Genomic DNA, 72,089 nt, shown 5'->3' with positions numbered 1-72,089 from the left:
GAGATTCACCCTGTTCTTGCATCTATCAGTAGTTTGTTTCTTCTTTTGAGTATCATTCTATTGTACTGATGCAACAGTTTGTCAATTTACCAGTTGATGGACATAAGGAATACTTGTGGTTTCTGGTAATTATGAACACACCTTTAATGAAAGGTAATGAATGCACACATGCTTTTATTTCTTTCAGGTAAATACCAAGCAGTGGTATTGTTAGGATATGTAAATGTTGCTTAACTTTATAGGAACTTCAAAACTGTTTTCTAAACTAGCTGCTGTATTTTGCATTCCTTGTGACAACATGAGCGTTCTAGATGTTCATCTATACTTGGTATTGTCAGTGTTGATGATTTTAGCCATTTTAATATGTGTGCAGTGGTACTACATTATGATTTTAATTTACATTTCACCCATGACTAATGAGGGTTCCTCATTAGTGACTCAAGGTTAGTGAAAGAGATTTTCATCTTTCTTGTATTCATTATGGGCATGTTAGTTAGTGAAATGTCTGTTTAAATCTTTTGTCAATTTTATTATTGGGTTATTTGTTTTTTATGACTGAATTCTGATTAGCAGTCCTTTATCAGGAATGAAGCTTGCAAATGCAGTCTATGGCTTGTGTTTTTATTTTCTGAATGGAACATTTGAAAAGAAGAATTTTAAAAATTTTGATGAAGTTTAATTTATTAACTTACTCGTGGATGTTTTGGGCTTAATGTGTCCTATGAAATGAATCTATATTTAATTTTAAACTATATTGCTGTCTAGAGGTTTTATTATTTTTGGTCTTACTTTTAGGTCTATGATCTATCTCAAGTTTAGCTTTAGATAAGGTAAGGGTTGATGCACTTTCTGGCCTTTCATTCTCTTTTTCTCTATCTCCCTCTTTTACTATCTCTTTTCATAAGAATATCAAATTTTTCCAACTTTTTTCTGGAAAGACTATATCTACCATTGAACTACCTAAATAACTTTAACCAAAATCAAATTAACATGTACATGTGGATCTATTTTGGGACACTCTATTCTAATTAATATGTATTTCTTCTTATGCAATTATTCAAGTGTCTCGATTTACAGTAAGCATTGATATCAGAGAGGACAAGTCATATTACTTTATTCTTCTCTTTCAAAATTGTTTTGGCTATCTCATGAGCTCTGTGCTTCCAAATAATTTATTTAATTAAACTATCTCATTTTGAGATACTTGTAAATTTACATAAAGTTGTAAGAAATAACATAGATATATCCCATATACTCTTTTCCCAACCTCCACCAATGTTAACATCTTACATAATTCTAGTAAATCTCATAAATAACACATTGACATTGATGAAAATCACCAATCTTATGCTAATTTTTGACTTAGTTACGTGAACTGATACACGTTTTGGTGTGTGTGTGTGTGTGTGTGTGTGTGTGTGTGCAGGGTATGTTTGTATTTAGTGCTATGAGATTTTGTCACATACATAAATTGGTATAATCATTACTGCAGCAAGATACAGAAAAGTTTCATAACCCCAAGGATTTCCTGTGCTACTCCTTTAAGAAAATGTTATTATTTTACATCGATTTTATATGTAAAGGAAAGCTGTGAATATAGAAGAGATAATTTCTATATACTTCTCACTCAGTTTCCTCAATTATTAACATCTTACACCCGTATGGTATATTTTTTGCAGTTAATGAGCCATATTGATAAATTATTACTAACTAAAGCCGATACTTCACACACATTATCTTAGTTTTAATCTGTTCTTTTTTGTTCCAGGATCCTGTATAGGATAACACATTACATGTAGTTTTTATGTGGCATTCGTCTTCCCTTAGTTCTGGCAGTCTTTCAGACTTTCTTTGCTTTTGATGATCTTGACTGTTTTGAGGAATTCTGGTCAGGTGTTTTGTACTATACTTCCCAAATGGGGTTTGACTGATGTGTTTCCTCATAATTGAACTGAGTTTATGGATCTTTAGGAGAAAGACCACAAAGGTTAAATGTCATTGTCATCACAACGTATCAAGAGCAGAAACATGCAATCAACATGACTTGATGTTGATGTTGGTCTTGATCAAGTGACTGCTGAGGTAGTGTTTGTCAGGTCTCACTACTGTAAAGTTACCTTTCTCTCACTCCTCTTTTATATATATTGTATGCTTTGGAAGAAAATCACTATGAGCATCTCATAGTAGTGAGAGAGTGGAGAGTTATGCTCCACTTTCTTCAGGTCAGGGAATCTACGTATGAGTGTTTCTGATCCATTTGAGTCTAATATATGAATTATCATACCAAACTCATAGCTAAATATAATTCTCAATACCGATTATTATTCTTTCCTACTCCAATATCTCCCTCTCTCAGTTTAATGACATTGCTTTGGTAGAGAAGCTACAAGCTTAATTTCATCTCTGCCAGCAAAATGAGTCTTTGTTCTCAAAAGATTTTTAATTCTTTTTTTATTATTTGGAACTTAGAAGCATAAGTTTTTTTTTTTTCAAATCTCCAACTTTCTGTATTGATATACCTCTACTCTTTTCTTTCTGTTTACAAATGATATACTCCTTTCCTGAACTCATATTTTTTTCTGATACCTTATTAAATATAACCAGTAATGACCAAAGACACACTTCCATGATTTTCTTTTTGAATCTCTTCTTCTGGAGCCCAAGGGTCCATAAGGATGCTTTCTGCTTTTGAAGTTATTATAGGCAACCAATTAATTACTTCCTATGTTAGTTTTGCCAAACTACCACTTGCTCAGTAAGCCAATGTCATACAACTTAATTTTCTTTGTTATTGTAGAATCCTACTTCAAAGGACCTGTACCAGCATTCCCCATAGTATGCTAACTGCTGTAGAAACAGCCCCAGATTTCCATGCTTGACACATCAAAAGTTTATCTCTTGCTCACACACTAGCCCAGTATAAGAGTGCCAACACAGGACAGATGGGTTTAACATATATTGTTAGACATTAATGATTGAGATATGAAGCTTAGAGACTATGAGATTTCAGAATTGACTGCCAGATTTCTGGCTTACCACCTGGATTTCTAGCAATTCCCTTTACTAAGTGAGAAAGCGCAAGAGTTGGATCAGCTTTTAGAGGAGTGACCATGAATAAAGTGTATGCATATTGAATTTAAAGGGTCACTGACATGTTTAAGAATTGTATGAAAACGCAGTTGCATAAATGACGCAAAAGAGATGTCTGGGTTCAAGATGCCTAATATTATTTGGCCATGTACTTAACCTAGTCGTGTGCTTCTAGCTGAAGAAGGCAGATGTTTCAGTTTAGGTTTTTTTTTTTTTTTCTTTTTTTGCTAAGGAGGTGACATTGAAAGGATAGAGGGTCAACAAAATATATGGCATTTGTGTTGGGTAATATTCCAAGATGACCCCTAAGACTCCCACTGTTGATATATCTGTGATTAAGTTCCATTCTGTGACAACTTTTAAGGTGATGTTCAGTTGTGATTAAGTCTTTAATCAGTTCGACAGAGTTAACAGTAGATTAACCTGAATAAGTCTTGCCTACTCTGTTGGTCCCTATAAAAGGGCTTACACCTTTCCAGATTCAGGGATGCTTTCCTGTTCTTCTTGAAAAAGCACACTATTATGAGCTCCATAGGTACAAGGAGTGAATTCTGCTAGTAATAACATGAGCTTGGGAGAGGACCCTGAGCTTCAAATGAGATCAGAGAAGTGATGAATATTTCAACTGCCGCTTTGTGAGAGATAAGCAGAGAAGCTAGGTAAACTAGCCCTGGTTTCCTGACTTGTTAACATAAGGATTTAACAATTTCCTTTTCAGACCCATAAGTGTATGGTTGTTATATAGCCATAGAAATTAAAAGTAACATTTATAAGTGTTATTAAATGACTAAACTTGTAATTTTAGTGGAATAAAAAGAAAAATGAAAGCAAAATTGCTCACAATATTTAGTGAGAGGGATTGACATAGTTTTCATCAAAATAAAGTTGAAGAACAGATACTTGAATACACATAATGAGGACAATGTAGTCGAAATGGTGATATGTTAATGCAATAAATTTCTGCAGTCAACCTGACACCAGTAATTAGAAGAGATTGAAAGGGAAGTTCATTACGTATAAAGAACTGGAAAAAAAATGGCCTAGGTTATTGGATCAGCCATCCACATCTATGTCCAAAGGACCCAATAGTAACAAGGCATTATGGGAAGCAAGAAATGGAGCCTGGTGTTAAAACTCAACTACGCACAAGAGACTAGGAGGTAGATGAATAACAGTGATGACAATAAGGAAGATTGACATTAGGCTCAAAGGAGCAGCAGTTTTTCTGAGAATGTGATCAAGTACTTCTCTGGAAGATTTCTTGTAGAGAAAGAAACCCTGAGTTCCTCGGGAAGTGAGAAAATAATGAACGCTTATTTCATGGAGGTAGTTTTAGATTCTATGTCATCAAATCCAGCCAGATTTCTAAAAAAGCGAAATGACCAAAAGGTGGAGCATGCAGGGAATTTCTATATCATGAAACAAGAGTTTGATAAAACACCGTGACTGAGTTTAGAAGGGAAGGTAGAAGACAATAGGATGGTCCTTCCAGGACATGTAATAAAAGAATATTCATTTGGACACTAAAAAGAAGAAAGTAGGAATATGAGTCATGATGAATTTAAATCTGAAAATGTTGTGGTTGAAAAATATGCACTTCAGTTGTTCAGATTCAACTGAGTAATGTGACCTTCAATAATAAAATATCAGTGATCTACTAGCAAACCAATGCAAATATAGCTTCAAATTGAGAGGGCTTTCTAAGCATCAAAGCAAAAGAAAATAAATCAGAATGTGGAACTGTAAAGTTCAAAATAAAAACTTTATATAAAACTCTCCACAAACACATTTTTAAAAGGAAAATTTTTAAAAGGACTTGGGAAAAAGATTTACTATTTATATGAGAAGCATAAAGAGCATTTTAATATATTCCAAAAGAAAAAAATCACTGAATGGTAAAAGTAAGCTGAGAGTAGACTAAAAAAATGTCTAGGCCTGGCGTGGTGGCTCACGCCTGTAATCTCAGCACTTTGGGAGGCCGAGGCGGGAGGATCATTAGGTCAGGAGATCAAGACCATCCTGGCTAACACAGTGAAATCCCGTATCTACTAAAAATACAAAAAAAAAAAAAAATAGCCAGGCGTGGTGGTGGGCACCTGGAGTCCCAGCTACTGGGGAGGCTGACACAGGAGAATGGCGTGAACCCGGGAGGCAGAGCTTGCAGTGAGCAGAGATCGCGCCACTGCACTCCAGCCTGGGCGACAGAGGGAGACTCCGTCACAAAAAAAACTAAAAAAACAAAACCTTATTCCCCAAAATACGAAGTATTAAAGTCATAAGAATTCAAATAATTAAAATTTAAACTAAAATATTTTTTTATTTATTTGATAGTAATATTTAAATGACAATATATAACAATTATATTTGTTATCTATTGTTGCATAAAACATTGCCACAAACATAGCAGCATAAAACAACACAATTTATTATTTCAAAGTTTCTGTGAGTCAGGACTCACTGTGTTCTCTGCTTGGAGGTTTCTGCTTGCAGTCTCAAAAAAATGAACTGAAGGAGCTGGCTGGCCTGCCTGTATTCCTCATGCGATTTTTGTAAGAGTTTATTTTCTTGCAGCTGTAGGACTAAGGTTTCCGTGTTCAAGTTAGCTGTCCGTTGGGGACCACTTTCATCTCCCAGCGGCTGCCCTCAGTTCCTTGTCATGTGCCTCCTGTGGGCAGTTTACAACATGGCTATTTGCTTTTTTCCGTGCCATCAGGACCTCTTCCCTCTGATTTATTCTTTCCCTCCAGTCAGCTATAACAGAGACTTCTATAACATAATGCAATCACAGGACGGACTATTCCATCACCATTTGTCACATAGCATAACCTGATCAAGGGAGCCACTACCCCGTCGTATCCATAGGTTATATTGGTGCTAAGGTGCAGGGGCTATACAAGAGTTATACGCCAGGGGGCAGGATTACTCCGGTCACTCCAGAATTTGCCGACTACAATTACCAGGCAATAGAAAAACAGGAATATCCATTCATGTTTTCTGAGATTATAAATCGATATTTTAAAATGTTTCTGTAAATATATATAAATTATTAAATTTAAATATAATTTGATAAATTAATTTTATATTTTAAGACTTTGACTTTTTTCCGAAGAAATAATCTGCTAGGGGCTCAACAAAGTGCTTTGTGAAATGCTAAATAAGATTTTTTAAAAAGTGTTCAAGGATATGTGATTGATTATATAGATTTTTGATACAATACAGCAATTGAAATATTTTAAACACTTTAAGTATTGGATAATGTTAACTAAAAAAGAAAGCGTTTAAACAACGGGGCCATTAATTATGCAAAGGAAAATGTCAGTGAATGGATCCTCTATTTGGCTGTAATGATTATTTAAATCTTTTTGATTATTTCTAGACTTAAACATTTTTAATGTTATAACTGTTACTGATTTATGCTGTATTAATAAGATAGCTTAGCTGTAACTGCACAAAATAAAATTTATTTTTCCATTTCATATATGTATCCATGCACTCATTATATTTCTAAGCAATTGCAAAAAATATATAATTTATTAATACTTAGAAATTATTTTCATTGAAAAACACCAAGACATTGACCTTTCACATTTGTAACACTTCAGATATTCTATGATTACATAAATTGCCAAAAATATAAATTTTAAGTTTTGGGGTGAATTAAGGGCAAAATTCTTGGTAAAGCATTATTAATACCTCAGAAACAGAGAAAACTCTTAGTATTTCATCTGTTGTGAATTCCTTGATGTCCTCCATTATAAATATTTCTTATAGCAAATAGACTTGCATGATATAGATTTGTCATAATAATCATCTTAGTACATATTTGAGAAACACCCTATTGACTAGTACTCAAGTATAAAATTTTTTGAAATTTAAAAAATCATTTTGTTTTTCCATGAGAAATTAATTTACTCTAAATTGATGCTTCCATTTATAACATTTAGCTATAAAAAGCAGCAAATTTGTACCATTTTTGGCCTTGGTGGATTTCTAAAATACTACTAGTACAGAGTGGTATTAATGATAAAGACTTGAAATTTATTTTTAACTCTGGTTATTAGGTATATTTTGGGTTTGTGTTGACCAGATGGATTGTAATACTCATTAAACTGCTGAACAGAAAAAATGGGAATATGTCTTGATGATAATGTTTTGTATCACGCTTAACATCTGCATTTCTAATTTGTCTTAATTATGTACATACACAATTTGGTCAATGTTTTGCATTTCAAAAATCCTTTCTAATTTCAAATGTATCTGATAGTTCATAAGAGCAATTATGTATTTAAATGAGACAATCATTGTCTAACTGGCATATTTCAATTTCCACTGAGATGTGCCAATTAACTAGAATCCACTGTAGACCGTAATATCTCCAACAGAGGATTTATGGACTATCAGCTAAACACAGCAGTTTTGAAGCAGCATATCCTAAAGTTTGTTTCTGAAAATGGCTTTCACCAAGGGGATTTGTGCTGAAATGCATAAATTGCACTTAAACTAAAACATATATCATCATTCACTGTGCTTTGTTCACCTTTATACTCCATGTCCTTTTGTTTTCTTCGAGCAAATATAATGGAGTTAGGGTGTTGGAATAATGTTCAATCATCACATTTTAATTTAACATATTAGAACATTGTACTAACTTCTCAAGGTGCCTGAGAAGCAAAGCCAGATGTTGTCTTCACATTCTTAAAAATACCCAAACCAGTGGTGATTCTGCTTATCCATCTATCTATCCATCATCTGTCTATTTATCTACCCTATGTATAGCAGTTTATGATTAACTGTGACAACAATTTTTATGGGATATTAGAGCCATTGTATTTCAGATAAGATTGCCCAAGTTTTTTTTTAATCTTGAGTGCATTGAAATATTTATTTAAACCAGTACAAAATATCAAATTTACAAATTCATAAAGTAAAAAATATTACAAATGTAATGTAAAGGTAGACCATTATTAACTGATATGATTTGGCTTTGTCCTCACCCAAATCTCATCTTAAATTCCCATGTGTTATGGGAGGGACCCAGTGGGAGGTAATCCAATCATGGTGGTAGGTCTTTCCTGTGCTGTTCTCATGATAGTAAGTTTCAGGAGATCTGATGGTTTGAAAAATGGGAGTCTCCCTGCACAAGCTCTCTCTTTGCCTGCCACCATCCACATAAGATGTGAGTTTCTCTTCCTTGCCTTCCACCATGATTGTGAGGCCTCCCCAGCCACGTGGAACTGTGAGTCCAATTAAACCTCCTTCTTTTGTAAATTGCTCAGTCTCGGCTATGTAATTATCAGCAGTGTGAAAACAGACTAGTACACTAACTTATCACATGGCCCTAAGAATCATAATCTATATTTCATTGAAACAATCAATCGTGCTTGCTGTATAGATTCATAAGAGGCCTAATGTCAGTTTTTGCCATCATATTTTGGTACATCTTAGTCTCTGTCTTTCCCTCATAAATTTTACTTCTTTTTCTTCTTAGTATGAAACATTCCTATATTTTTGTCTTATTTTTATAAAGATAACATAGCAAAACATTTCTCATTTAAAATAGTTGCTTTAAAAATCTTTTTTAAAACTTGGTCAAAATTTAAATTAATATAAGCAAATTCTTTAATTGGGAGTATACCAATCTTTAATTTTATTGTCATTGCTTCTTTTTTTAATTTTTTACATAATGAAAACTTGCACTAAAAATATCATGTGAAATAGTGATTTATATAAAGAATGCTGTCATGTATAAAAACTGAATTCCAATTCGGAATTTTGTCTTTTTAACATTATATTTCATATTATACTAGCATGACTTTGATAAGTTTAGCCATTGCTCAATATAGCAATTTATGTTTAGCATTATGACCTTATTCCGAAGGATTATAACTGTTAGTGTTGATTTCTGAGTCTCACCTCAAGAATGTCTCATCTATACTCTTAAAGTAAATCCAGGGAGTTTGAATGTGAACATTTTAGTGTCACTGATCTAAGAATTATACTTTGAGAAACATTGAGCTATTTCTATGTAGGCACAAAAGAACCCTAAATCTCTAATCATCATTCACATATTTATGAACACAGAATGACATAAAATTAAATTAAGCATTCAATAAAAATGCATCATTTTCAGATGATCTTAATGTTCTTGAACTTCAGAATAAGAAAACACCAGTTGCCTTAAATATTTATCTCACCTGTACTTTTCACTCCAACCTCTCTGTTTGGACCCTCTCTCTGCTTATACGTAAGAAGCTACATAGCAAGATGTAACATCTTTCTAAGAACATTTCTAAATATAGGCCATGCTATTCGGAAAACTGTTAACACAAATAAACACAGAATGAGAAAATAACTAAGTAAACTACTACTCTAGAAGTCATACATTTAAAAGGTGACTACAAACAGCTTCTTTCACAATTAAGCTTAGAACTTTTGAAATACTAATACAAGTTTTGGTGAAAACTAAGCTTTGGATTTTAAGAGTGGACATGCTAACACTTTGCCCTGCTTTTCAAAACCTGAACTTACCTATGCAACTTGTTTTCAAATAAATTCTCTAAAACTTTTATTTTAATTGCATCAGTGTACTCTAAAATATTTCTGAACTTTTGGTTCTTTATATGCCTGGAATTTTACATTTAGTCTTTACAAGATAAATGTAAAGTCCTTGCTTAAATTCACCTTCTTTAGGGTATTTTGAGCTGATTTTTCCTCCCTATTTATGCTTTTTCAGGAAGCAAATCTCAGAGATATCTCAGTAGAGAGACATAATATATATGAGATATAATATAATATAGGCCTTTCTATATTATATAGTCTGAGAAGGTTTCCATTATTAACCAAAGATCAATGAGTCAAAAGGAGAACTTTATTTTGTAAAAGAAATCTGTATGTCTCTCTCTCTCCCTGTTTCTGTCCCTCTCCATATTCCTCTCCCTATCCCCTCCATATTCTCCTATTTCCCTCCATAAACCGCTTCCTATTCCTATCTCTATCCCATCTGTGTGTATTAGACCAGAAATTAAGAAACTTGAATTTTCATACCAGTTTGACAACCTTCTGGAATCCCATACCTTGTTTATCCTCGCTCCTCTATTAGCTCCTCACAGCTGAGTAAATTTAATGCATTCAACCAAGAGAGTATGTTCCTTTTCTTTTTTCTGGCACATTGGTGGCTAAGGCTGTCTTAACATTCTCCAATGTTCTTTCCTATTAAAAATGAATTATTATTTACCTTAAACCAGTGCTTTTCTAATGTCTAAGATTATCCACTTGCAAATATGTTTAATGCATATGCATGCACAAGGATATTCAATTCAATTTGCCCTTAATTAGATAATTATAGTTTTCTTCTTCTTCTTTTTTTTTCTTTTTTGGGACAGAGTCTTGCTCTGTTGTCCAGGCTAGAGTGCAGTAGCATGATCTCTGCTCACGACGACCTCCACCTCCCGGGTTCAAGCGATTCTCCCACCTCAGCCTCCCAAATAGCTGGGACTACAGGAGCATGCCACCATGCTTGGCTAATTTTTGTATTTTTAGGAAAGAAAGGGTTTCACTATGTGAGCCAGGCTGCTCTTGAACTCCTGACCTCATGATCCACCCACCTCGGCCTCCCAAAGTTTTATTGTTTTATGAAAGTCAGTTAGTGTGTGCTCTAAGTAGTGTAATCTAATAGTGGTATAAACATTGTTGTTCTAATTAATTGCCCTAAAAGCAATCTTGATTTTTCCATTTTACTCAGAAGTATGTCTGTAAAAGCACATTGCTAGGGTTATTCCACGGCGATGTGAAAATGTCCACAAAATGGTGGGTCCTGATACTGACAATTAGCTTCTTTAGCTTAATAGTGAATCTATGTCTGGCTCTTAGTAAAAAAGGCCTGTAGTGTACTAAGAATTTGCTGTTTTTCTCAGATATAGCGGAACATCTTTTTGATCTTGCTTTCAATATATTTTTAAACTAATTTTTTATTAGTCAAAGTTTTTCTAAGAAACAGCACAAACAGATTTACTATAAGAAACTGGCTTATGCAATTATGGATGCAAACTCCCAAGATCTGCAGTTCAAAGGTCTGAGAACCTAAAGTGCTTATAGCTTAAGTTCCAGTTTGAGTCCAAAAGGAGGAGAAGATCATGTCCCAGCTTAAAGAGCATCAAGCAGAGACAGCCTATTCTCTCTTGTTAAGCCTTTTTATTTTATTCAGGTCTTGGAACAGATTGAATGAGACCCACACACATTGGGGAAGGCAACCTGCTCCCTCAGTCTACAAATTCAAATGTTAATCTCCAAGAACACCTTCACAGACACACCCAGAATATTGTCTAACCAAACATAGGGGTGCCCCATGGCCCAGGCAAGACGACACACAAAAGTAACCATCACAAATTTATTTAGAAATTTGAAAAAATGTGTGTATGTAGGTATGTATGTGCGTGTGTGTGTGTGTGTGTGTGTGTGTGTTTGATTTATAGCCTACTTGAAATGCTACAGCTTTTAATTAGGAACTTTACTGAATGATTTGTCTATTTTCTCAGTACTCTCACAGGAGTGTGGTCCTTTCTCTGTATTATTAATAGTTTTTAGGACACTAGCACTTTGATTTAAAATGAATTATACTCTCCTAAGAATAGAACACATATCTTCCATTCTGCCTATAATTTCATGTTCTGCCTGGGCTAGTCAACATTGAAACTCTGAAGCTCAGTTTCCATAGACAGTATAGTTTTGAATATTCAAATGAATAGTATATAAAAACTACCAAAGATTCCTACCTGCATTTCCCTCCTGGAAGAATCTCTAATCATTTTCCAAAAACTCAGATAAAGCTGCTGTAATTTCTAGCCTATAATTACTGGTGAGCCAACTTTAGCTTTTACTTTTTTAGTTCTGTTTGCCTTATATTACTTTAAGAGAGTTGTCTTAATGTTGGCAAGTTAGAAGACAGGATACAAAATGGTAGTATAATAGTTTTCATTGGTAAATGTCTTTACTCTTCTTTTGGTAACAGATCAAATGGACTTGACCAAATAAGCAGGCATGTGATTTAAGATAAACTAATCATAGTGTTACTTTTCTGTAACTACAGGGTTAGGATTAAATCTGAGAAGATGATATCAACTAGACAAATTCATTTGTTAATCAAAAATATTTGGTGAGCTTCTATTATGATACAGCAGATACTGCACTAGACTGATTATAATGGTTAGTAAAAATAAACACAGGGTTTGCTCTCATGGGGCTGAGAGTCTAGTGTCAGGGAAGATACAAGTGAATGAAGATCAAGAGCACATGTGAGGAAGGTTTCATCCAATAAAAGAAGTCTGAGAAGGTTTCCTTTATTAATCAATGAGTCAAAAGGAGAACTTTATTTTCTAAAAGCAATCTGCAGATTGGGAGAGACAGCCTTCAGTGCAAACCAGAGCTGCACTTTGAAGGGGAAGTTGGAGAGTTAGAAATTTTAAAGGCAAAAGCTCAGGGCAAGATGAGTAGTCAGGGGAGTAAGGAGCAGTTTTGATTAGATAGCCTTTAATCCCCAAATTACCAGCCTCTCTAAATTGTCTGGTTCCAGGTTGTCAGTTGGTTGACACCAAGTTGTTTGTTCGTGGTCAGTTTGGGATATTTCCAGCTGCAGTCTATCTTGGCATCAACAACAGGAACTGGTTTGGCTTGTTTGGAGAAGGGGCAATAATGTGACACTTTTACAACATCTTTCTGAGAATGCAGAGTACATGACTGCTCCCTCACCTAGTCATGGCCACCTGATTGTTTTAACTTTGAGCAACTCAGCCAAAGGAAGGCCATTTTTTCTGTCAGCCAGGGACATAGTTTAACACCATTAAAAATGCCAAGACCAGCTCGGCTGGAGAGATTCTAACCCAGTGGCACTAGAGGAATTAAAGACACACACACAGCAATATAGAGGTGTGACATGGGAAATCAGGGGTCTCACAGCTTTCAGAGCTGACAGCCTCAAACAGAGATTTACCCACGTGTTTATTAACAGCAATCCAGTCATTAGCATTGTTTCTTTAGATATTAGATTAACCAAAATTATCCCTTATGGGAAACGAAGGGATGGGCTGAAATAAAGGAATGTGTTGGGCTAGTTATCTGCAGGAGGAGTATGTCCTTAAGGCACAGATTGCTCATGCTATTGTTTGTGGTTTAAGAACACCTTTAAGTGGTTTTCCACCCTGGGCGGGCCAAGTGTTCCTTGCCCTCAATCTGGTAAACCCACAACCTTCCAGCATGGGCATTATGGCCATCATGAACATGTCACATTGCTGCAGAGATTTTGTTTATGGCCAGTTTTGGGGCCAGTTTATGGCCAGATTTTTGGGGGGGGGCCTGTTCCCAACATGTCCCCCTTCTTTGATTTGCAAAGCAATAAAAGCAAGGGCAGCTTTGTCACGGTGAGCTACTTCTCGCAGGAGTCAGGATCTGCATCTGCAGACTATACTAAAGAAAAACAACACAGATTAAAAACACAATCATTGTTGAAATCATAGAGCTTCCAAGGGTTTTTATCCATTTCAAAGGATTACTAGCTGTTAATCTGCCTGCAGCTCCTTCAAGCACTCCAGTTCCTGGCATTAAGGTCAGGTGTGCCTGGGATGCTTTAAATATTTGTTCTTTTAATTTTGCAATGTCCAAAAACAAGTTTATAGAGTGTCCTTCTAAATGCTTTTTTATTCTTTCCCAAATTTTGATCTTATTAAGAGCTATTAATAGTTTCCACAAATCCTATTTTTAGCTCCTACAACAACCCATATCATTTGAGGTTGAGATGCCACTATACCGTCATGGTTCCAGATAATAGGAACTCTTGCCTTACTTCTTATCATTTCTACCATCCGACTGTTTTGTTCAGATCTGCTGAACATAGTGTGGCTGTAGCATGCAGACTGAGAGGTGCAATTCAAGCTAAACATCCCCTTAGGGAACCAATCAATAATGATTCCATAGGAGATGCTATGCAGCACCTCTATCTGTTCTGCAATGCAATCTTCCTAAACAAGTATGTTGATTTTTTCTGGCCAGGTTCAATTTTGTTTACAAATAGATTCTTGAGGGCAGTATGCCTCAATTATAGGAGTAGATTTATTATGGTAAATACTGAGATCAGAAAGCATGTGTAACTGCATCATAGAGTGATTACATCCAGGCATTATTGCCAGCCAAATTTGATAAATATGCCCATTAAGTATAATTGTTCTCTGTGTCAGCCCTTGTTGAAGGAATCACTCACAGCAGTGGTGATTACCGCTATCATAGCTACCATTAAATTACTCATTGTGACTGGTTGTCCCACTGTCCTCAGGTTTTCTTCCACCATCTATGACAGCTTCTTGATCTGTCCCCAGGTGGGTGGCTGTGTTCGACAGGTGTTTCTCGTGACAGTTGGGGTCCTCCTCACCATCAGACTTGACATGGCTGCAACCAGTGGGTCCTCAGGATCCTTCCGGAATCTCTTCCTTGGCATCTGGCTCATGATAAGGTTTCAGGTATCTTGATGGTATCCAAATCAGCTGTTGATTTTGACCTGGAGAAACATAAGCATAACCTCTACCCCAAGTTATTATTTTATCGATTCCCCAACTTTTTGTTATAGGATCTCTCCACCAAACCAGTTGTTCTGCTTCTGTCTTTGCAGCTGGTTTCTGTAGATGCTGTTCAGCTGCTGATAACATCTGGGCTTTGGGTAGGTTCAAAGAATTTAAAATTAATAACACTAGATTCAATTGTGTATGAGCTGTCATGTAATCCCCATTTGTCCCCCTTTTTTGTTTTTGTCATCAGTTATTTATATGTATGAAATAGTAACTGAGCATTTTTAATTAACTGTGTGGAATGAATCACGTATGAAGAATCAGAAATAACATTAATAAGCATATTAAAAATAATTAATACCTCAATTACAGCTACGAGCTCCGCTTTTTGAACTGAAGCGGACATCTGAAAAACTTTACCTTTTGATCCAGAATAAGAAGCTTTACCATTACCAGATCCATCTGTAAAACAATGAAAACGCTTAGCAGGCTGCAGGTTGTTTACTGCAGAAATTATAAATGCAAACCGTTCACAGTCTTGCTCAGCTAAAAGAAACAGTCTTTTAAATCTATGACTATTAAAGGCCAATTTTTTGGAATTATAGCAGGAGAAAGAAATCCTGGCTATAACACTCCCATAGGTTGTATAACGGAATTGATGGCTCTTAAGTCAGTTAACATTCTCCATTTACTTGATTTTTTCTTAATTACAAAAACTGGAGAATTCCAAGGGTAAAATGTTGGAGCTATGTGCCCATTTTCTAATTGTTCAGTAACTAATTTCTCTAAAGCCTCCAGTTTCTCTTTACTTAGCGGTCATTGTTCTATCCAAATTGGCTTATCTGTTAACCATTTTAAAGGTGTAGGTTCTGGAGGCTTAACAGTGGCCGCCATCAAAAATTATATCCTAATCTTTGGTGGGAACTTTGTCTTTCTGCCTAAAGTGGTTTTTTCAAATCTTGCAAATTTTTTTCTAGTCCCATGCCAGGGACATGCTCCATTTTGTGCATTGTGTGTTGACTTTGAGGGTTATATAATTGTTCTGGAATTAGAACTTGTGCTCTCCATTGTTGTAATAAATCTCTCCCCCATAAATTTATAGGTACAGAAGTTATAATTGGTTGAATAGTCCCAGGTTGTCCATCAGGCCCTTCACAATGTGAAATATAACTACTTTGATATACTTCAGGGGCTTTACCAACTCCAACTATGTTAAATTGAGCAGGTTGAATTGGCCACTTGGACAGCCAGTGCTGTAGAGAAATGATTGACATGTCCACTCCTGTATCTACCAAACCTTTAAATTTCTTTCCCTGAAGAGTTATTTCACAGGTAGGATGTTTATCAGTAATTTGATTTACCTAATAAGCTGCTTTGCCTTGTTTATTCATGCTTCCAAATCCTCCTGTTCTTTTAATTTCACTTTTTCCCATTCCCACATATGGCACAAATGGGAGCTGTGCTATGCACTCTCCTGGCTCTACTTTCCAGGGAACAGAAGTAGTCATAACAATTTGAATTTCTTCATTGTAATCTGAATCAATGACTCCTATATATATTTGTACCCCTTTTAAATTTAAACTAGACCTTCCTAGAAGTAATCTTATCTTCCTGCTGGCAAGGGTCCACAGATTCCTGCTGGGACCTTTTGTGGGGGTTCCCCAGGCAGAAGGCTCACAGTTTTGTGCTGCATAAATCAACTGCGGCACTACCGACTGTGGCGGGGGACAGACATTGTACAGCGGTGAGGGAATGGCCTGAGCTGGAAATGCCCAGGTTTGGAATGGGGCCCAGGATGGGCCCCTCATGACGTTTCCCGAAATTGGGTTCCTATCTTTATCAAACTTAGAGTGACACTGATTAGCCCAATGTTTTCCTTTTCTACATTTTGGACATTTTTCAGGCTCAGCTGTTTTCTTTTTTCCCGTATCTGGCAGCCTGACTTGCTGATTTTTTCCTACATTATTTTTTAGTGTGACCATGCTTCCCACAGTTAAAACAAGCTCCAGGAAATGGAGTATTTCCTTTATCCACTCTCAGTCCTTCCATTGCCTGTGCTAGCAGATTAGCCTTATAGAGATTACCTCTGATACCATCACAGGCCTTGATATAATAAACTAAATGTGCTTTCCCTCTGATAGGTCACACAGCAGCCTGGCAATAAGGATTAGCATTGTCCAAAGCTAAAAACTGCAACACTATATCCTGAGCAGCCGAAAATGCAATCATCTTTTTAAGAGACTCCTGTAAGCAAGCTATAAAATCCACGTATGGTTCCTTTGGTCCCTGTTTTATAGCACTAAAGGAAGAGTATGGTTCTCCACATGAAGTGATTTTTTTCCCAAGCTCTAATGCACACTCCTCTAAGCTGTTCTATGGCATCATCCTGCATGACCAGTTGTGCATCTAAACCAGACGAGCAGCCAACCCCCTAAAAGTTAGTCTGCAGTTATATTAATTTGAGGTTGGGCCTGGGCATTGCGAGCAGCTTTAATGGAAGCTTCATCTGCCCATCAAGTTTTAAATTGTAAGAACTGAGCAGGAGTTAGACAAGCTTGAGTAAGAGCATCCCAGTCAGTAGGAATCATCCGACTGGAAATGGCAACATTCTTTAACAGTCCCATTAGAAAAGGAGAACCTGGTCCATACTGATTTATAGCTTGTTTAAATTTTTTGAGTAATTTAAAATAAAAGACTGAAATGTAGCTATAATATTTCCCTGTTGATCTGGGGGGTATATTCTAATAGGGAACTGCTGAGCCTCTAAATCACCCTCTCATCTAGCTTGCTGAATTCCTGCCTGAATAAACCTAAGAGTGGTCGCTGAAGGCACTGCTTGAACAGTCACCGGGGTAACTACTTTTCACCCAGTGTCCTCCAGAAAAGAAAGATCTGGAGGGTCTTTTTCTTCAAAATAATAATGAGGGCGTCTAGAAGGGTAGGGATGAACCTCTCCCTCCTTTGCCGCTTTAGCTTTGGCTGGCAAATAAACCTGCTCTGTAACCTCTTCTGTTACTTCATTATACTCTCCTTCCTCCTCATTATCAGTGTGAGAAAGTTCCAAGGTGGAACGAACCAGACCCCATGCTTGTCCCATTGCTACCCTGATGCTTCTGAGCTCCCCTTCTTACTCACCATGGGGATTGCTTGAGTACTCGGGTGTCCTCCAGCTTAGTTCCACATTCTCCAACCATCACTCCGGTGCCTCTTTGACCTGGATTTGAGCCCCCATTATGGACACCACTTGCCGAGACCAGCTTGGTCAGCGAGATCCTAACCCAGCAGCGTTAGAGGAATTAAAGACACACACACAGAAATATAGAGGTGTGAAGTGGGAAATCAGGGGTGTCATCTCACAGCCTTCGTAGCTGAGAGCCTTGAACAGAGATTTACCCATGTATTTATTAACAGCAAACCAGTCATTAGCATTGTTTTTATAGATGTTAGATTAACTAAAAGTATCCCTTATGGGAAACAAAGGGATTGGCTGAAATAAAGGGATGGGTTGGGCTAGTTATCTGCAGCAGGAGCATGTCCCTAAGGCACAAATCGCTCATGCTATTGTTTGTGGTTTAAGAAAATCTTTAAGTGGTTTTCCACCCTGGGTGGGCCAGGTGTTCCTTGCCCTCTTTCCGGTAAATCCACAGCCTTCCAGGGTGGGTGTTATGGCCATCATGAACATGTCACATTGCTGCAGAGATTTTGTTTATGGCCAGTTTTGGGTCCAGTTTATGGCCAGATTTGGGGAGGCCTGTTCCCGACAAAAAATATTATCAGTAAGATAAACAGAATAATGCTCCTCCAAAATGCTCATGCCTTAATCCCCATCACCTGTGAATATGGTATCTTACATGGCAAAAGGGACGTTACAGATGTGGTTAAGGTAAGGACTTTGAGATGAGGGGATTATCCTGGATCACCCCAGTGTGTCCAATATAATGACAAGAATCTTCATAAGAGGAGCCAGGAAAACCTGATTCAGAAAAGGCAAGATGATGATAGAAGCAAAGAGAGAGAAAGAGAGAGATTTGAAGATGCTAGCTTTGGAGATGGAAAAGGGCCATCAGCCAAGGAATCCAGGCAGCCTCTAGAAGGTAGAAAAGCTAACAAAATGGATTCTTACTGACAGCCTCTAGAAGAAACCAGCCTTGCCAATATCTTGAAACTAATTTTGACTTCTGTCTTCCAGAACAGATAATAAAAGTGTGTCATTTTATTGCAGCATCAACATTTAACAAGATCTTAAAAATGTGTCAGAATTCACTTGGCAAAGAGAAGAGCAAAGAGGATCCTATGCAGAGGAAAAAAAAATCCTTTGGTAAGAGGCAGTGCCCACTTAAGAAGCAATGGGAGAAAAAAGAAACACAGTTCTTTTGTGGACAAAGGGGAAGAGAAGAGAAACATTCCAAAAGAAAATGGAAAGGGAGAGAGTGGGCATGAAGCAAAGGGCTCTGCAGGCCACATTCAGGATTCTAGGAAACCATGGATATATTTTTATTAGGAGACTGTGTGAGTGGGACATGACAGACATGAACTTTTGAACCTATTTCTCTAACTTCACTCTAGAGAATGATTAGTGTTTCTGTTGGGTGTGGGGAGATTTATGGAATTACTTAAAGTCTGGAGAATGATTTAGATATGGATGTGAGTGGATGACTGCTTCATATTGAACATTTAGGAACTCTTGTAAAAACGCAAGCAAGAGATGGAAGAAATTGACCTAAATGGAAATGTTGAAACTACCTGGAGGTTGATATATCTGAGAGATATTTGGAAAATGAAATTGACAGGGCATGTAGGTGAGGAATGTTTTATTACATTATCTCCAGAAATGTTACAGGATATGTGTCAAAACTGAGAAGGTTCTGAAAGAATCCTGTGGGCATGGAGAAAGATTGCTAGCAGTTGGAAAGAACTTAATAGCAATGCAGAAACAAGAGGACAAGAGGAGGGGGGGGGATGGGAGGGGAATTCGACAAAGAAACAGAGATAGGTTGTTTAGAACCCTGAATCCAGAGGTCTCTGGGTCAATTTCAACCTTGGCATTTTTCATGTTTTGGTTAGATGAGTTCAAAATGTTCCCCTTATTTTTATTTTTTAATTAGTCTTCTAGGAGTAGCTCTTGACAAACACAAATGCAGTATAGACTTGAAACACAAGTTTCAAATGTAAACGTTAAACAGATAGGCATCATCTCCTATTGTCTACTAAGATCTATGCCTAGCTTCCTAAAGATTATAAAGAGATGATTTAACCACCAGCCACCTCCCTCCCATACACTTAGGAGTTTCACATGTGGCAATTAATGGGCAGTTAATACTAACTCTCTGAAGAAGCTGCTCTGCCTGTACAAGTACTGAAGTGCTTGAGATCCACCCTGCTGAGTCCTGCCACTAGACACTTTTCTCAGTTTCCATTGATTCATAGGAATTGATGCAATTCCACTACAAGTTTTTGAATTCAAGTGTTTTTGGTGTTATCTTCCTTATTATAAACAATTACTGTCTTCATTATTATAGACAAATATCCAAACTTCCATTGAGTTAAATCTTATGTTGAATTGTAATCCTTAATGCTGGTGGTGGGGCCTAGTGGGATGTAACTGGGTCATGGCAGCAGATCCCTCATGGCTTAGTGCTTTCTTCACAAGAGTGAGTGAGTTCTTATGAGATCCAGTTGTTTAAAAGTGTGTGGCACCTCCTGACACACTGTTTTTCTCTCTCTTGCTCCTGCTTCTGTTTTGTGAGATGTCTTCTCCTCTTTCACCTTCTACCATGATTTTAGGCTTCCTGAGGCCTTTGCAGAAGCAGATGCTGGAGCTATGCTTCCTGTATAGCCTACATAATCATGATCCAATTAAACCTGTTTTCTTATAAGTTAGTTAGTCTCAAGTATTCCTTTATAACAGTGCAAGAATGGACTGATATAAAAAATTTGTACCAGGAGTTTGGTATTGTTATAAAGCTGTCTGAAAATGTGGAAACAACTTTGGAAGTGGATAATGAGCAGAGGTCAGAAGAGTTTGGAGGGCTCAGAAGAAGAGAGGAAGATGAGAGAAAATTTGAAACTTCTTAGAGATTTGTTAATTGGTTGTGACCAAAGTGCTGATAGAAATATGAACAGTAAAGACCAGGCTGATGAGGTCTCAGATGAAAATGAGAAACATATTGGGAACTGGAGCTCTTCTTCTGAGAGCTTAGCAAAGAACTTGGCTGCATTGTATTCCTGCCATAGGGATCTCTGGAAATTTGAACATTATAGTGATGAATTAGGATACCTGGCAAAAGAAATTTCTAAGCGGCAAAGTGTTCAATATGTGGCCTGGCTGCTTCTAATAGCCTAACTCAGATGTGGAAGCAAATGAATAACTTAGAGTTGAAATTTATATTTAAACAGTAAGCAGAGCATAAAAATTTGGGAAATTTGCAGTCTGGTCTTGTGGCAGAGAAGGAGAAAGCTTCTTCTGGTCAGGAATTCAAGGAGGCTGTGCAGCAAAAAATGGGCTAGAAATATTTGCATAACTAAAAAGGAACCAAGTGCTAATAGCCAAGAAAATAGGGAAATGGCCTCAAAGGCATTTCAGAGACCTTCTTGGCAGCCCCTCCCATCACAGATCTTGAGGCTTAGGAGGACTGATTGGTTTCATGGGCCAGGACCAGGGCCCTGCTGTCCTGTGCAGCATGAAGACAATGGTCTCCACATCCTAGCCAATCCAGCTCCGACTGTGGATCAAAGAGGCCCAGGTACAACTCATGCTGCCACTTTCCTCCATGAGGGAAGCCTGCCGTATGTCTTGGAGGCTTCCATGTGGTGTTAAGCTTGTAGACAGAATGCAAGAATGAAGAATGCTTGAAAGAGTCTACCTAGATTTCAAAAGATGTATGAGGAAGCCTGGGTGGCAAGGCAGAAACGTGCTGCAGGGACAGATCCCTCACAAAGAATCTCTACTAGGGCAGCACCATGGGGAAATGTGGGGTTGGAGATCCCACAGAGTCCACAATGGGGAATTGTCTAGTGGAGCTGTGAGAAAAGAGCCACCATCCTCCAGACCCCAGAATGGTAGACCCACCAGCAGCTTGCACCCTGTGCCTGAAAGAGCTGCAGGCATTCAACTCCAACCTGTGAGAACAGCCCTGGGGGATGAACCCTGTAAACCAACAGAGGCGGAGCTTACCATTGCCTTGACAATTCACCCCTTGCAGCAGTGTCTTGGGATGTAGGGCTTAGAGTTAAAGGAGATTATTTTGGAGCTTTAAGATTTAATGGCTGCCCTGCTAGTTTTTGAATTTGCATGGGGTCTGTAGCCCCTTTATTTTGGCTGATTTCTCCCTTTTGGAGTGGCAATGTTTACCCAATACCTACACCTCATTGTATCTTGGAAGTAAATAACTTGTTTTTGACCTTACAGGCTCACAGGTGGAAGGGGCGTGCCTTGTCTCAGGTAAGACTTTGGACTTTGGACTTTTGAATTGTTGCTGAAACAAGTTAAAACTTTGGGGAATTATTGAGAAGGCATAACTGTATTTTGCAATGTGAGAAGGGTATTAGGAGGTCCCAGGGCAAAATGATATAGTTTGGATATTTGTCCCTGCCTAAATGCCCAACTCTCGTATTGAAATGTAATACCCAATGCTGGTGATGGGGCCTGGTGGAGAGGGTAGAGATCACTGTGATGGGTTCCACATGGTTTAGTGCTGTATTGACGATAGTGAGTGAGTTGTCATGAGATCTGGTCATTTAAAAGTGTGTGGAACTTCCCCACCCAATCTCTCTCTCTCTTTTTCCCACTCCTGTTATGTGAGGAGATTCCTGCTCCTTTTTCAACTTCTGCTGTAATTATAAGCTTCCTAAGTCCTCCCCAGAAACAGACACTCCTGCTAGGCTTTCTCTGCAGCCTGCAGAACTGAGAGCCAATTAAACCTCTTTTCTTATATATTACCCAGTCTGAGGTATTTTTTATAGCAATGCAAGAATGGTCTAATAAAATTATTAAATTCAGGTATATAGAATGTAAGTTACATAGATTTTTTTCTGTCATCCGTTAGAGAATTTTGTGGGTATAAATAGCTTTTTAGGCCCCTGTAATCTAATATGAGAGCAAATGTTAAGAACAAGAAAGAGCATGCAAAGTGTCTACTTTTTATTTTAGTAGAAACTCTGTAGAGGTCATAGAACTTGAAGTTCATAAAGTAATGCTTAATAATTTGACTATAGTTTTCAAAAACACAGCTTTTAGTTTATTAGAAACATCATCCAAAGCCCTTAATCCCAAAATTAACCACTGATAATGTTTGATGTATATACTTTAGATTGTATCATAATGCACATTTCATTATTTTTACCTACAAGACTTCATACATGTATATTGGTATAAACTTTTCCTTTTACTTAGTTACATATATTAAGTAGTGCCTACTTCATCGAGCTACCTTACTGTATTATTTTATAACTTGTGATTTTTGTAATAATTTTTGGATAATATACATTCATGTGGAAATACACATTCAATGTTGAAAGAATGGAATATCTTGATTGTCAAAATTCTATCATAAGAGATAATCACTCTTAACATTTGATATATATCCTTATGGATATGTTAATACTTTATTGTATAAATGTTAACATATCCATAAGGATATATATGAAATGTATTGCAAATGTATAGCAAAATTTAGGTTATATTGCATATAGTATTTTATATTTTTTAACTCACATAGTATTATAGCCTAAATATATTTTTATACCAACAAATGTATATTAACAGCTTTATTTTTATGATTAAGAATTCATTTTCAAGAGTGCTATAATTTATTCAACCAATTTCCTGTTAGTAATCTTTTGTATTGCTGTAAATGTTTTAATATATTGAAACAGTGCTATAAAGAGCATCCTGGTAACTATGTTTGTGCTTAAATTCACATAACTGTAAATTCCAGATCAAATTTTGCAAGAAAATTATGTTTGGCTTTGATATCAAATTTTATGTTGAAAAACAATAATAGTCTCTCCTCTTCTTCCATTCCTCTTATGTGTTTGGTTTAGAGGATTTTATACAGCTTTACTTAATTGTTTTTTTCTCATCATAATACCCAAATGACTCTTAAAAGTTACATCTTCATCTGAAGCTGATTTCAACATTGAAAATGACATTGAAACAGTTTTAGACTCCAGAGTGCCATTTAAATGTCACTAGGTTTGTATTTTCTAAACATTGACTTAAAAGGATTAATAGTGCTTTTTTTAAAAAAAAATCTAGTGTTGCTTTTTTCACCAAGTGCATGTACAAAAGTAAATTTTATAACAAAATCAATTTAAGCATCATTCTTCTAATTTAGTAACTTCAGTAACTTAGCAATAGAACAATATTTATTTTTCTCTTTAGCCTAAGATTTTATGCTGTCTTATTACTTGACAATATTTAATGTGTATAATAACAATACTTTTAGTGCCTCAAAATTGTGATTGCAAATTATTTATATCAAAAACATTTTCTATCTAATTATTGTTTTTTAAGTTATTTATGTATGTATGTATTTATTTTTTAGAGAATGAGTCTCACTTAGTCACCCAGGCTGAAATATAGCGCCATGATCAGAGATCACTGCAACCTGGCACTCCTGGGCTAAAGGGATCCTCCTGCCTCATCCTCCGGAGTTGCTGGGACTACACACACGTGCCAGCACACCTGGATAATTTTCAAATTTTTGTAGAGGCAGGGCTTTGCTATGTTGACTGGGCTAGTCTCAAATCTCAGGTGATCTTCTCACCTCAGCCTCCTGAAGTGTTGGGATTACAGGTGTGAGCTAATTCTCCCAGCCTCATTTATTTATTTATTTATTTATTTATTTATTTATTTACTTACTTACTTACTTACATGCTCCTAGTGCAATATTGTGTGTTTGTGTGTGTGTGTGTGTGTGTGGAGGGGGACAGAGAGAGAGAGATTCACTACCATTTCTACCACTTAAAGTAGGTTGTGACATAGACTGCAAAACATTCCTCAATAACCACAATCCTCATAAATCGTCTCCTTCATAATAATAGCACACTGACCTGAACATACAGTCGCTCTGAATAAAGATTGTATTTTCTAGCTTCTTTTTCAGGACATGATCACAAGTTTAAAATGTGACAAAAGAAATGTCCATGGAAGCTGTGAGTGTAAACTCTAGGAAGCGTCTTTAAAGGCAAGAGCGTACTTTTCTTCTGTTTTGTGTTCCTGTCAACATCAATAGGAATTTTAGTAAATGGAGCTAGAGAAGCCATTTCAGGCCACCTGGGGATGGAGAGGGCACACAAGGGAGAAATGACACCGAAAATACCTAAGTCCCTGACAATGTAGAGCAACATATGGGCTCTGAACTATTCACTCAGGCTTTTACATAGAAGAAAAGTAAACATCTATATTGGGTTTTCTGTCACAGTGTAAACAAAATCTACCTATGTATAGGGGAAATACAAAACAACTATTTGTAATGCCTAAATTAGCCATCACTTTTTATCATTTTTAAGAGATATATGTGAAATATATACATAAATACATATGTGTGTTTATATATAATGTTATTACTTAAAATAGAAATTATATAGATAAATAACTGCGAAATTTTCAAATCATTGATGTTCTAAATATAAGATATAATGATGTAATATAAAGTTTGGTATAATATGACTACAGGACGCCATAAAACTTTAAGGAAATATATTTTTAATCTATGTTATCATTTTAATATTTTAAACTATTGCATAAATGTGACTGCTGGCCATAAATGAAATTGTTTTCTTTAGACATAAGGGTAGGCTTTTTTATCCAGAGCATAAAAATGCTCTAGTTTTTTTCATTTTCTTTATGCAGAGATAATATTCAAAAGATTAAAATAAAAATATAGATGTAAATCTACCAGACTTTAAAATTCTCCTTCAGTTTCTGAAGGGGGCTTTTAAGAACTGACAGGGGAGATGCTGTAGAAATCTTTTGAAACATAAGCATTCAGTTTTGTTCTATGTTCTGAAGCAGAAATCTTGCTATAAAAGAATTTCTAATTTACCCCAGTGGACATGTTAGTGAATGTGGAATAAAGCACTTTCTTACCTTCTACTATTTACTTTGTTATTGCCTATTAAAAATCATTCACTGCTATAATTCCTGTGAATGAGACAGCATTTCTATGTTACTAGAAAACTTTCAAGGGCAAGTCAATATATTTAAAATGGAGCTTTGCTCAGAGTTTGGCTTTCTGCAAAGTTAAACCTTCTAATTGTCTCATTCATTTGATAGAGAATAGTAATGAGCTTGGCTGGAAAATTAGGATTCTATAAAATTGCAAACGCAATGGAATTCTAGCCTTGATGATGAAATCATTGCTTATTTCTAAATAAGTGTGTATCCACAACATGGCTATTCTTTCCATTTTGATTAGTGACAAAATACCTATTGTCAAAGTTTGCCAAACTCATTGCTTAGCTCCCTCAACTTTAGTAAGATGAAGATACTTGTCAAAATTTTCACTCTCATACTTAAAGATGAAACCGTTTTAATGGTAGTTAGTTCAGGGTCAAATTAAAAAAAAATATTTTATTACTCCCACTGTTGGATACCACAGTCCTGTCTTGGGTTCTAAGTATTTAGTTTCTCAGTATTCTTTCTTAGTCTTTACTGCCTTATTTCTCAGATAAGCCCTTATTTACTTACACATGTTTTTCCTGATAGTATCTTTAATCCTTAGATGGATTCTCTCTCTTCTTTTTTTTTTTTTTTTTTTTTTTTGGTCTCTAATTTGCATGAATTCCAGTAAGCTTGATTCTTTCTTTCCAGTCCATCCCTGGTGTTAGTGTTCCCTTACTGGACCATTACCATTCAAGTCTTTGAAGTAGACTCAAGGATATGGCCAGGCAGGGTGGCTCACGCCTGTAATCCCAGCACTTTGGGAGGCCGAGGTGGGTGGATCACCCAAGATCAGGAGTTCGAGGCCAGCCTGGCCAACATGGCGAAACCCCGTCTCTACTAAAAATACAAAAACTTAGCCGGGTGTGGTGGCGCGTACTTTGTAGTCCCAGCTACTCAGGAGCCTGAGGCAGGAGAATCTCTTGAGCTCAAGAGGTGGAGGCTGAAGTGAGCCGAGATCGCGCCACAGCACTCCAGCCTGGGCGACAGAGTGAGTGAAAATCCGTGTAAACAAACAAACAAACAACAACAAAAACAAAGCAAACTCAGTGATACTGATAGGTATTCTTTATTTCTTTTAAGTGGGAAATGCTTTTGAAATATTAATTCTGATGCCTTGTTCTACACACTTTCCAAATTTTCTTAGAAAATGTTTTAGTACGCTCTTAAAAATAAGAAATGGTCTCTAATCCATACGCTACAAGAATGGATTAAGCTACATGAACAGAGCATCTCTTGCACCTGAAGAGAGGCAGAAATATGCTAACTATTCTGATAAAAACACCAGTGAGGCCGAGGCAGGCGGATCACGAGGTCAAGAGGTCGATACCATCCTGGCTAACACGGTGAAATCCCGTCTCTACTAAAACACAAAAAATTAGCCGGGCGTGGTGGCGGCGCCTGTAGTCCCAGCTACTCGGGAGGCTGAGGCAGGAGAATGGCGTGAACCCCAGAGGCGGAGCTTGCAGTGAGCCGAGATCGCACCTCTGCACTCCAGCCTGGGCGACAGAGCGAGACTCTGTCAAACAAAACAAAACAAAACAAAACAACAAAAACAGTGCTTGTATAATAACATACCCTTATGCTGACCACACAAATGACTCCAGTTTAAAAATTGATAATACCATGTGCTGCTGAGGATGTGGAGCAATTAGAAGTTTTATACAATTCTGGTGGGAGTGATAGTTGAAACCAATGCTTGGGAGAATTCACGGGCAGTGGATATTAAAGTTGATCCTATGCATAGTGTATGTTCCAGAAATTATACTCCTAGGTATAAACCCAATAAGAATGTGTAGATATCTGCCAAATAACACTTTCAAGAATGCTTATAGCAGCATTACAACACAGTCATTGACTTACAATTGTTTGACTTTATAATAGTGCAAAAGAGATAGGCATTTGGTACCTCCTCAGACATCTATATAAATCCATTGTTATGATAGGTTTATTGAGATATAACTCCATCACACATAGAGGGATACCTGTATTGCCAATGTCCTCAAACACAGAAACAATCCAAATATTTGACAACAGCATGATTAAAATTAACTTCTTGTACATTTGCACAATGAAATAATGTACAGCATGAAAATGAATGAAATACAGCTATAATGTAATGGCATAATCAATCTCACAAACATAATATTGAAAGAAAGAAGCTAGACACAAAAGATTGAATTTATGCAGAGTTCAAAAAGAGATACAACTAATGTAGACATTTTTAAATCAGGATAAAGATTCTGAGGAGAAGACAGTGATTGGGAAAAGGCAACAGAGCAGCTTATAGGATATTGGAAATGCTGATTTCCAGGTGTGGGTGATGATTCATGATTATTGTGTTCATTTTGTAGTAATTCATCAATATATTCGTTTGTGATTATGAGTTTTTCTGTATTACATTTTAATTCTAAAATGTTTATAAAGAAAAATTAAACCAGTGCTCAATGATTTACTCTTATTTAAATATGTTCTAGTGTATAGATTTAAACTCTTCCCCATAAATCTCCAGATATATTTATAATTGGATATAGCCTTAGATTATTCTAGAAACAATTTCGTAATACATTTTAGTGGCTTTTGCTAAGCCTGAGAAGTTGGGCTATTTGTGTTAGCATAATTTAAAATAATGAAGAAGCTGTTGAAATAAACTCTCCTGAATTGCAGAATTAAATTTATAGCCTCTATGAAGGAGCACAACTTCTGTATTCATACCTCAGGAACGATCAACTAGGATAGTTAGTATGTTATTGCTGAAGTGCAGCTCATGTTCCTCTTGCTATCTGAGCAATTCAATGGATATTTATTGAGTACCCAACATGTCCAAGTCACTGTATTAATCTTCCCAGGCAGTACACATAGTAAGACATAATGACTCTTAAGATGTGTAGAGAAAACTAGAAGTTAAATCATAACTCTACTTGATAGATGTAATTTTTAAATAAATTTCTTTCTAGTTTGAAACAGGTTTAAATTGGTGTGGCTGGTGTTAAGGAAAAAAATAATAAAATAAAAATAAAATAAACAACAGCTTTATAACACTGATGAAACGAAGATTACACTTACATGGCAAGTATAAAAGAAGACACAACAATCAGCATACCCATTCAATTTCTGATGATTTACATTTTTTGTTAACTAATTCCAATTACAACTAACAAATAACTTGTATTATGAAACAGAATAAAGAGTTGTGTTGACTAATTGCAGTACTTTTGCACCCATATGGATGTGTTCCTCACAATCTTTATCCTAAGAATTCTCACAAATCATCAAAACATTTTGTTCTTCATGCATAGCAAAAAACCTTAGAAAACATCGGCTTAATTAAAACTTTTTTCTATGAAATTGTCTATCCTTAAAGTTATAACCTGAATTAATAAATACAACTGGCTATTATTATTCAATGACCCATAACAATAATTGTTGTTGATTCATGGTCAATATCACATCAACGATAGATAATTTAATAAGAAATGATGCTATCTACAATATCAGGATATTTTTATTGTTTTTCCAAATTCATTTGTAACATCTTTAAAGCTGTTTGAAAAATAAAAAAGTATTTGGGTTATTAGTCTATTTATGTATTGGTTATTATATTTGAAATCAATAAAGAAACATTAATTCATTCATGCTTTTTTTGAGATAGGGTCTTGCTGTGTTGCCCAGGCTGGGTTGTAGTGACACAATCATGACCCACTGCAGCCTCAATCTCTTGGGCTTAAGCAATCCTCCAACCTATGCCTCCCAAGTAGCTGGGACCTCAGGCACATGCCACATGCCACCATGGCTGGCTAATTTTTGTAGTGTTCTTTTTGTTTTGTTTTGTTTTGTTTGTTTGTTTGTTTTTGTAGAGATGGAGTTTTGTCATATTGCCCAGGCTGGTCTTCAACTCCTGGGCTCAAGCTGTCCAACCACCTCATCCTCCCAAAGTGCCGGGATTATAGGCATAAACCACCACTCCCAGCCTCACTCATACTTTTAAGGATAAAAAATAATGTCATCTGATGGACTAAGAATCAGCAAATCTGACTCTTTCAGCCATGTGACCTTAGAAAATTACATAATATTTCTGAATTTAAGTACTCATTTGATAAAGAAAAATGTTGAAATGGAGGAGCTGCAAATTCCACGTATAAATTACTGTAAGCCTGTCCATAAGATATTTGTGAGTTCACATTCAAAGGCTTACGAGATGCAATAATTTTGAATTTGAACATGTGCTGATTTATATCTTGTTACCAATTTTATTTCATTGGGTCATAGAGAACTGATGCTCTTATTCATTTAAAAATATAACAAATAAAAATGAAGACATTCTACTGTCAGTCTTAATTTTACACTCAAATATCAGTAAACTTCAAAAACCTATTTGTTATCTCTTATGATAATAATACACGGCCAAGGGCGGTGGCTCATGCTTGTAATTCCAGCACTGTGGGAGGCCAAGGCAGGAGGATCACTTTAGGTCAGGAGTTCAAGACCAGCCTCACCAACATTGTGAAACCCCATCTCTACTAAAAATACAAATATTAGCCGAGTGTGGTGGCACACACCTGTAATCCCAACTACTCAGGAGGCTGAGGCAAGAGAATTGCTGGAACTCAGGAGGCAGAAGTTGCCGTGAGCTGAGATCCAGCCACTGCACTCCAGCCTGGTGACAGAGAGAGACCCTTTTCCCCCCCAAAAATAATAATAATAATAATAATAATGCACACAGGAGGTAATAACATAAAAATGATAATTTTAAAAATGATAATTACATGGGTTTTGTTAAGTTCTTATTTACATAAGATAACTTTAGATTCTCATGTGTTAGATAATGGAGACCATGTAATTAAGAAGACATTCAATTCAATAAAAATGCTGGGATTTTGAAATGAAATTTAATTAACAATTTATAGGGGTCCAGGTAAAATATTTATTTATTAAATATAATAAAATTTTTCAAATGTCTTTATATATCTTGCTATTGTTACTCCAACATCATTTTGTGCTCTAGGAACTTTTCAGTTAAGATGCTTTTTTTGTCAAGAGTATATGGGCTCCAGAGAGATAATATAAATTAGATTTTGACTGGAAGAATAATAGACCTGGGAATTCTATAGAATACAAGGAGTCTAAAGTGGGCAGTCACTCTTGCCTTAGCTTATTGTTTCCATGAAGAAATGTGAGCCATGCAGTAATGAATGAACACTTTTTTTAAGTGGAATCAGAAATCTGCAGCATTATGATAGAAAAGTAAGCTAATAATTAAAAATAATTATAATAAGAACCACAAACCAAAACCCACTAGGAGTCAAAGAAAATGCATATAGCAAAAATGTTCTTATACCAAAATTAATGTAAACTTGTAAGATAACACTAAAATTTTCTCTGAAAATATGCAACCTAGGCAATGAAATAACTAAACAGTCAAAATTTTCTAAGGTGATCAGTAACAGCGTTCAAACCTAAATATGAAACCTATAATCAAAATAAAGTACAATTTCCAGATAGTATTCAAAGAAACTTTGAGTATCTTTCAGCTTTTGGTAAGGAAACATTCAAGTAACATAATTGGGGACATTTATTGGAGTTTTATATATTGGCTGTGATTAGAAGTGGAATGAAAAAAAGGTAGATCAAGCTTAGAACATTCGATCTTAGGGAACTCCATAATAAAGCAGATGGAGATTGGGAAAGCATGGATTAGAATGAAATGTCACAAAAGAAGACTTGCTAGAAAGGGATTACTTAATGTAGGCAAATGACTATCAAGAAGAAAAAAGAGGATGACAAATAAGCTTTTGCAACTTCTTCTGTTTGCATAAATCACTCCATTCTTTTTCTCTCATTGCCGGTTGCTTTCATGTTATTGATACTCCAAACTCTGTGTTTTCTTAGTATAACAGGGTCACATCCTCAGTTAAATATTTTTCCATTTTGCTCAGATTATTGCACTGGTATTATTATTATTATTATTATTATTATTATTTAATCAGATGTCCTTAGTTGATAGATTGTATACTGTGACCTTCAACCTCTGCCAGTACATGTACAAATATCACGCCAGCCAGGGTCTAAGATAAAGGAAGTCATAAACTGCAAGGTGAAGAGTAATGTCAAACTACTAACACTACACAGATAAGAGGACAGAGGAGAGTCCACATAGTTGACGGAAAGCCAGTGATCTATTCTCAGGTAAGAATGTGTAAGCTGTAGCTGCCAGAGTTACCTGAGGGTCAGAAGTCTGCCAGTTGGTTGGCAGACATCCAAGAAGGTCAGTCCCTTGTCAACCATCAGGTATCCAATAGAAATGAAAGGACAGGTGTTGCCTGCTCAGAAGGGAAGCCGTGCCATTCAATCTGAATGACCCAGAGAAATTCTGTTTTTCTATTTGGGAATAAATAACTCTTTGGAGATTTGTTCTTTTCCTATTCTCTAGACACTTCCTCTTGACAAAAGAGCATTTTTGAAAAATCAGTTGTATTTTGAGCCTATAAAAAGTTATTTCACATTTGCTTGCCTGAAAAGGATCTTCCTTCTCCTTCACTTATGAAGCTTAGCTTGGCTAGATATGAAAGTATTGGTTGAAAATTCTATTCTTTAGTTATGCCTCATTTGTAAACATGTTAAGTGCCTCAATTAAAAGGCACTGAGAGGCAAGTTGGATAAAGAAGCAAGATCCTATACTTATACTGTCTTCAAGAGACCCACATCGTAGCCAGTACAAGAGATATAAAAAAAAAAGAGAGAGGAAAAGAGGAAGTCGAACTATCACCTTTTTGCAGACAGTATGATTCTATGACTAGAAAACCTCGTAGTCTCTGTCTCAAAACTCCCTGATATGATAAACAGCTTTAGCAGTTTTAGGGTACAAATCAACGTACAAAAATCAGTAGCATTTCTATACACCTTCAACATCCATGCTGAGATCAAAATTAAGAATGTAATTCCATTCACAATAGCCACAAAAAGGATAAAATACCTAGAAATATAGCTAACCAGGGAGGTGAAAGATCTCTACAACAAGAACTACAAATACTGCTCAAGGAAATCAGAGATGACACAAACAAATGGAGAAACATTCCATCCTTACAGATAGGAATAGTCAATATTGTTAAAATGGCCACACTGCCCAAAGCAATTTACAGATTCAATGCTATTTGTATGAAACCTCCAATGAGATTCTTCACAGAATTAGAAAAAAAAATTATTTTCAAAATTCACATGGAACCAAAATAGAATCAAGATAACCAAGGCAATCCTAAGCAAAAAGAACAAAGCAGAAGGCATCATGTTACCTGACTTCAAACTATACTAAAAGGCTACAGAAAACAATACAGCATGGCAGTGGTGCAAAAAACAGACAAATAAACCAATGAAACACAATAGAGAGATCAGAAATAATGCCATACACCTACAATGATCTGATCTTCAAGAAAATTGGCAAAAAAAACAAGCAATGAGGGAAGGATTTCCTATTCAATAAATGTCGTTGGGACAATTGGTGAGCTATCTGCAGAAGATTGAAACTGGACCACTTTATTACACCATATACAAAAATCTACTCAAGATGGATTAAAGACTTAAATATTAACCTTAAAACAATCAAAAACCCTGGAAGATAACTGTGAAATACCGTTGTGAACACAGGAACCCTGCAAAGATTTTATGATGAAGATGCCAAAAGCAATTGCAGTGAAAACAAAAATTGACAAATGGTACATAATTAAACTAAATGGTTTCTGCACAACAAAATAAAACTATCAACAGAGTAAACAAACAACATACAGAATGGGAGAAAGTATTTTCAAACTATGCATCCAACAAAGGTCCAATATCCAGAATATATACGGAAGTGAAACAAATTCACAAGCAAAAAACAACTAACACCATTAAAAAGTTGGCATGACATAAACAGACATTTTTTAAAAGAAGACATTCATAAGGCTAACAAGCATATGAAAAAAATGCTCAGTATCACTAATCATTACAGGAATGCAAATCAAAACCACAATGAGATACCATTTCACACCAGTCATATTGGCTCTTCCTAAGAAGTCAAAAAATAACAGATGCTGGCAAGATTGTGGAGAAAAGGGAATGCTTATACACTGCTGGTGGAAATGTAAATTATTTCAGCCATCATGGAAAGCAGTGTGGTGATTCCTCAAAGAACTTAAAACAGAATTACCATTTGACCCAGCAATCTTCTTCTTGGGTATATGCCCAAAGGAATGTAAATTATTCTGCCATAAAGACACATGCAAGTGTGATTCATCACAGCACTATTCATAATAGCAAACATATCAACCTAAATGTCCATTAATAGTAGACAGGACAAAGAAAATGTGGTAAACATATACCCTGGAATACTACACAGCCGTAAAAATTAACAAGATCATGTCCTTTCCAGAAACATGGATGGAGTTATTCTAAGCCATCTAACATAGGAACAGAAAACCAAATACCATATGTTTTCACTTATAAGTGGGAGCTAAACATTGAGTACATATGAACACAAAAAGAGGAAAAGCAGACACTGGAGCCTACCTGAGGGTAAGAGTTGGGGAAAGAGAGGGTCAAAAAACTAGCTATCAGGTACTATGCTTATTATCTGGATGATGAAATAATTTGTACACCAAGTCCCCATAAGACACAGTTTACCTATGTAACAAACATGCACATGTACCCGTGAACCTAAAATAAAAATTTAAAGGAAGCTATTTAAAGATTATAACATATTAAAATAATTTCCTTTAAAAATGAGGCTGGAAGCTGAAGATAACTTTAAGTATGTACACAAAGGGATTACATAAAACTTTAAGTATGTACACAAACGGATTACATAAAAATAACTTTTTAAACTTTCCTAATAAACCAAAATGTTCAGCTTTAAAACAACAAATAAATCAATAACAAGAATCTGCTGGGTATTTAAAATGGAAATGATCCTATTTGACATGAGGGAATATCTGTATCCCAACTGAGGGATGCATAGGTTTCCTTTCATTTGTCATTTTGATAAAGTCTGTGTGCTGCTGCAATCTCCCCTTAAAAACCCAATCTCTATATTCTTACAGAATTTTCTTTTCCGTCTATTATATATTATTGGTATCATCTAGATTTCTTTATTCACTTCCTTTCCTTTTCAAGCCATAAGTTGATACATTTTTCTTTAAATGCAATCAAACAAAAGAAAAAAGGGTCTCTTGACCTCATATCATTCCTACTAATTATCAAGTTTCTTTACCCACTAGAAGTCCAACTTCTGAAAAGAAAAATCTATTTCAGAGGTCATCACACTGTTTTAGTAAAGGGCCAGATAGCAACTAATTTTGGCTTTGAAGTCCATACAGTCTCCATTCCAACTACCCAAGTCTTCTGTTGTAATATGAAAACAGCAGCCATAGACAATGTGGAAATGAACAGGCTTGGCTTTGTTCCAACAATAGTTTATTTACAAAAGTCATTGGTAGGATGGTTTTGGCATATGGGCAGTAGATTGTTGATCTTTGTTCTACATAGTCACTGACTTTACTTCTTCCTTCCAGCAAATACATCTTCATATTTTACTCAGCTTTCACACCATTTAAACTATTTCAATTACGTCAACTAAATAAAGTGTATATGGTCTTTTTAAAAGCCAGACCCTCCACTTGATCACTAGATTCCTTCCTCTGCCTTTATCATATAAATGCATCTAATAATTCTCCTTTTCTGTTTATGCAACTTCAGTTTTCTAATACCTGTTGGATCATTGGTATCAACATAGCACTATCATTTCTACCATCTTTAGAAATAAACATAAATATTGATGACTTAATTTCCTCTGATGGTTATTGTCCTGTTATTTGATAATCTTCAAACATTTTTCTGAACTCACTGTCTCCAATTCATTTTATTCCATTTTCTTTTAAATCCACTTCAGTCAAGATTTTTCTTCCATCACTACAACCTGAACTGATGTTTGATGTTTCCCTTATACGTTTTCTTTCTTGTTTCATGCTTTTTCTAATTTGTCAGCACCACTATCCACTCAATTTCACCTCTAGCAAATCCTTTACTGCTTGTCTGTCTCTTAATCATTATATATGTTTTACAAATTTTTGTGCTTTTATGTCCTAAATATTACTCATTCTCTTTATTACCCATGATGAATGTGCATGATCGGAATACTATTCCCTCTCACCTAGACTACCAAACAACCTCCTGACTGGTCTTCCTGCCTGCAAACTTTTCTGGAATACAGTCTGATATAAGAGATTTTGCTTTAACACGTAGAAGAAATGGGTTAAATATGTACTCAATATGGCTCACCCCTATAATCCCAGCACTTTGGAAGGCCAAAATGGGAGAATTACTTGAGCCCAGGAGTTCAAGACCAGCCTGGTCAACATAGCTAGACTCTACCTCTACAAAAAAAAAAAAAAATTAATTAAAAATATGTATCTATTTAATAACTTTTAACTCAGGGTAATGGATATTTTGCTTAGTGTTTCTGATCCTCAGTGCTCTGTGATATATTGGATAAACTATTACTTGCTTTTAGAACTAATTTTGGTTACATGGTAAAAATAATATGAAGTGTTTTACATATAATCGGTTATTGATTATTATCTGCAAAGTTAATTAATTTTTAAAAATTTCTGTGTATTAAATGTTTGCTGGAGAATGAGAAATAATGTATCTATAAATTTTTTTTGTAAAATAATCTTTGAGAATCCAGGTGAGCCATGCCTAAGGCAAGTCCAATTTTAAATTAACACTGTGGTATTAGGGCTAAATTAGATGTCATGAGCTTCTATCTAGGGTTGTCACTTAATGCTTTACAAATTGGAAAGTTGAATAAGTCCTCATGTTATTTCAATGTTGTAAACTTATCTGTACAATGAGAAAGTAATATTTTGGTGATTATGAGGATAAATTAAAACCTACTATGTTGCCATTTTTATGTCCATGAGTACTCAATATTTAGCTCCCACTTATAAATGAGAACATGCTGTATTTGGTTTTCTCTTCTTGCATTAATTTGCCTAGGATAATGGTCTCGAGCTGCATCCACGTTGCTGTACTAGGTACTCCTAGAGGGGGGAGAGAGGGAATGTTGCAAGGGCTGAGAAACCAACTGTTGGGTACTATGCTTAGTACCTGGGTGATGGGATCATTCATATCCCATACATCAGCATCAGGCAACATACCTAGGTTACAAACATACACGTCTACCCACTGGATCTTAAATAAAAATTGGGAAAAAAAAACCTGTTTTGATAGAATTTTGTTACTAAAAATCTATTTTTGTTGATCTTCTAGAATAGGAGAAAATTTGTTAGTGTTAACAGACAGAATTTAAGTTTAATTAATAAAAGCCTAATTTTTATGGTCAGACCTTTCTTGATTTAAATCTTAACTTCTCCTTTTGTTATATGATTTTTATTGGCTTCATGACCTCTCTAGAACTTTGTTTTTTTCATCTGTTAAATAAAATTATTGTAAACTTAAAAGTGAGAAAAAGCAATGGTAACTGCCCCTGAAATGGTATAATGTCAACAATGTAATTACTAATTTCTATCGGTTGCCTAGATTTTAAAATCTGGTGTGAGATTATAAGTTATTGTTGTAAAATATAGTTGGTTTAAGTACAAATGCATTTTAAATTTAAAATTTTTTAGATGATTTTCACAAACTGAATGCCAAAATATTATCATTTTACTCTTCAGATAAATTTTCCCACACTTTGTGTTTCAGTCTTAGAGCAAACTGCTGTGATGATCCCTAGTGTATATAACATTAAGATAGCAAATCGAAAGTCAACATGCATACTAAAGTTATATGATGTAATAATGAATTGCATGATAGATATGAATTGCAAATGGATAAATTTTTATATAATTTGTTGTTTAAAGAGAAAAATTCGGGGAGTACTTGTAGCAAATATTGTTGCAATATTGAAATAAGTAGCTCATTAAATGATTGGCAGAAAGTAAAAACCAGAAGGTAAGACATATATAGGGAATGAACTGGGCCAGTCTATTCATTCAAGTTCATTTATTCTTAGTCCTCCAATTCCTATAGATGGTTTCTTATTTTACTCACATAGCCTCTGCATTTTTGCCTCAGCCAATCTCCTCAACAATCCAGCTCCATTTTAATTATTGCTTCTGGGAGGAAAGAGTATTTCTTGACACCTCTTTTGATTTCATACAAAAATAATCATGTGTTATTACTTGATTAGTCCTCTGTATAAAAATAAACAAGAAAATGAAGCTTGTTTTTACAGTAACATTACTTACACTTTGACACACCGTAGAAAATTTATTTTGTTCCGGAGTCTCCATTAATGCAACAATCAAATCCTTAAGGTCAGTTGCATTATTTTTTCTTCCATAAATAATTATGACATTTATTTTATATAACTCAACACTTGGACCAAAACTTAGTATCCAAATGTGAAATAAAGAGTGATATATAATATATATATATGTATATATGTGATATATAATATATATGTATATATGTGATATATATGTATATACAGACATATGTGTATATACACACACTCATATGTATATAGAGATAAGATACATACATATAGAGAGAGAAGATATATATATTCTTAGATGTGTTTCTATTGTATCTTCTCTTTACTCCATTTTCTTTGCTTATTTCTCTAGATCATTTTTTAGAGTAAGTGTTAAGTGCTTTGGGGGGCAAGAAGCAATAACAATCTATCTTGTATTAAATTGTTAGAATGTTATTATAAATATGATTATTTGATAGCTATCAACTATTGACATTTAACACACTGTTGTGTTGCAGTTTGCTTTAAAGTTTGATTCCACACAGGAATAGAATGTGTTGGCAAGCATATTAAAATAAGAATTAGATGAATTGGACCCTGGAACTTTAACATTTCAAGATGCAAGGTTCTTTTTCAATTTGTAATAACATGTACGGCTTAAATTATCTTATAAATTCAAAATTCTTCTGTACTTGCTTCCTTTTCACAGTCTCAGAATTGCACATCACATGATATTCTAACAGCAACTTGCTTCAGAGATCTGAATGACAAAGGTATTATTTCAGGAGCTCATTAGCTATTGTTTTGTATTACATGTGGAATCTACAATTCCCAGTAAAAATTGTAATAAAACTGTTCAAAAAGAAAAAATAGAGAAAAGCATTTCTTCTCAGCATAAATGTCACAAAATGATTCAAAAGAGTTGGCTTTGGCTAAATTAATTTTGTGAGCTATAGGATGCAATAGGCTTCTTTGGAATGTGAACAATTGTTTGAGGTAATATATTTAAGTTTGTAGTTTAACATTTGAAAAACTTCAACAATGACTACCTCTTTTTTAAGCGAGCTATAAAGAGCATCAGCCTTAAATTGTATACCTATCTATTCCATTTGTTAACTTTTTATGAAACAAAAGAAACGGAGAAAAACTATGACATTCACTGATGAACTGTCCTTAAGTCATGCCATCCTCTTCCTAAATCCCTTTCTTTCTAGCTTGGTTTGTCCCTTCCTATAATAGAAAATCCCTTTTGTTCCTGGCCTTTGAGATGCTTGTCCATCTCCCTGTTACAACAGTCTCCCTTCCCCTATTAGAAGAGTCCCTTTCTCAATACTGCAATAATCCTTTCTTATAAATTCTCTCTTTCTAAGTCTAGATTTGATTTTATTTGAAAGTTTTATTATTGAATTATATTAAACATTTTGCTTGAGAGATAATATGTCTCTCTACATCTATAAACATAAGGGATGTAATTATCTGGTGTCTAACAATAGACACAGACACGGCTGTGTAAACACAAATTGATGCTGTTGCTGTGACTTTCCCTCAAATTTGCCTTTAAACCACATTTTGGGGGTTAAATTTTAACAAAAATCTTAACCATGAACTTGAGGTTCTCAAAGTCCAATCAGGAGCTAAACAATATATTTTTCTGTAAGGGTAACTTTCCCTAACTTGAACACACCTGTTAATTATGGTATAAAAATTACATTTCAAGTTGAGTGCATAATCTAGAAGGGTGAATGCCCTAGAGAATATTTTAATGCCCCACTTTTAATAATCTTTTCCTTCCAAATAAAGTTTAAAATTAACCTTTCCTTCAAGGCCATCCCATTATTCCACAGAGGTTAGATTATCTGTAAGTTCCTCCTGCTCTCCCTCTCCTATACTTGACACCATTTATTTCTACCTATTATTTAACTGGCTGTGTGGCAGAGCAGAAAGAACTTTTGAAATAGAATCATATAAGCTTGGGTTAACTTACAGGCTCTGCCATTCATTTTCCATTTCAACTTTGGCAAATAATATACCCTGTCTATTTACAAAATGGAGGTAATAAATCTATCTTGCAAGATTGGTGAGAAGATTAACTAAGACAAAGATGCAGGACTTTGCAAAAAGCAATTGGTTTTTAATAAACAATGATCCCTGTCTCTTCCTGGGAGTGATTTGCCAATGACTTTATAGAAAACTGAGGAAGCTCTTGCTTCGTGAAGTCTAGATAGAAAGCCACAAATATTGTTAAAGGATAGGATAGCCAATAAAATTTTTGCTGCTCTCTGCAAGAAAGCATTTAGTTAATTATCATTTTCCTCTAGGAGAGTACATAGACAGCATTATTAACATAAATCTGGAAGAATTTTCCAAATCACTTTCTATATAATGCTTCTTACCACAATTATTATTCCTTCCCTCTGTATTATTTTAAAATCTGAAATCTAAGCAGTTTATTTCATTTTCTGCTGTCAACATCATGTACAGTTCTGCTAATTTCTTTTTTGAAATTAGCAAAACTAATACTACTAAAAAATGGTGGAAAAAAAGCAATATTTATTGTGGCCAACAAGATAACACTTCTTAAGTAAAACAAGTTATCTGTATTACTCCTCTTCTCCTCCCAGCCTTTTCATTAGGGGTTCTTTGGTTTTACTTCTGTTTTGTTGTTGTTGTTTAGATTATATGTCTACAGGAATTAAAAGCACTTGCTGGTCAGGCTTGGTGGCTCATGCCTGTAATTCCAGTACTTTGGGAGGCTGAGGCAGGTGGATCACTTGATATCAGAAGTTCAAGACCAGCCTGGCCAACATGGTGAAACCTCATCTCTACTGAAAATACAAAAATTTATTTTGTAATATAATTGTTTAACTTAAAAAATAAAATTGGTGAATGATGGCACATGCCGGTGATTCCAGCTACTCAGAAGGCTGAGATATGAGAATCACTTGAACCCGAGAGGTGGAGGTTGCGGTGAGCAGAGATCATACCGCTGCACTCTGGCTTGCATGACAAAGTAAAACTCTGTATCAAAATAACAACAACAACAACAAAAAGCACTTGCTTATTGATTTCTATATTGGTATTTACTTGGATTTTCCTTATGACTAATGATGTAGAGCAGGGGTCCCCCACCCTTCTTGGAAATGGAACACACAGCAGGAGATGAGTGCCGAGTGGTCAGCAAGACCAACATTACCGCCCGAGCTCAACCTCCTGTCAGATCAGCAGCCGCGTTAGATTCTCACGGGAGTGCAAGAGTGCAAACCCTATTGTGAACTGCACAGGCCAGAAATCTAGGTTGTATGCTCCTTATGAGAATCTAATACCTGATGATCTGAAGTGAAACAGTTTCATCTCAAAATGATTACCTCATCCCCTCATCCATGGAAAAATGTTCTTCCATGAAACTGGTACCTGGTGCCAATAAGGTTGGGGACCACTGTATTAGGCACTTAAATTGTGAAATGTGATGTGACTTTCATCCATTCATTCAACACCTACTGCCTTCCAGACTGTATTCAAATTTAGGAGAATGACAACCTATATTCCAAAGTACTTGTTCCCCCATACTCTAGAAAGTTTCAGTAACTTCACAGACTCATCAAGACTAGGTATTACCTATCATTTTAATGGTTACCATTCTGATGAGCTAACTGCATTGCTATTTTAGGTTCTTAATATGAAATATAGCTTTAATATTAATGGTAAAAAAGCTTAGAACTGGCAGGGCACGGTGGTTCACACCTGTAATCCCAGCACTTTGGGAGGCCGAGACGGGCGGATCATGACGTCAGGAGATCGAGACCATCCTGGTTAACATGGGGAAACTCCGTCTCTACTAAAAATACAAAAAAAATAGCAGGGTGTGGTGGCGGTCGCCTGTAGTCTCAGCTACTCAGGAGGCTGAAGCAGGAGAATGGCGTGAACCCAGGAGGCAGAGCTTGCAGTGAGCTGAGATCACACCACTGCACTCCAGCCTGGGCGACAGAGCGAGACTCCATCTCAAAAAAAAAAGGTTAGAACCTTTTCATACTTATGGGCTATTTGGATATTGTCTTTTGTAAAATGCCAATACATGTCCCTTAAATATTTTTATTGATAATTCTCCCTTATTTAAAAATATAGATTAATAAAAGTCCTTCTTATTTTATGGATATGGGAACTTTTATCTGTGAGTTGTAGTTATTCTCCCTTCTGTTACTTTTTTTCGCTGCTCTGATAAAAAGAAGTTGATTTTAATGTAGTCTAATTTATCAGCCTATTTCTTTACAGGTGTTTACATATGCAAGTGTTTGTGTACTGTTCAAGAAATGTTTGCTTACCCCAAGAAAATGACTGTATTTCCTCTAACACCTTCTATAAGCTTTATTGGTTTAGCTTTCAAATTTACATATATATTGGACTGGGAATTGATTTGTGTATGGTGTGGAGTAAGTGTCAAATGCCATTTGTTTTTCATATAACATTTATTGAAATTTATTAGATGACTAACCTTTTTTCATTACTATGCTACTTTTGTCAAAAATCCGTTGTCTTTTATATAGCTGTCTGTTTTTAAGCTCTTTATTCTTTGCCACTGATCTACTCTTCAGTCCTGGTACCCGTAACACAGTAACTTAATATGGTTTCATAATAAGTCTTTACAATTAAGAAAGTAAACTCCCCTTGCCCCATTATTTGTTTTCAAGATTGTTTTAGCTATTCTTTAAGTCCCCAAATAAATTTCAGAAAGAGCTTGCTGATAGCTAGCCAAACAAACAAACAAACAAGCAAATAAAAAATCCACGCACAATGAGGTTTTGTTTAGGATTACGCTCTTTTAATTTTTTTGAAAATAATGGTATCTTTATCATATTGAGCTGATCAACCCATAAACATGGTGCGTCTTTACCTTTATTTAGGCCATTAACATTGCTTGGTAGTACTTTATGTCTTTCTGAATACAGTTTTTCCTATGTAAATGATGCTTTTAGATGTTATTTTAAATGGTTGTATTTCCCTAATTTATTTCTATTTATTTTTAGGTGCATAATATGCACACTTTTGTATGTTGACCTTATACCTGACAATCCTACCAAATTTACTAACATAAAAATGCCAATAATTTATTTGTATTTCTAGATGTTCTGCTTTCAATGTTATGTCTTTGGAGAATATTGTTTTATTTGTTCTTTCCATTTCCTAAAATATCTTTTTCCTTTACATGAATGGAACTTCAAGTACATCATTGAATAGAAGAGATGATAAATAAGCCTTCTTATCTAATTTCCCTTCATAAAATGTAAGTTCTGTCTGGCACATCACCATGAAGTATGTCATTTTCTGTATTTTTTTCTTTTTTTGTTGACATCCTTTATCAAATCAGACAAAGCCCTTTCTATTCCAAGTTTGATAAGTATTTTTTCAATGTTAGGAACAGTGGTTAATTTTTATTCTTACTTCATAGTATTTGTTTTACTGTCTCTGTTTTTTCATTTACAGAAAGTTGTTAGTCAGATATGGAGTGTTAAAATGAAGTTGTTTTAACAATACACTTTTTGAATCCTAATTCAATGCTGAAAAATAAATACATCCATAAACTGGAGCAGAATTTTCAGATTACATTAATGTAATTGTCATTTTTTTCTCTTCTTTCCTTCTGTAAATTACCACGCTTCATTTTATTTACCAGATTGGCAACAATATAATAAGTAATATGCACGAACATTATTTAAATGTTGTTGGTTTTACAATTTAAGAAGGAAGCAATGAGTTTAGTTGTCATCTTTAGCGTCTGTTATATTTTATTTGTATAACTATATACAGAATTTTTTGCAAAATAATATTTTATATTTAAAACTTTATGCTTAGTTCAATGTTAGTATTTTAATAACATTTTTCTAAAAAAATTAGCACTATAATGTAATAAAGTGGTAATATGAACTCCACTGCATATGTCAATTATAAAAACTTTTAATAATATTTTTCATGATCCTGTTGCCTAGATACAATATGAAGCCATTTTTTTCTTTTATCTGTGTTCCCGCAAAGCTAGCATTTCTTCTATACTTCTTGCTCTATTTTCCCGTTTTGCAATGATCACTTTCTAACATATTGTATTTTTCTCAAATATTTTATTTTTCTTCTTTCCCTACTAAAATGTAAGTTCCATGTGAACATGTATATTTGTCATTTTGTCACTGATATACCCTGGCATGGAAAACAAATAATAATAATAGTGAGAAAGAATTTAAAGACAGTTTCAAATTGTCTAGCATGGGTAACATAGGATTACTAGAATAACTAATACTTTTGTGGAAAGATACATGAAACATGTAACATTTGTTTGTTTTTTGTTTTGTTTTGTTTTTTCTTTAGTCAGTGCCAACAGTGGGATAAATTGGAGATATTCAAGTTGTAGAGCTCACTGCTCACATATTGTTTCAGACTGACACTATTATAGCAGTATGACTGATACTTGTTATTGGGTTTTTAATAATCTTTAATTTAGTTAACTGTAACAATTACTCTGGTGGGCAAAGCAACTGTTACTTTGTAATCTGCTCCATTACTACTGTAGTATACAGTGTTATTATTTATATTTTAACTTGAGAAAACTAAAATTTAGAGAGATTAGGAAACAATCTCAAGTTGCGTATTAGACAAACTAAGATTCAAATCCATATTACTATCATGTAGCATCCATCTAATTGTAATTTCATACCTTCATGGTTTGTAAACATGGCTGATCTTTTAGACTTACTGCTAAATTTTAAAAATATGTACTATAATCTACATGAAATGATTCCAATTTTAAGGGTCTGCAATGGATTCCAAGTATCTACATTTTTTGGGAAGTTCCCCAGATGGTTCTAATAAGTAGCGTGATTGAGAAATCAGAGACATGCTTGACGGTTTTACTTTTCCCAACTCAGTTTAGGCTAAATAAAGAACGCTATTTTAGTAGTACAACTAAATTAAGACAATGAAGAAGGCAAAAAAGTAATTATGATAGTATAAGAAGCTATAAACAATAGAACTTAACAGAATTTTATACTTAAATACTGGGTCAGTCAGAGTTCAATTAGCAAAGCATGGATCACCATAGATATTATGGAATAAGGACTTATATATTATGGAAGATCTAGAAAAGTAAAGGTCTGGAAAGGGGGTTAGAAATGTTAGACAGAGCTCAGTAACTAGCCCTGGTATAGGTGATAGAAATGGGGTTTTCAGGGACACTAGAAGCTGTATTCTCTACCTGCTGGAAAAGGATTCTGACAGTAGCATGGTATTAAAGTATGTGGCAGAATGTTGGTTCTTTGTGACTACTGCTTTCCTGAATTTGCAAATAGATGTGTCTTTGAGCTAATGGTAAATGTTATATCAGCAGGATGAGCACTTAGAAAAAAGAGCATGTAGAAATGCAGGAAAGAGCAGAAGCAAAGTAGTTTCAACTAGGCCATCTCTATCAGCCTTTCATTTTCTCTAACCAACAAAAACCTTTAGAGAAAAATGATTGCTTCTTTACTGCTGCCTCCAAAATCTTGCATACTTTCACTTTTGACCAACTCTCTTCTAGAATGGGATTCTGGGAACATAGATTTTAATAACCTAATTAACATTAAAATAGTCCAATATACGTGGTATTAGAAAAGTCAGAGATGTGCAGCCCTAAAAAACAGTAAGATCATGTCCTTTGCAGCAACATGGATGCAGCTGGAGGCCATTATCTTAAGCAAATTAATGCAGGAATAGAAAACCAAATATCACATGTTATCACTCACATGTAGGAGATAAGTATTGGGTATTCAGATACATAAAGATAGCAACAATGGATGCTAGGGAATACTAGAAGGGAAGGGAGAGGGACAAGGGTTGAAAACTGTTGGGTACTATGCTCACTACCTGGGTGATGGGATCAATCATACACCAAACCTTAGCATCACGTAATATACCCCTGTAACATATCTGCCACATGTACCCGTTGAATGTAAAATAAAAGTTGAAATTATTAAAAAAAAAAGTCACAGTTGGATGATGATGCCTAAGGTAATTTGCAAAATTTTAAGAACTAAGAATACTGAATTAAATAAAACAGATCAGAACTGAGGTATGGGTTGGTAGTAAATTTAATGCATTATTCTTTCTAATTTTCTATTTCCAATTTAACATCCTGGTTAGTATTCACACAGGATATCCAATAGAAATAGAAATGATTGCAAAGCTAGAAAATAATAAAACATATTTAAGTTTTCTGGTATCTGTATATTCTTTCATAATATTGGGATAACAAAATTTCCCTCTATGACGTGTTGGTGTTACATAAATGAAAAAAAATGATTTTTTGGATTTTTTTTCTGTCTCTTATGTGCTACAACTTCTTTCCTGATACACAATCGAGCAATTATCTGACTGTGAGACGTAACCTAATTTTGACTTTTGTTGATATTTCTATTTACATTCTTTTATTTATTACTCTAAATTTAGTCAATTGTATATATATATACACATTTATAAAACTGTATATTTTATATATACATATATAAAACTCTATTTTATATATACATATATAAAACTCTATATTTTATATATACACATATATAAAACTCTATATTTTACATATACACATATATAAAACTCTATATTTTACATATACACATATATAAAACTCTATATTTTATATATACACATATATAAAACTCTATATTTTATATATACACATATATAAAACTCTATATTTTATATATACACATATATAAAACTCTATATTTTATATATACACATATATAAAACTCTATATTTTATATATACACATATATAAAACTCTATATTTTATATATACACATATATAAAACTCTATATTTTATATATACACATATATAAAACTCTATATTTTATATATACACATATATAAACTCTATATTTTATATATACATATATAAACTCTATATTTTATATATATACATGTATAAACTCTATATTTTATATATATACATGTATAAACTCTATATTTTATATATATACATGTATAAACTCTATATTTTATATATATAAACTCTATATTTTATATATATACATATATAAACTCTATATTTTATATACATACATATATAAACTCTATATTTTATATATATACATATATAAACTCCATATTTTATATATATACATAAATAAACTCTATATTTTATATATATACATAAATAAACTCTATATTTTATATATACATATATAAACTCTATATTTTATATATATACATAAACTCTATATTTTATATATATACATATATATATATAACCGTGTGTATATATATAGTGCATCTAAGCTTTTCATACAGTTTTAGAGGGGTATTTGAAAATATTAAATGATTTTTAATTTGAATTTGAAGACTATAAATTGTCTTTCACACATTTTCTTTTACATTTCCTTCTTGTTGAGCTAAGCTGTTAGATATTTTTTCATATAAATTTTAATTACAATAATAATTACATTTTTCAAAAACTGACTGGTTTTAGAATATAATATTTCCAAGTAGTTATACATTCATTCTTACATATTTAACTATTTTTTTCTGACTAAGTTACATATTTAACTATTTTTTCTGACCAAGAATATTACTTTTTTTCTGCTGAAAATTTTTTTTTGTTAAGATTATATAATCTAAAAAAGACTTGAAAGTTCCAATGCAGGAGGAGATACAGGAATCATTCAATAAAATTGGGATTGACAACAGGTATAAGTTTAAAAGAGGTGTACTTGAATTCAGATCTTAAGCCAGGACCAGAAATTAAAATTAAACTGTACTTGTTGAGCAATTCTAAGACACATAAACCATAGGAATTAGGATAAAACCATTCAGAAAGACTATTAGTTAATTCAACTGATTTTCTGTTAATAGAAAATGCTAATTAATAAAAATTTATTTGTGAGATCAGGCTTGAAAGTGAATATGTACTTACCCAAAATTTCACATTCCGTCTTACATTATCATATGTGTTTGCTTTTCTCTTTTCAACAAAGCTCCTGTTCACAGAGAGCTCATGTCATTTCTTTTGTTGAGTCCTGTCACCTTTGCCAATAGTTTATCACAGGGATTTGATAAAACAATTTTAAAATAACTCAGCTGGGTGTGGTGGCTCATGCCTGTAATCTCAGCACTTTGGGATGCCAAGGTGGGTGGATTGCTGGAGCCCACGAGTTCAACAGCCTGGGCTGTAGCAGGATGAGCAGAGGACAAAACCTCACAGACACCGAGGAAGTGAAGGAAGTGGCTTTAATCAACTGGAAGCAATGGTAGACTAATGTCTCAAAATCCGAGCTTCTCGAGTGCACAATTTCTGTCCCTTTTAAGGGCTCACAATGCTAAAGATTTTTACATGAAAGGGCCGTGCTTGATTGAGCAATCTAGGGGGTATGTGACAGGGGCTGCATGCACTGGTAGTCAGAGTGAAACAGAACAGAACGGGAAGTTTCCCAATGTCCTTCCATACAATGTCTGGAATCTGTGGATAACATTGGTTGCTAGGTCATGGGTTGAATTTTAACTACCAGGTTAGGTCAGGCAGCCCCAGGCCTGGTTTTGGGTCTGGTTTTGGGTCTGGTGCCTGGCGCTGGGCTGCCTGCCTTTGGTTTCGCTTCCTTGTTTCTTCTTAAAACAGGTACTGAGTATAAAACAACATGGGGGTGTCTCTTTCTCTCTTCTCTCATTTCCCCCCTTTGAGATTCTCACTTATTTTATTAGTGGGAGTTCTCACTTTCATTTTCACTACTTATGTCTTCCTGTGCAATAGATTGATAGTGATTCATATAATATACTTGTGCTGAAGCATTTTGATGAACTAGGGTAGCAATGAAGCTTTTTATCATTTGAAGAAGTGCAGGTAGCAAACAAGGGAGTAGTAAGCAGGTTCCTATTACTATTATAACTCCTATTATAAGAGTTTTAAATCCTCCTATTGCTGGGAACCAAGTTCCAAACATGGCCCCAGGATCAAATCCCTGCCACACTTGCACAGGTACATGTGCCAGTTTTGTTATATCTTTAACTATGTCTTCAGCTACTTGCCCCTGATAATCTATGTGTAGACAGCAATTAGTAAGGTTAAATTTTCCGCAAACCCCTCCTTCAGCTGCTAGCAAGTAGTTGAGAGCTAGTCTACTTTGGCAGATAGCATTCCTCATCTGAGTCTCTTGCCGGACAAGAACAGTCAAGGCTTGACCAGTTTTATTAGTAATAATTTCTGAAACAGCTTGTAACCATATGATTTGGTTGAGCATGTTGATGGGGATCTGATATACCCATGAGCCATCTTGTGCCCAAGTGGTGGGCCCCTAGTATTGTATATTTCTTTCAGGGGGCCATTCATCATCTTTCCAGTTACCTGTGGCTAGGCTTCGCTTTTCGCAGGAAGCATAGACAGGGAATCCTAGGAGTTTGCCTGTTTTTATGGGCAGTAGGAAGAAAGATGGTTTAATAGTGCCAATTACACAACTACCTATCCACTGATCAGGTAGCTTAGCATAGGCTCTATGTCCACATATCCAGTATAACACAGTAGGGGCCGTCCAGTCCCGGTGCAATTCTGGATGGGTCCAAATGGCCTGTAATCTTGGATATTTACTGAATGGATTTTTTTTTCTGTGTGGTTTGAACTCCACCATATAACTGTTTTTTATGGTACCATTATACAGTTTCTGTCCAAGACAGCTAAGCCATCCTACAGGATGAGTGAATTATTTTCCTTCTCTAGCTATGCAATATTGCCCAGTAACTGAGACTTTTAGAATCCAGAAATTGTCAGGGTGGTTCTTTTGGGCTGGGAATTCATCAGGAACTGGGTCCGTAGGGACTAATTCTCAGTCTTCCCATGGCCATTGATCTTCTGTTACAGTTTCTCCACAGACATAACACGAAGTGACTTTTAAAGACTGTGCTACATGCAAGGCTAATTGCAAAAACAAACTTCTAGTTTTTCCTGGAATCTCAGGTACTGGCACATTTAGTTCATCATAGAAAGTCTGAAATACTGGTTCTGGAGAGCATTTTCGAACCTCCCCTTTTATTAAGGTATTTACTCTAGGATCTAGTCCTTTTCCATCAATGCCTAGAGATACATGCTCTCCTTTTTCCCACTTTGGGTCTGAGGGATTTATAATTATTAATTCTAAAGGGTAGCAGCTTCCATTTGTGCAGGAGGGGCTGCTTTTTCCTTTTTGGAGCCAAACAAGATCTTTTTAATCTTTTTTTCAAGTAGCCCAGATGATACAAGACCGGTATTGACACACATTTGTACATGAATATGATTCATGGCAGACATACTTATTTCCTGCTGTGTAACTCTTTTCCCAATCTCTAGAACAGCATCCTAGTCCTTGCTGATTACTATTAATAGTGGCCCAAGTGTCAAATTTTAGAGTTTCATGTTTGGGGGCCCCTCTTTCTTCTGTTCTAGCTATTACTTTACTTGTGTCACCTAGAAAAGGACCAGTGCTTAGTCTTATTTCAAAAACTGTGATCATGGGAGGTTCAGAGGGGTCATAGCACACATCTGGCTGATCACTTCTTGGATTACATACTTTGTACTGAGTGTTATTATATAAACATGTTCCTTTTCGAGTTCCTGGGCACTCATAATAACTATAGAACAAAAAGATTGTCTTAACTTGTTGTCCTACCTCAGTGATCTGATGCATGCACTGAAAGCAGTCCTCTGTGTGGGAAGAAGCAGTGGAAGCTTTTACCACACAAGTCCGTGTCATGAGGAAAATAAGTCCCACGATGATTTTCCTCATGCTTCCACCATGTGTAGATCAGTCAGCTTCCGGGTGTGACTGAAGCAGGGCTTGTGGTCCTCCTCATGGTCACTTTACAGGGATTGTCCAGGCTTGGTTTGGCCTCCCAGGTTTCAGTGGCTGCAGGCTTTACGCAGCTGTGGTGAATCCAGGCCGGGATTCCTTCCACCTTTACAGCTGTGGGAGTGGTCAGGATAATGGTCCGGGGTCCTTTCCACTGTGCCCGCAAAGGGGCTATGTTCCAGTCCTTGATCCACACACGGTCACCTGGAGAAAAAGGGTGAACTGGGGAGAATAAGCTGACAGGGTACCTCTCATTTACCCAAGTTGCAATTGTCTGGGTAATTTTCCCCAAGGCCTGTAGCTGTCACTGCAATTCAATTTCACCCAACTCTTGGGGAGTGCCCGGAAGTCCTCGCAGTATAGGAGGAGGCCTATGATATAATACTTCATAAGGGGAGTATCCTGTTTTCTTAAAGGGGTGCACCTAATTTTAAACAATACCATAGGAAGGGCCTGTATCCATTTTAATCCTGTCTCTTGACATACTTTCCCTAAACTATTTTTGATAGTCCGATTCATTCGCTCCACCTTTCCGGAACTCTGAGGTCGGTAGGCAGCATGTAACTTCCATGTGATTCCCAGTACCTTTGCTTTCTTCTGTACTAAGTCAGCCACAAATGCCGGCTCATTATCTGAGCCGATCCATAGAGGCAGTCCAAACCTAGGGATGAGATCTCTAAGAAGCACACGGGTTACTTCACCAGCTTTTGCAGTTTGTGTCGGATAAGCCTCTACCCACCCAGAGTAAGTACACACTAGAATCAGTAAATACTTGTTACCTCCGCATTAGGGCATCTCTGAGAAGTCCACTTGAAGATCTTCAAAAGGAGCTGCTCCATAGGCTTGTATGCTGGGAGGAACAGAGGGGCCTTGCTTTGCATTGTGCTGTTGACAGGTAATGCATCGCTGCACTACTGTTTTAGCAAGAGCTGGCAAGTGTGAGATGTAGAAGTACTGGCTTAACAGCTTTTCAAGTGACTCTTGGCCTAAATGGGTAGTTTCATGTACAGCTAGCACGACTGCGGCTCCTAGCAGCTGTGGCACAGCTATTCTCCCATCTGGTAACTTTATCCATCCTTCTTTTATTGTTTGTCCTCCCTCTGCCTGAAGAAAGTCTTTTTCCTCTTTAGAATAAATAGGGACCAGAGCAGGTGTTTGAGGGAATAGAGGGGCTGTGACTGATGCCCGGTAGGGAGTCGATGCTGCTTTTCATGCCTCTGTGTCTGCTCAGGAGTTTCCTCAGCTCACTGAGGTGTAAACTCACTGGTGTCCCCCGCAATGCATGACTGCCACCTTTTGGGGTTTCCACACTGCCTCAAATAATTGTAGAATTTCTTGTTGATATTTTATGTCCTTTCCCCCAGAATTTAACAGGGCTTTTTCTTTATATAATGCCCCATGTACTTGAAGGGTTAGAAAGGCATATCGAGAGTAAGTATAAATGTTTATAGTTTTACCTTCACTGAGTTCTAGAGCCCGAGTTAAAGCAATAAGTTCTGCTTTCTGGACCGAAGTGCCCTGAGGCAATGACTTGGCTTCAGTAACATTATCCGAGGTTACCACTGCATATCCTGCACATCTTTCTCCTCGTGGGTTGATGAAGCTGCTCTCATCCGTGTATAAGTCCCAGTCTACTGATGCCCATGACTGGTCTTGAAGATCGGGTCTGCTAGAATAGACTGAGTCCAACACCTCTACACAGTTATGTTCAACAGGGCTGTCTGATACTGGGAGCAAGGTGGCAGGATTTAAAGTATTATAAACTTCAGTGGTTATGGAGGGGTTTTCACACAATAAGCTTTGGTACTTGGTTAATCTAGCATTCGTTATCCAATGGTGTCCTTTGGTATTCATTAAAGTTACCACCACATTGGAGGCCTTTATATTTAAGTTTTGCCCAGGAGTTAGCTTATCTGCTTCTTGTGCTAACAGGGCTGTAGCTGCCGTGGCTCTCAGACATAGAGGCCAGCCTTTTGAAACTCCATCTAGCTGGTCTTGACCAGGGCCCCACAGTTTGAGTTAAAACACCGAATGCCATTTTTTCTCTTTCTGACACATAAAGTGTGAAGGCCTTGGTCAAATCTGGTAGTCCCAGAGCTGGGGCTGACATTAGTTTTTCTTTTAACTTACAAAAGGCTTGCTGTTGTAGAGGCCTCCATTCAAAGGGCTCTCATTCGCCCCCCTTTGTAGCCCCATACAATGGTTTGGCTAGCACAGCAAAGTTTGGAATCCATAATCTGCAAAACCCCACAGCTCCTAGAAATTCCCTTACTTGCCTTCTGGTTTTAGGTTCCGGTAGGCTGCAGATGACCTGCTTTCTTTCTCACCCCAGGCTGCGCTCCCCTGTCTGCAGATCTGAGCTTTCTTCTTGGACATCTTATATCCACAGTCCTTCAGGTGCCGAAGTAGGGCATCCATCCCTTTTGCACACCCGATGCCACGAAGTGTCCCAGCAGAAGGTCATCCACATACTGGAGCAAGACACAGCCTAGGCCTTTAGCAGGAAACTTCTGGAGGTCTTGAGCCAATGCCTCCCTGAAGATGGTGGGGGAATTTTTGAACCCTTGGGGAAGCTGAGTCCAAGTGTACTGAGTGGTGACACCTGACCCCGGGTCTTGCCACTGAAAGGCAAACAGCTTTTGGCTCTCAGCAGCTAGTCTGATGATAAAGAAGGCATCCTTCAAGTCCAGGCAAGTGGTGAACCAGCCCTCCTCAGCCGGCAGCAATCCCAACAGTGTGTAAGGGTTAGGAACAGTTGGGTGCAGAGTCACGATAGCTTGGTTAACCAAGCATAAGTCCTGTACGAGTCAATAGTCCTTGGTCCCTGGCTTGGGAACAGGTAGGAGGGGGTGTTCCATGGAGACTGGCAAGGAACTATAATTCCAAAAGCTTTCAAGCATCTAAGATGAGCCTGTATTCCTTCAAGAGCTTCCCTGGGAACCAGATACTGCTTTTGTCTGATTGGCTGGACCCCAGGCTTAACTTCTATGAGTACGGGGCCTTGATTGATTGGCAGCCCTGGAGGATTGTCCTCCACCCATACACGGGATCATTGCTTAGCTAGAGCCAGTTTTATCTCCTAACCTGGCTGGTTTAGAAAAAGCCTCCATTCTTCTTCTTGGGGGACCGTAAGGGCCATAACTCCTGTTCCCAGTAACTTCAGCTGTATAGAGCGCTGTTTTCTAAAGGAAATAGTAGCTCTCAGCTTGCTAGGCAAGTCTCTCCTTCACAAAGGCAAGGGGAAGTCAGGCACATACAGAAATTGATGGGTTACTTTGTGTCCTCCTAAAGAGCAGGTCCACAGTAGGCAGAAAACCTGCTTGGCAGAGACCCCTGTTGCTCCGATTATATCAATGGTTTTCTTAAATAAGGGGGCCGCTGGGGTGGTTACTACTGAGTGTTCGGCACTGGTATCGACCAAAAATTCAATGTCCTTACTCCTTATTGTCATCCTGACCATGGGCTCCTTGGGGGCATTTGAGCCCAGTCCCCTTCACTGTAGTAGCCCTTTGACCAGATTGAACAAAGTCCCTTCATCTTTATCTGTGGTCTTTTGCTCTGCATCTCCTTGCTTCTCTTTTAGTTGGGGACATTTATCTTTCCAATGTCCTATTTCTTTACAGTAGGCACATTGGTTATGCTGCAGATGGGAGTGAATGGACTGGGCATTCATCCCGGAATCCCCCTTTCCCTGTCCCTAGGGGGAGATTCCCCTAATTGCTGCAGCCAGCAAATCAATGTTCCACCTGGCCTGGCGTTCGCCCTCCTTATGGCTTTCTCGGCAGCTTGTTGCATCTCTATTTATGAATACTTGATTAGCTACCTCCAGTAACTGCGAGGTATTCATTCCTGCAAAACCAGCCCTTTCTTTATAATTTCCTTTGGATATCCTCCGCACTTTGACTAACTAAGGCCATGTTAATCATACGCTGATTTTCAGCACTATCCAGATCGAAAGGAGTGTACATACGATAGGCCTCACACAGTCTTTCAAAGAATTGGGCTGGGCTTTCCTCCTTTTCTTGGATGACTTCAGAAACTTTATTTACACTGGTGGCCTTTTGAGCCGCTTTTTTTCAGACCTTCAATTAATGCCTCCCGGTATCGTCTTAGCCTCTCCATATCTGGTCCTTCTTTCGGATCCCACTGAGGGTCCATTCCTGACAGCTGAATTCTTATGTATTCCTGGGGATTTTGGTAATCGGCATGGACGTGCTCCTCTAGCCATTTAGTTGTCGCCTGGAGCACCCTTCGTCTTTCATCTGTGTTAAAGAGGTACATGAGTAGCTGGTGGCAATCAGCCCAAGTAGGATTATGAGTCTGGATAATTGTTTGGAGCAAGTCAATTAGAGCTTGAGGCTATTCAGTGTAAGATGGAGTGCTATTTTTCCAACTGAGGAGGTCAGCAGAGGTGAAAGGGTGATACACAAAGGCACGCCTTTCCACCATGTGTCTGTCCTCATCTATCCCAGTATATCGCTGCTCTCTCAGGGGCATTTGGATTCCAGCCTTGGGCCGTAAGTGAGCTGCCGAGGGAGGAGTTTCTCCTGCAGCTTTACTTCCTTTATTGTCTACTTTGGGTGGTCTAAGGGCTGTGGGCTCAGGAGTAGGGGGCCTCTCCACTTGGTAAGGGGGGGCACTGTTGGTGCCATCTCCTGCCATGAGTCTTCGGGCTCTGGATCAGACAGAACTTTAGGGGCTGGCTTCCCTCAGCAGGCGGAGCAAGAACCTTCCTTAACTAACTGTCCCTTTGCTACTAGTACTGCTGCTGCCTGTCCCCTTAACCACTGCGGGGGATCTAAAACTAGCTGTAACCAGGAATCTACATATGGGAACTAATCTGGGTGTCCTGGCTTGCCAGTTACTTTGTGCCATATGTTTGAAACAAGAGACCTGTCCAGGCTTCCTTCTGATGGCCAACCTACCTCTAATTCTGCCCAATCTTTTTCACACAAAGTTCTAAGTTTTCCTGGAGTCATAGTGACTCCGTAGTCTCCTTTGAATCCTTTCTTGAAATTCTTTAACATAGTTCCCAATGGGGTGGGCTTACTTTGTGCCTGACCCATGTTTTCTAAAGACAAAATATCATGCTCACACCACACACTCACCACAAAACAAAGAATGGGTAAAGAGGGCACACACACCCCTTCATCATTTATACCAAACCAAAATCAGAGTATCAATAAATTCAAGCCAAGTCAAAACCAAAACCAAAGTATCAAGCAATTCAAGTCAAGTCAAAACCAGAACAAAAGTGCAGATACAGGCACTCTGTGAGTGATCAGGCCACGCTTCCACACAAATGGAGTGGGCAAGTTACAAAGACTAGTCTTACCAAGTTTCAGATGTCCGGACTCCAAGTGCCAGTTCCTTCCCGGTCTTCAGACACTGTGTTGATCCTCCATGGGGGCTTGCCACGCACTGCTCTGGTGAGGTGTTCCACCGGGGCAATTGCCTACCCAGGAGCGCTCTTTGGATCATGCCACTCAGGCGGGCCAGAGTCCCCTGCAGGGATGCTCCACAGGGCAGGCCTAAGCTGCCTAAGGGGCTGCCTTGGCCATCTGTCAGTCACCTCGCTTCCCAGTCTGGGAACCAAGAAATGTAGCAGGATGAGCCGCAGACAAAACCCCACAGACACCGAGGTAGTGAAGGAAGTGGCTTTAATAAGCTGGAAGCATCGGCAGACTAACGTCTCAAAATTCGAGCTTCTCGAGTGCACAATTTCTGTCCCTTTTAAGGGCTCACAATGCTAAAGATTTTACATGAAAGGGCCATGATTGATTGAGCAATCTAGAGGGTATGTGACAGGGGCTGCATGCACGGGTAGTCAGAGTGAAACAGAACAGAACGGGAAGTTTCACGATGTCCTTCCATACAATGTCTGGAATCTGTGGATAACATTGGTTGCTAGGTCATGGGTTGAATTTTAACTACCAGGTTAGGTCAGGCAGTCTCAGGCCTGGTTTTGGGTCTGGTTTTGGGTCTGGTTTTGGGTCTGGTGCCTGGCGCCGGGCTCCCTGCCTTTGGTTTCGCTTCCTTGTTTCTTCTTAAAACAGATACTGAGTATAAAACAATATAAAACAATATGGGGGGGGTCTCTTTCTCTCTTCTCTCAGGGCAACATGGTGAAACCCCACTCTACTAAAAATACAAAAATCAGCAGATATGGTGGTGTGTGCCTGTAGTCCCGGCTACTTGGGAGGTTGAGGCAGGAGAATTTCTTGAACCCGGGAGGCAGAGGGTACAGTGAGCTGAGATTCTGCCACTGCACTCCAGCCTGGGCAACAGAACAGGACTCTGTCTCTGAAAAATATTAAAAAATAAAATGAAAATAAATAATAACTCATTGTTAAGTAAACAAATATATAAAATAATAGCTAAAGTTTAATACATAAAATACCATGAGAAAAACAAAACAAAGTTTAGAAATGAACCGGTAGGTAAAAATCAAACAATGGAATTTAAATTGTATCTTTCATAGTGAAAGCAGTTACTAATGTTTCAAAGTTTTTATTTTAATTTTAATCAAGCTTTTCAATATGTTCTCATACACTTATTTGGTTTTAGGATAATTCATCTATTTTCATTGATGCTTTATTCCAAACGAATATGAAAAATCAATTACTTGTGAATTAAAAATATTTAATGAAGTTGAAATAGAATGTTCACATAAAGTTTGCAATCCTAAATGTAATTCTAAGGGATGACTAAATTTAAAGTATATGTACTTGATGAAAAATGAAAATGAGACCTGCTATTACTAAGTTGTTGCTCTAATGTTTTTTCTTCAGTGCATTCAATTGAAAATTCCTATCACTAGTGTGACAATGTGTACCTGTGTTTAAAAAAAAAAACTGCTGCTGTTCTTTAAAAATGGAAATATCTGAATACTACTCACAAATAACATAGGACATAGTGGTAAAGTGTTACAGGAGGTCAGAGAAGAAAGAGAAAAAGTCATTTGGACAAGCCTTCAGAGAAGGGATAAAACTTCAGAGAAGCACAGGAATATCTGAAACAAAACTTCTGCTGTGGTGTGTTACTTGTCACAAACATGGCTTTTTTGCTTATTTGCATTTTGTTATAAATATCATAATTTTAAAGCTATTTCCTTTGAAAAAATATAAAAGTAATAGTATTTAAGATATTCTCGAGAAATTTTCCACATATAACATTTTGTCTAGATTTATTTGTAATACCACTGGAACTATCAGTCTGTGAGCAAAAGTGAAATTATCCAGGAATATTTATATGGGATTTTTACCGTTTCTCATTTATTCATTTATCTACAAACTCATAGCTACTAGCTTATGACCCTCTTTTGTAGGCCAGGCACTGTTCTAGGAACCAAGGATACAAGAAAAACCTTTTTTCATAGATCCTAGACACTAACGAAAAGACAGAATATATGCAAAATTAAAAATTGAATTATAAAGCAGTGTCTCTCAGTGTCAGCATTATTGATATTTGGAGCCAAATAATTATTTGGTGTGGTGGGGGCATGTCCTGAGTACTAGAGCATGTTAATAGAAACTCTGGATTAACCCTCTAGATAGTAGAATGCCCTTCCCTATGGAAGGGAGAAAACAAAAAATGAAAACTAAAAACTTTATTAACGTCTCCTGGGGGGGATGTTTATCCCATCTGAAAAGCATAAAGGCAATAAATAAGTAATAAAGGTAATAAATGGTTTGGATAACAATAGAAAAGAATAGATGTTTTTTCTTGATATGGTGATTTAGGATCACAGCTTTTTCCATCTGTGGCTCAACTCAGAGCTCACTTTCCATAGGAGAACCTAGAAAGAAACAAAAGTATTGGGAAACAAATACAAAATTGAATAACTTGTTCCTAAGAACAAATCCATACCAGAGAAAAGGAGGACAAATTTTTAATAAACTGTTGGCAATCCCTTCCTTAAGTAGTAGGAACAGAAACCACTTCGGAGGGCTAATGCCGTATCCAGAAAGTATGTAAACATTTTAATGTTATGCTATTCCAACTTCCCTCTGTATTTGCATTTTTCTTATTCTGCAACACTTTATTTTAGACATCCTTGGATTTTTTTCCTCATTTACTTACTAATAATTTCCAGAAAATGGCATAATCTTTGAATAATTGGGCTATTTGTCTACATTAATCTATCTCCTCTCTCTATTGATGTCTCTCGGAAATAAGGAGTTCATTCATAAGGTGTATGGCCATGGCAAAGGGTGTAATGCGTAATGAAACTAAAGTATACGAGAATCAAACTCAAAACCCTTTTCTTATTAAACACATTGCTTCTTGAAACTAAAATAATCAGCCTCAGATTATCGTCTATGTAATCTAGAAGACAGGCATTCAAATATTTATGTTCACATCTGGGCAAGAATATAAACTAAAATAAACAACAATATATACACATCTAATTATTTAAATACATATAGTAATAAAAATTTTTAAATGTAGGACTGAATTTTATATCAATAATTATTTAAGCTCTTATATTTATTGTTTCCATCTTATCATCTCTAAAATAGATCATCTTTTGGGAAATATTTAGGCAACTTTTCTTCCATATTAAGGATTAATTGCCTGAACACGAAATCGCCAACTCAACAATGAATGCTAAAAATCATGAAGTAGGGAATTGAAATGGTCAAGTTATCAGTAACAGGGGGAGGTGAGTGATAAATTAGTTATTTTGTAATAGATTCCTCTCACTCTATTATAAGCAGCATGTTAATTTTTTTATGTTTTATTCAGTAGCAAAAAAGTATTTTGGTTCATTTTTTAATGAGCAATGCAAAATAGTTATAATTTAAGAAACAATATATGGGGAAAGCTATTCCACTAAATTCTCTAAAATTAACAATTTAATCCTTAAAAGCAGGACATTTATATCTAGATCTTTTAATAATCTTTATTTTATTTTTTCTGGCACCAAAACTCCTTCAATGCACATACAAGGACCTCCAGTTACGGAATTGAACTGATTTGGGGGTATATGTTGCTCGCAAATGGTGCTATAGAAAACAGACTTGCAAATCCTTGTGATATTACATGAAATATTGTTGAGGATAATGTTAATTGTATTATATAATTTGATTTTTGTGATTACTCATAAGTAAAATAAAGTCTAATATTGTCTCTCTAAACTAACAAACCTTTTGATATTATAGGTATTAGATACTTTGCAATCATCATCAATTTCCTCTTTACTAATAAAATTCATGGGATTGTAAAGACAAAATTTGTATTCTAGTAATCACACATATACAGTTGACCCTTGACCAGCACAGGTTTGAACTGTGTGGATCTACTGATATGTGGATCTTTTTCAATAAATATATTAGAAAATCTTTTGGAGATTTTCAACAATTTGACAAAACTTAGACAAACTGTAAGGCCTAGAAATAGTTTAAAAATTAAGAAAATGTTAGATATATCATGTATGCATAAAATGTATATGTATACTAGTCTATTTTATAATTTACTACCATAAAATATACACAGATTTATTATAAAAAATTACCATTTATCAAAACTTACACAAACACAGAGCATATGTGGTGCCATTTGCAATAGAATGTAAACAAAAAGATACAGTATTAAATCATATCAGAATAAAATGAACTGTAATACATACTGTCTACTGTACTAATTTCATAGCCATCACCTGTTGCTATTACAGTGAGCTCAGGCATTGGAAGTATCCATTAATATGCTGTGTGATGCTAATCATATCCAAGTGAGCGGTCAGCCATTCCAGTAAATTGCTATTGCAGTAAGATGTCATCTCTTGCAGTTCTCAAGTATTTTCCATTGTTAGTGCAATACCATAAAGCTTAAATAACACATAAGAGCCCTATAACATGCAGGTAATGATGCTGGAAATGTTCCCAAAGTTCAGAGAAAAGTGTTGACATTCAAAGAAAAAGGTGAATTGCTTGATATGTACCATAGATTCAGGTCTGCAGCTATGGTTGCCCCCATTTCAGACAGATGGTTTATCTTGTAAACAGATGACATAAAATTATGATACTGGTAAGTAAGTATTGTAAATATAGTCTCTCTTCCTTATGATATTCTTTTTTTAATTTTTATTTTAACTTCAAGGGTACATGTGCAGGGAGGGCAAGTTTGTTATATAGGTAAACTCATAATCCAAGTATTAAGCCCTAGTGTTCATTAGTTATTTTTCCTAATCCTCTCTCTCTTCCCACCTTCTACAGTCTGAGAAGCCCTAGTTTGTGTTTCTCACCTCTATGAGTCCATCCATTTTTCATCATTTAGTTTCCACTTATAAGTGAGAATGTGCCATTATTTGGTTTTCTGTTCCTACGTTAGTTTTCTGCAAATAATGGCCTCCAGCACCATTACTGTCTCTACAAAGGACATAATCTCATTCTTCTTTATGGCTGCATAGTATTCCAGAGTGAATATGTACTACATTTTCTTTATGCAGTCTATCATTGATGGCCATTTAGGTGGATTTTGGATTTCATGTCTTTGCTATTGTGAATAGCACAGCAATGAACATATGCGTGCTTGCGTCTTTATAACAGAATGATTTATATTCCTTTGGGTATATACTCAGTAATGGAATTGCTGGGTTGAATCACATTTCTGTCTTTAGGTCTTTGAGGAATCACCACACTGTCTTCCACAATGGTTGAACTAATTTACACACTGACCAACAGTGTATAAGCACTGTTCTTTTTTCTCCACATCCTCACCAGCATCTGTTACTTTTTAACTTTTTTTTTAAATAATAGTCATTCTGACTGGCATGATGTATGATCTTATTTTGGTTTTGATTTGCATTTCTCTAACAAGCAGTGATGTTGGGGTTTTTTTCGCATGATTGTGGGCTGTGTGTATGCCTTTTCTTGCTTTCTTCATTGTAAGAATACAGTATATAATACGTATGACATACAAAATAATTGTTAATTGACGCTTTTGTTATAGATAAGGCTTCCAGGGAACAGTGAGGTTATTAGTAGTTAAGGCTTTGAGAATTCAAAAGTTATATGAGAATTTTTGAGTGTGCAAGGAGCTTGGCACCTCTCACAACCATGTTATTCAAGGGTAAACTGTATGGGTTTTTGTTTTCTTGCAGTACCCTCACTTTTAGTGGTATTATAAGGCCCTACCCTACTTTTTCTTTGTCTCTTCTAATTTCAATTTATATTATTATATGTTATATGTCTCTACTCAGCCTTAAATGTTTCCAAATCACCAATATATACAAATAAGATAAAAAAGAAAGTAGATTGTTTCTATTGGGTTCTAAAAACCCAAGTAACCATGTGTTAATTTATACAGATAAGAAATATTTTTGCCCCATGTATAGGGCTTAAGTCAATATTTACCTGTTAGTTGAAATTTATATTTTTCTTTAAACTGGATACGTCAAGAAATTTTAACTAAAACAACACAAACAACAAGAACAACAACAAAGCTATTCCCTATATTCCATGATTTCATCATGTGCCTCAATTTAGTAACACACTAATAGATCACTAGGACTCACAACTTTCTATCATAGCCACAATTTTTAGTGTACCCTTCTTCACTTTATTCCAGCATGTAGCTGGATTTTCACCTTACTAGACTGCATTCCACACACTCCTGCCTGATATTTCCTTTAAAGATGACTGCTTTTTGGCAGGGCGCGGTGGCTCACGCCTGTAATCCCAGCACTTTGGGAGGCCGAGGCAGGTGGATCACGAGGTCAGGAAATCGAGACCATCCTGGCTAACACAGTGAAACCCTGTCTCTACTAAAAATACAAAAAAAATTAGCTGGGCGTGGTGGCGGGCGCCTGTAATCCCAGCTACTCGGGAGGCTGAGGCAGGAGAATAGCCTGAACCCAGGAGGCGGAGCTTGCAGTGAACTGAGATCGCGCCACTGCACTCCAGCCTGGGCGACAGCCAGACTCTATCTCAAAAAAAAAAAACAAAAAAAAAAGAAAGAAAGAAAAAGATGACTGCTTTTAAATTATTATTAAAATAAAGCATATTCCAACCAAAAAATCTATAAAATATAAACACAAAGAACTAGTTTTTCAACATGTGTGTATGAAACTTTCCAAACTCTCCTATGAACATCTGTGCTATGAACAGATTGGAATACATACATTTCATAGAAACTATAAACACTACAGCCAATACTTTGTAATTCCCTCCTTTCATTCACAATTTTTTTCCAATATCATTAAGCACCCTCCCTCAGAGCTATTTAATGGTCACAAATCATACTACTTAGATGACTTACTATAATACATTTAGTAAATCTGCCATTATTAGGTGATTTAAATGATTCAGCAATAGAAGCAATGCTTTGACTGTTATCTAATAGCTTAAAATTTGAGCTGATTGTTTCTGAAAAATAAGTTGTTTGAAGTGGAATTACTGAAGCAAAAGCCATGCCGAATACCAAAATTTTCACATATCAAATTGCTTGAAAGGCTGCACCAATTTTAAGTACTTTTGTTCCAGATTGTCCTTGTTATACTGACATCTTTATCACATTGCTACCTAGCTCAAGAATCATTACTGATTATGTGAAGCCAATGCCATACTCCTCAATTTGCCACTATAAAACGTTTAGTGCAGACTTATATTATACACAGTTTTCATTTTATCCTAGCTATTGCCTAAAGCAAGAAAACTAATTTTCTAATATTTTCATGCATAATTTGTTTTATGCTCACATTCATTCATATTGTCACTCCACCTATACTTCACACACACCATCAATTAAAATTCTGTGTTTACATGAAGCCTCATCTCAAGTATAACCCACAATCAATTTAAAATTAAAAATACATAAAATCTTATAAGAACAAGAGCCATGATCTCCAACTTTGTAATTCCAGTGGTGATGATCATATAAACCTAGATAAGTTTAAGAATTATAAGAAAGATTGTATATGGTGATTGCCTATTCAGGGGTAAGAACAAAACCTAATTTTGGCATAGTCAGTATGGGAAAACTAATTTGCAAATTAATTTTTGAGAAATAGTGGAAGAGTTGATTTTAACATACCAACTCCGATTTCAATTAACTGTATCAATTATTTCAAATGACTACCTCATAACTAAAGCTGTGAACCCCATTTATATGACAGGAAAAAAACTTTTTTAAAAATTATTTTTATAATATATTTCAAAAGAGGCAATGTCAGCTAGAAACAGGGCAGGAACCATATCTGCATGTTCTCTTTGACTCCACAATATTCAGCATAGTATCTAATGTATTACTAAGTCCCAAATGAATTTCTGATGATAAGATAAAGCATTTTAACATTACTGTCTAGGAAATATAGTCTAATTTTTATTTTGCTTTGTGTTTCTTGTCTGTTCACCAAGTACAACAACTGGAAATCAGTGGCTCAAAATTGTATAACTGGTCGAGTGAATATCAAGGTTTCGGCTTTAACATGCAAAAACATATATACATTTTGATGATTTCTTAAAAAATATGTAGCTACAAACAATGAAAGAAAATCACAAAAGAAATTTTTAAACATTACTAAGAGAAAATGATATAACTATAATTTAGGCAATCCCTTTAAGCCCAGCATGAGATCTTGTTGAGCTAAAATTCTAGAGGAAAATACTATAATTAGAGAGGGCAGCATTATAAAATATTTTCATTTGATGCAACTCATTTCAGTGTGGAAAAATTTCTTTAGCACAAAATCAATTTAAATTAATTCAGAAATACCTCCAAAGTAGATTTATTTTTGCAAATGCTATAAGATGTGCAAATAAATTCTATTTTAATAAGAGAATTTCTTAAAACCTAGGGGAGGAGAGACACCAAATAATTTAGACAAGCACATATTTTTTGTCATAATCCCCAGCACAATAAAACACATTTTTTTAATTATTCCTACTAATGCAACTTTTATTTGGAAAGGATTTTTCTAATCAGGAAATAGCTAAAAACATCTAATTAGCTAAAGATCTACCAAGCATTATTAAAACTGATACCAGCGTCATTATGAAATACATATGTATAATTAGAAGTCATAATGTATTTGGAGAGGGTAAATTAATGATGTAACTGCAGTGTGCTATTGTATTTGACCATATTTGCTATCCATCATTGTTACAAAAAAAGTCTATAAGCAAATCTATTCATTTACAGGAAACAATCAAGAGAGACATGCTCTACCAACTGATTTCAACAGATTTCTACTTGTAAATTATATGTATAATTTCAGCTAGAGACATACTTTAAGGCTATATTAAAATGCATAGAAAATAAATGGTTAGTATTATTTACTGTAAAACCGTATTAAATATCTATTAATGCCCTTTGAGATCATTAACATTTTTGTGAAATTAGTTGTAACTTATTGCAAAAAAAGATAATATTATTTTTAACGTATTATAAAATAGAGAAAAGCACAGTAGAAAATTAATATGGACTCGTAATACCTTTACTCAGAAAATTTGTTAAACCCTGAAAAAAAATTAAAATTATTTTTCTGTTTCTATAATATTGGCTATATTAATATATTAATATAAACTTGCTTATATTAATATATTAATATAAACTTGCTTATATTAATAACTATATTATACTAATATAAGATACATTTCATAATTTTCAGTTAATTTTATTACATGTAAAATATACAGATATTATTAAAATATTAAAATTTCCATATTTTTCTATGTATTTTTAGACAGATATAAGAGGATCAACACAATTAAAGACCTTTAATCTAGCCTCATTTCCTCTCCTTGCAATCCAACAGTCAATAGTACTTTTAATTTAATGTGTACAGTTTACTAATATTACTATTATACATTTATTACAAATTTATATTAAAAAAATACTGTCTTTTCAAAATCTACCCTAATGCTAACATCTAAATATATCTTTTTATACTTCAGTCTTTTTATTAAATTTATATTTTTAGAATATTAATCTAGGTTTATAAAGATTTAATTATTCATTTTTACTGCTATATAAAACACATACATGAGCAATGTGTTTCCATTTTTCTTTTCGTGTAAATGCAAGATGTTTCTAATTCTTCTCCATTACAACCATACTATAGTGAAATTGTGTGAGCTTCCTTGTGCAAATACAATATTTTTAAAATTGTATGCCTCTAGTAGAATCACTAGGTCCCAGGATACATATATCTTTAATTTTGTTAACCATTGCTGAATATCTTTCTAAACTGATTGTAACAAATTGTATTTCACCAGCAAAAATACAAGTTCCCTATTCCCCATATTCTCCTATTCTTGCTCACAGTATATACTACAAGTGTTAAAATATATACTTTTCCGAAACTTGATTAAAAAATTTTTTTCTTTCTTTTTTTTTTTTTTTTTTTTTTTGAGATGGAGTCTTGCTCTGTCTCCCAGACTGGAGTGCAAGGGGCGTTATCTTTGCTCACTGCAAGCTCTGCCTCCCGGGTTCACGCCATTCTCCTGCCTCAGCTTCCTGAGTAGCTGGGACTACAGGCGCCCACCACCATGCCCAGCTAATTTTATGTATTTTTAGTAGAGACAGGAGTTCACCGTGTTAGCCAGGGTGGTCTCGATCTCCTGACCTCGTGATCCACCCGCCTCGGCCTCCCAAAGTGCTGGGACTACAGGCTTGTGCCACCGCGCCAGGCCTGTTTCTCTTTTAAGTTATATGCCCTAGATTATGGGTAGAGTGAAATATCATCTCACATTTTATCTGGCATTTGAATCGACCATTTTGCGAACTGACAGTTCATAATTTTTTTTACATTTTCAATTCATTTTATATGAATAAATTTTGGATATTCTTTACATATTATTGATGCCAAATTATTTCTATCATTTCTTTTATTTTAAAACTTCCTTTGTGTATTTTCTGACACAATAAAATGTCAATATTAGAATTTTATCAATCTTCTATTTTTTTCACTAATTGAATAAATTCCTTTCTATATATAAATTATACATGTCTATTTCTGTATTTTTCATTTAAAATATTGACATTGTATTTCACTTTTCTGTCTTTTATATTGTAGAAAATCTGTATGCATACTGTGAGTTAAAAAACTAATTTCATACTTTCTGAATGTGATAAATTATTTATTCCCAAAGGAATTTATTATACAGTTGAGATTTTTCTTACTGACTTACAATGCTGACTCTGTCACAAATGTTTATGTATATGTGGTCTTTTTCTGCCAAACTGTCTATTCCTGTGCCAATAACATTGTGTTCTAATTGTTGTGCTATCCAGAGTTTGATCAAGAAAGCAGAACCCACGCCAGAGTTCAGTGTAGGGAATATAATATGAGAACTATTTATAAGGAGACAGAATAGAAAGATCAAGCGGGATGGTGAGGCAGCCCAGAACCAGCAAAAGCAGAAAGGCTGTACCTCCTGTAGGACTAGATAGAGACACAGAAGAGTTGGTGTTTTCAGGGTCCTGTAGCTATTAAGGCAGGAGCTATTTGGTCTGGATGTACCTGGAACCCTGGAGGAGATGCAGCCACTGCCAGCGATGCCACCTTAAAGCAGAAAGAATGGAGTAGAAGTAATCCATTTTTTCCCTGACTTCTACTCTTCATTCTTCTAGAGTACAAGCCACTAGCTTGAAGCCAGTAAGTAAGGTAAAATTGTTAAAAATCTCAATATTCGTTTTTCCATTATGATTTGTGGATTGTTCTTTTCTACATTATGCATTTTAATGCTTATTTTGTTTATCATCTTTGGTTCTTTTTGTTGGATATTACAAAGTTATGAAGTCATTTGGTCACAAATTTTCATGCAAATTACAGACACTATTTATAACCCTCACTCCAGCATTTCGAAGCAGGTATGAGATGATGAAGCAGGTGGCTAACACAGGATTTGAATGAAAGTTTGTTTGACTTTGAAAATCATGCTCCTTTTACTTTATCTCCAATAGTAGTGGCAGGAAATTTATTTTCACCTCCTCCCTTGTATATTTTGCGAAGTTGGTAAAGTGCAGCAAATGTGTCAAATAGAAGGAAAGCCATTATGAGAATTTGTGGTCAAAAGATGAAGGATCCAAGTTGAAACTGGAGAATCTAGGTGATAGCTTGTTGTTGGAGAATGGTTATCACTATCAGTGCTTTTTATTGGGGGAATTGGGCATTGATGAATAGTAATCATGGATATGCAGTTCTACTACTACTTCCTGCTACAGATAAAAAGAATCCTAAAGAGGAAACTCTGAGGTCAACTACATATTGTCATTAACGGAAGAGCTTCTTTAATGCATGGTAGGAGGTACTTGCAAAGTTGTTTTGACCACTAGTTCGATCAATAAGATGGTACATGTTCATTTACATGACAGTATGTTGCATAGAAGCTTTATTTTTATAAATAACTGGCAAACAATGCAGAACTTGAACTTGGGGTTCTAAAAGCAATTCTAGACAATATATTCTATAAGTAACAGCAACATGATTAAAATAATTATGTAGTCTTTTGAAGTAATCATTTTAAAAATTGATATAATTTTAGTAATATAAATTCTATTATATTTGTTTAAAAGTTATGTATTAGTTTGTCATAATTTGTTCAACATATGCTCACATTTCTAAAATTTTGAACTTTTTAATATTTTTCCAAAATGAGACTGGGACAATGGAGACAACAGCCAAGTGAGGCAATTGTGACTGATCTTCATCTATAATCTCTCATTATTCCAAGAGAAAACCACCACTGAAATGTACAATTTCTGTGTTTACAATCTTTCATTTTACTGCAAACTAAATTTCATTCTCTGTCTTTTAGTCTTCCAAGGCACATTGCATCAAGTACAAGGTTATATTTTAAAGCCAGAAAACATATTTTTGTCAGTGTGGAGACTGAATAATCAATTGCTTACAAAACATACAATGAAGCCATATGAGTCTCCTTTTTTGTCCTTCTATAATGCCAAGTTACCCTAGGGAAGGTTGAAATATATCTACTATTAATCCAGAAATACGTATATGCTAGTGTGACAGTACAGAACATCTTTCCTATTTAAATTTCCCTGCTCTCTTCCAGATTAATGTTGCACCAATTGGCATACTGCTCTTTCTATTATTACCATGACATTCAATTTTTGCCAATGAGTTCCTAGACAAATGAGGTAGGTTATCTACACTAATGAATGATAGTAAAATGCTCTTAAATGTTAAATCACATTCCTGATGTATTTAACACAAATCCTTTCCAAGGTGTTATTTGAGAGTTTTCTCTCCCCTAGCTATCATCTCTATTCCCCTAAATTAATATATTTGGCATTTCTGTATTGGAGTGCTAATTTATCCAGAGCAAGTTGAAAGTGATGGCAAATATATGTTCTTCTGATTATTCTTAAGAAAATATTGAGAAACCAGGAAAGAAATCTATCTTTCTTCTCATTCATCTTTTCTCCCCCCCACCACAGTCTTTCCTTAATCCCTATTCTCATTCTTTCTTTATTTCCTATATATTTTTGTCTTCAGCCAGTCAGCAAATGATTTTTTTTAATTATTATACTTTAAGTTCTAGGGTACATGTGCACATCGTGCAGGTTTGTTACATATGTATACATGTGCCATGTTGGTGTGCTGCACCAGTTAACTCGTCATTTACATTAGGTATATCTCCTAATGCTATCCCTCCCCCCTCCCCCCACCCCACAACAGGCCCCGGTGTGTGATGTTCCCCACCCTGTGTCTAAGTGTTCTCACTGTTCAATTCTCACCTATGAGTGAGAACATGCGGTGTTTGTTTTTTTGTCCTTGCGATAGTTTGCTGAGAATGATGGTTTCCAGCTTCATCCATGTCCCTACAAAGGACATGAACAAATGCATTTTTTAAAAAATGTTGGGAGATACATCAGTTACCTGTTCCTGTGTAACAAGTCAATCAAATTTAGTGGCTCAAAGGAACAATCATCCATCTGCCTCATAATTTTGCAGGTTGGCACTGGTCTGGACTCATCTTACTGATTCTTTTAATCTGGGTTAAGCTCACCTGGGATTATTTATGTTTATGCAATCAGTTGACAGTTTGGCTGGAGGCTTGCTGGTCCCAGGTAATGTCACTTCATATGTCTGGTTGCTGGACACCCGTCATCCTGGAAGATGAAAATTACTGGTCCACTTCTTTGTTTTCATTCAGCATACTAGCCTAGGCTAGCTCCCAGGGCACTTTCGGAGTTCACCGAGCAGCCAGGGAAGCCAAGCTCCAATGTGCAAGCACTTTAACAAGTCTATTCTTGTTCCATGTTTGCTGTTGCCCATTGACCAAAGCAAACTACATGATAAATGTCTAATTAAAAATCATTGCTGCAAAATCTTCCACAACAGCCTATGTTGCTAGGTATCTCTGCTGTTACTAAAAATATAATTAATATAATAGGGGGCCGCAAAATGTCAAGCACATATGTACACTGAGTAAATTTAGAGAATAATTACCTATGTCTATAGAATTTTCATACATCAGCTTATTTAATATTACAAAACTCCTGTGAGATAGAATATATTGTGTTGCTGGCTATACCAATGAAGAAACTAAAGTTGAGATTATCTTTCACATTACTACAGAGAGGATGAGTTGCAGAGCCAGGATCTTGACAGAGTATGCGGTGTACCTAAAGTTGTTTTGTTTCTGTTTTGTAGCATGCTTACCATATTAATAAGACACTTTCAATTACACAGAATATGCAATATTCATTGACACTATAAAGAGACCATCCCACAAACTACATGCCTACAACAAAGAGTGCTTAGCTCCTGTATGGTTTTCAATGACTTAACAACTGTCTTAAGCTCTCAAAGCTGCTTCAGGGACAAGCTGACTAAGTATCTTGGTCCATTTTTTGTTGCTGTAAAAGAATACCTGAGACCAGGTAATTGATAAAGAAAATAAGTTTATTGAGCTTACAGTTCTGCAGGCTGTGAAGTTCAAGATGGAGTGTCCGCATCTGATAGCTGCTGGTGAAGGCCTCATGCTGCCTTAAAACAAGGTACAGAAACAGAAGGGAACCTAGGAATGCAGGAAAATAAAAAATAAATAAATAAATAAATAAAATAAGAGAGAGGCAGCCACAATTTATTAAAAATAATGTCTCTCCTAGTAACTAAACCAACCCCACGAGAGTGAGAATTTACTCTCGGAAGAAAAGCAGGCATTAATCTCTCTTACCAAACTAATCACCTCAGAAACACAATCTCCCAACATCGCCAAAATGAGGACCAGCCCTCCACTTGAGTTTTGATGAAATAAACCATATTTAAACAATAGGGCAGGTAAGGAACTAAGCTAAACAAAGCAACAATTATCAATTAAATAATTGCTGAAAAATTTATATACTTAAGGGTTCTCTTACTGCTCTTAAATTATTGACTCCAGACTTTCTCGTCCTTCAAAGTCTTGGATGGATATTCAAACCTTGACTAAAGTCACCTGATAAGGTGAGTTTCCTTTCGCTTGAATTTATACAAAAGCCTGTCGTGTCTGCTGATATTTCTGAAATTCCTGCTGCTTATTTTAATAATGTCTTAGCTTTAGCGTAGCCAGAAGTCTTACTATTTAAAGCTCTCTTCTCATCACCTAATTCTTTTCAGACGCCACCATTCAATGTCAATACCCTCAGATGCCTCAAATCTTTCCTGACCATCCACATTCATAATAAATGCACCAAACTAAGGCTAACTGAACTCTGATTTTACAGCTTGCTTTTTGATTTCTGGAGCAAAACATTTCCAAATACTCATTCTTTTTCTATGTAAATCTAAATATTATCATTTAAAATTACCTATTTACTTACTAGGTAAAAAAAGAGCATATTAAAAAAAGCATGAAAACAGAAGAAAGTAAAAATGGAATAAAATGAAAGAAAAAAACAAATCTCTCAAGATTATTAGTATTAATCTTCAGGAGAAATTTATGGTAGACATTAATTTACTCTCAACTATTTACCTGGCAATGTGTAAGCAATAAATATAAGTAAGACAATTCCAAAGCTCAAGCAATTAATATTTCAGTTGGTAAAAGCAAGAATGCAGTATTGTATGAAAAGACAAAGCATTAAACATGTATATAAGACTGAATTGTCATTAATAAGGAAGAGACTTTCTTAGAGTTATTTGGGAGAATCTAATGAAAAGTGACTTCTAAACTAATTCAAATATAAATATACATTTTAATTGGAAAAATGA

The sequence above is a fragment of the Gorilla gorilla genome, chromosome 3 (genome assembly GCF_029281585.2).
Source record: "Gorilla gorilla gorilla isolate KB3781 chromosome 3, NHGRI_mGorGor1-v2.1_pri, whole genome shotgun sequence".
Taxonomy (NCBI): domain Eukaryota; kingdom Metazoa; phylum Chordata; class Mammalia; order Primates; family Hominidae; genus Gorilla; species Gorilla gorilla.
This window is presented reverse-complemented; position numbering follows the sequence as displayed.